This window comes from Eurosta solidaginis, chromosome 5 (assembly GCF_040869045.1).
Source record: "Eurosta solidaginis isolate ZX-2024a chromosome 5, ASM4086904v1, whole genome shotgun sequence".
In the NCBI taxonomy this organism is placed as follows: domain Eukaryota; kingdom Metazoa; phylum Arthropoda; class Insecta; order Diptera; family Tephritidae; genus Eurosta; species Eurosta solidaginis.
Genome location: NC_090323.1, coordinates 150,003,991 through 150,064,938, shown reverse-complemented (window position 1 = coordinate 150,064,938; position 60,948 = coordinate 150,003,991). Strand labels below are relative to the sequence as shown.

Genomic DNA, 60,948 nt, shown 5'->3' with positions numbered 1-60,948 from the left:
CTTAAATAATTAAATATTTTCGAGAAAAAATTAAACAACACAACAGCAAGGCTATCAACTCAGGTCCTGCTTTGGAGTATTAATCCAGCAAACTTGTAGGAAGATCGATCTTTGACCCACACGCCTAGAAAATCGACACTGAAGGCTCTTTAATGGGATCTTCTTATGGTGCGGTTGACTAGTAATCCGTGTGTGTTGGCTCGTTATTAATATCAAACCCATTTTGAGCACATTGAAACTGACTAATAGCTTAGATGCATAGAGTGTAGGGCCTATTAGACTCGCCGATATTCTGGTGGTAGATTTCTCGTTATCGATTGCGGTAAAACTTTAAATAAACGGAGGAAAACATAGAAAAACGATTCATGTTAAAGAGCCCTTTCGTCAACGTGTGGGGGAAACTCTTGAGGTTGACACATGAAGGTGAATGGAGCATTCATATTACTTCGGTCGCCCTCTGAAACTGACCAATTGTAGGCAGGGTTCCGAAGCCAGAAAGAGCATCGGTCACCAGCGAAGTTGTCAAGCTAGCTGTTATAACTCCCCACAAGCCTGTTTGGGTCATCCTTTCCTTATGATGCACATCTTCAAGCATAACCCAGACCATTGCACCAACCAACAAATGGCACGAGGTTGGGAACGGGAGCACATGGTCAATCATCCACCTGGATAGTTGGTTGAGGTTAAGCGGGTCTTCATACAACGGTGTAAAGGAACAATGCGCCCCGCAGAGCGAGTTGCGCACTGGGCTTGAAGCTGGGTATAAGTATAAAACTAAGTTCATCTGAAAAAGAAAAGCATCGGTTAGTTTTTTGGTCACTACCGTGGCAAAGGTTTCAAGGCCAGTACCTTAATGAGAATGGTGTATGCTTGGTTTAAGTTCACTTTCTGGTCTGAATTATAAAACATAATTGCAAACTCATTGCCGTCCCCGAGATGCCATTGTCGAAACAAGGAAATTTAGATACTGCGACGTTGCTGAAACATAATGTAGTTCGCGTCTGAAGACGAACAAGACTGACATGCACGCATATATGAGCGCTGCCCACGCCTATTGTGCTTGGTGGCCAGAAAGTCAGGGTTGGCAAAGAAGGTGTAATTGGCCTCTTATCAGCCTCCACGAAGAGGCTTTACGTAATGTTTATGGCTGATTAAATTTGTTGGACCACGAAATATGTTATCATCCAGCACCATGTTTACACATTAAAATATGAATATATCCGTAGTTCGACCCCACAAAACCTATAAATGAAGCTGTAAAAAGATTATTACACCAATCATTATAGGTATTTTCCAAATTTTAAAACATCTTACCATAATTTAACATGAAAAATGTGTAAATTTTAATAATTTCTTTAAATAAACAAAATTATTACATGAGAATTGTCAAAAGTTTGAATATGAGAAAAGTCAACACAAAAAAGAATTGGAGGAAAAAAGTGATGCCCTTGTATATTTTTATAGAAAAATCGATTTGTATAGTTTATCATACCCTTTTTCCTCTGAATAAAAAAGTAGTTTTATAAAGCGACAACATTCTTATTTCTAAGGGCGTTCAAGATGGCGGCGTTAGAGCGAGAAACTGCTTACATCCGGCACCTTCTATAATTCCATCATGCTGATATGCACGTCACCTACATAAATTTGTCAAAAAATGTTTACCTCAATTAATAAGTTTAGCCGATTATTAATTTATCCAATTAAAAATTTGGATTGATGGTCAACAAGGAAAAATGCTGAAAATTTCCAAATGGGAATGTTAAAAAAAAAAGAAACAAAGATATTAATTAGCATGCGAAAAACAAATACCTTGGCTATGTTCAAAATACTCCGCCGTCCATACATAAGTGATGGCTCAATTTCGCTCTTTAATTATTAATTTGTTATTTAAGTTTAAGGCGCCCGATGTATGCTGAAATCAACACACACACGAGAAGCCAATTCGTTAGCTAAATAAACAAAGGATAGTTGATTTACGACTAATGCAATCAGACTACCTTCCAACACTACCACTACAACACTGAATTTTCTTTCGTTCGAAACAATACTGTGCGTAGAGTAAACAATTTTTGAACTTAATTACTAAATACTTTAGAATTGTATAGACTAATGTTTGTATTAATTAGCCATTATAGGAATTTTTTAAAGAAGGTTGCCGCCCAAGACGAAAATGCTTGAAAAACTTCCGCAAAAAAGCGTACGGCTCGTGTGATGATACTTGAAGCATCGAACGTAGTTTCCAGACCAATGCAATATTTAACATACAAAGTTCTGCCACAGAGCACAGCAAATTTTGCGATCGATTTTTAACTACCTTAAGATTTAACTACAAGGATGAAATCTTTAACAGAGCAAAATGCTCCAAGATAATGAAAGAAAATGATAAAAAATCCCGCAAGGAAGAATTCCAGATATAAAGGTTTTTGCGGAACGGGGGTGTCGCATCAGACACAATAATCATCTCACAAAAACAAGCCTTCCCTTGAGCTACACACTCTATACCTTATAAGAAGATTAGAAACCGGTGACAATGTAAAACTTTTTTATCGTTGACTGAATAGATAAGAAAAAATAGAAGGGGGAACTTAGCTCTGAGGTCAAAGACAATAAAAGACATAGTGTCGAAGCCGCTTAGAAATAAAATTCTAATTGAAAAAACCTTTTTCAAACTTTTGATGTTTCATTGCCGGGACTTGAACTTAGGAACTTCGTTGTGGTATCAAGGTGGCTGGCATGATTTGTGATAAACTGAAAAAATACACAAAAAATGTGATTTATATTATGAGACAATTTTTTTCCTCTTTATGAAGAATTACGATTGCCGCTAATAACGTTTTTTGCGATTACCATTTAATTGTTTACATAGTTTGGTAATGTGCACTCTTCATTGTTTTATAATTTTGCTTTCAATAGCTTTTGGGGAGCTTCTTAGTTCTTATCGTCTTAAAATTAAAATTCATTATGAATGCGTTCTTTTTTAAGGACACAAATTCCGCCACTTTTTTGCTCATTTATATAAATTTAATGCTAGCAAAAAAAATTGTTTCGGTTTAGTAAGTACCAAAAACAGCAATATTTAAAATATTTTAGAAATATTTACTTGAAACCAATAGCTGTGATGTCTTTAAATTGATATACCTATGCACTTAAGCTTTATATGGACTGCCAAGTGTTTAACTTTATCTAAACTTAGGAAATTGTTGCGCAGAAAATTTCTTTACTTACTTAATTGGCGCTTAACCGTTTATACGGTTATGGCCGTCCAACAAGGCGCGTCATTCGCTTTTTTCTCTGCCAACCGACGCCAATTGGTTACCCCAAGGGAATTTAAATCGTTTTCCACCTGGTCCTTCCAGCGGAGTGGAAGGATTCCGATAGAAACACTTTCTTCGCCGAAGCGTCATCTTTCATTCGCATAACATGGCCTAGCCAGCGCAGCCGCTGCCTTTTAATTCGCTGGACTATCTTGATGTCTGCGTAGAGCTCGTACAGCTCATCGATTTTCTTTTGCCGATAGAGAACTTAACTTATCAATTGCCTACCTAGTCCAATATAGCATTTATTGGCAAGAGTGATTCCCTGCTGGATTTAGGAGCTGATGTTGTTGTTAGTGTTAATGCTTTCCCAAATAAAATAAAAATAAATGTAAGGCGCGATAACCTCCGAAGAGATCTAAGGCCGAGCTTCTCTTCCAATTTGCGTCGTGCTCCTAGAAAAATTTTCTTCTAATTGAAAAACCTTATTTCAAAAACTTTGATATTGTTTTGCCCGGGGTGTGAACCCAGGGCATACGGTCTGGTACGCGGAGCACACTACCATCACATCATGGCGGCCGCCAAATAAACGAATCGAAATTATGGCTGCCAACAGTACCGTGGTTGCCAAGACGCATATGCGTTGACTCTTTGCTCGATGACAGCAGGTACTTCGATTTGTCCTCATTCACCGTCAAACCTATCTTTACCGCTTCTTTTTCCTGTTTGGAGTAAGCAGACTAACGGTGTTTAGGTCGATGATATAAATGTCATCAGCATATGCCAGTAGTTACACGCTTTTATAGAATATTGTTCCAGAGCGGTTCAGTTCTGCAGCTAGTATAGTTTTCTCCAGCATCAAATTAAAGAAATCGCACAATAGGGGGTCACCCTGTCTGAAATCTCGTTTAGTTTCGAACGGCTCGGAGTGGTCCTTTCCAATTCTAACTGAGCTGATGATGTTGCTAAAAGTCAGTTTGCTTAGCCGTATAAGTTTTGCGGGGAAACCAAATTCTCTCCATTTCATCTTTACACTCTTCTCCACTTCCGTGACCGAAAAGTGTATGTGTCCACGATTCATCGCAACTAATTCAACTATAGGTTATACACTGTGACCAGTAGAAGGCCCGTGTCTCCGCTGTTAATTACAGCTCGTTCTGCAACGAGTTATTTAACCACTGCCGCGAGTCTTCAACAATTGCCGCTAGATGGGTTTCCTAAACATTATCTAAGTATTTTTTTACACACAAATGTAGATGTATGTATATATGTACATATATGTAAAAAAACACGGATATTGATTATCAAATGTTAAACATCATATTTGTGTGTTAAAAATTCGTGGTGGGCGTATATGGGTTAAGGCTCTATGTATATATATGTAACTGGACTGTCGGCTTCTGAGTTAATTTGCGATTAATTCCAGTTTTTTCCTGTATCACGTAAAGAAATCCCTACTTTCTGAGGTGCAAAATAAGTCATGTGAAATGGCACGTTTTGTACTTATTTTTCAGTGAAATAGTTAAGTGTGCAATTTACAGAGTTTGAAAAAAAAAAATTGTTGCTAAACTTTATGTGTCATAACTATAGAGCTAAAGCACCCCCATATTTGCTGTAATATACTTACATATTTACACAACCAACTGCGAAAGTGCAATTCTCGTATGTAACTCACAATCAACGGCACAATTTTTACACTAAAAGTTTTAACAAAAAAAGAAAACTATAAAAAAAATTTTAATTAACTAACAAAGGTATAATTTAAAGTTGAAGGACAAGAGAATGCGGCTGGCGTTTGTTAAATTACGGCTAGGCGGCAAATACAAAAAAAATTGTAAAAATTATAATTAAATTGATTTGAGCGGAGAGTTTAACTTGCAAATCGTAGCTGCTTGTATATACATATGTACATACATATATATTATATATAGTAATATATCGCAATGAGAGAACAGTAAAATAAATTATCCACGTCAAGATAACGATTCACGTGCGCTTCGCGCTATCTGACTTATCCATTTGGCAGTAATAAAACGGTGAAGTACGTGAAGCGGCATAAACTAAAAGCGGCTTAACGCAAAAAGTAAAAAAACAAAACATTCGTGTTTCCTTTCGTTTGTACATATTTTTGGTTTTATGTTTTATTATCTTGTTGTGTTTCTCTATATTTGTGTAATTTTATTGCTATTAAGTAGATAAAGAAGCAAAGTGTTGTTTAGAATGAGTGCTCAATAATTTGTTGATAACTGCATATTCTAATTAAAAAAACTCAATATATGAGAAAAAGATACAAAATTTTAATATATACTATATATTTGTATTCGGATGTGTGTCAAATTGGTTAAATGCGTGTAACTTACTTCTAGGCCGAGCTTCTCTTCCAATTTGCGTCGTGATCCTTTAAATTTTTCCTACAATTTGGCGGGACGGGACCTACTTGTTTTATGCCGACTCCGAATGGCAAGGCAGATGATTTTTCACTGAGAGCTTTTCATGGTAGAAATTCAGTTGGAATGCTTGCCAAACACTGCCGAGGGGGCGACCGCGCTTAGAAAAATTTTCTTCTAATTGAAAAACCTTGTCTCTAAAATTTTGATGTTGCTTTGTCCGGGGCGTGAACCCAGGATATTCAATTTGTAGGAAAAATTAAAAAAGAGCACGACACCAATCGGAAGAGAAGCTCGGCCGTAATTCTCTTCTGACGTATGTATATCGCGTCTTATATCTATTTATATATTTTTAGCAAAGAGCGAAAAATTTAAAAGAAGAATTTCCAAACGACAAGGAAAACTCCAAAAAATAAAAATTAGTCCATTTAACGAGCACCCCCAAAAGGTTTTGGGAGGAGGAGAGGTGATAATTTATGCATAAGCATTGTTTTCTTTGAAACACGCGACAATTTCCTTTTATAGCCTGTAGAAAAGTGAAGTGGTGAAAAAAAAAATAAAATAGCGCTATGGAAGGAATTCCCTTAAAGGACGCCACAAATACTTCGATAGAAACATTTAGAGTCCGAAGGCAGAAGTAATTGGCCTATAACTTAACATCTTGAAGGCAGTCTCAGTGGAGCGCACAGTGGCTCTTTCTTTCGTACAAACCTACCTGTGCTCATTAACGGAAAAAATTGTGTGTAAAACATAATCTCAGCTTACTCAGTCCCGACATATGTACATAATTCAGACACGACACGACGATAAATTCCGGACATAAGATCCCGATAAAATAACTATTAATATTATTTAAAGAAATCGTCGATGCACCAACAAAAGTAGTTATATATTTTTATACTCAGTTGAGCAGAGCTCACAAATCATCAGTATCGAAAAAAAAATTTGACTGAGCCATGTCCGTCCGTCCGTCCGTCCGTCCGTCCGTCCGTCCGTTAACACGATAACTTGAGTAAATTTTGAGATATATTAATGAAAGTTGGCATGTAGGTTGCTGGACACTCATCTCAGATCACTGTTTAAAATGAACGAAATCGGACTATAACCACGCCCACTTTTTCGATATCGAAAATTTCGAAAAACACAAAAACTGCGATAATTCATTACCAAAGACGGATAAAGCGATGAAACTTGGTACGTACGTTGAACTTGTGACGCAGAATAGAAAATAAGTAAAATTTTGGACAATGGGCGTGGCACCGCCCCTTTTTAAAAGAAGATAGTTTAAAAGTTTTGCAAGCTGTAATTTGGCAGTGGTTGACGATATTATGATGAAATTTGGCACGAACGTTACCCCTATTACTATATGTGTGCTCAATAAAAACTAGCAGAATCGGAGAACGACCACGCCCAATTTAAAACAAAAATTTTGAAGTCAAATTTTAACAAAAAATTTAATATCTTTACAGTATATAAGTAAATTATGTCAAGATTCAATTCCAGTAATGATATGGTGCAACAAAATACAAAAATAGACTAAAATTTCAAAATGGGCGTGGCTCCGCCCTTTTTCATTTAATTTGTCTAGGATACTTTTATTGCCATAAGTCGAACAAAAATTTACCAATCCTTGTGAAATTTGGTAGGGGCTTAGATTCTATGGCGATAACTGTTTTCTGTGAAAAAGGGCGGAATCGGCTGAAGCCATGCCCAGTTTTTATACACAGTCGACCGTCTGTCCTTCCGCTCGGCCGTTAACACGATAACTTGAACAAAAGTCGATATATCTTTACTAAACTCAGTTCACGTACTTATCTGAGCTCACTTTATCTTGGTGTAAAAATGGCCGAAATCCGACTATGACCACGCCCACTTTTTCGATTTCGAAAATTAGGAAAAATTAGAAAATTGCCATAATTCTATAACAAATACGAAAAAGGGGATGAAACGTGGTAATTGTATTGGTTTATTGACGCAAAATATAACTTTAGAAAAAAACTTTGTAAAATGGGTGGACACCTACCATATTAAGTAGAAGAAAATGAAAAAGGTTTGCAGGGCGAAATCAAAAGCCCTTGGAATCATGGCAGGAATACTTTTCGTGGTATTACATATATAAATAAATTAGCGGTACCCGACAAATGATGTTCTGGGTCACCCTGGTCCACATTTTGGTCGATATCTCGAAAATGCCCTCACATATACAACTACCACCACTCCCTTTTAATACCTTTAATTTGACACCCATATCGCTCAGGCACATTATAGAGTCACCCATGGTCCACCTTTATGGCGATATCTGGAAAAGGCGTCCACCTATAGAACTAAGGCCTACTCCCTCTTAAAATACTCTTTAATGCCTTCCATTTGATACACATGTCATACATACATATTCCAGGGTTACCTTAGGTTCATTGGTACATGGTGATTTTCCCTTATTTTGTCTCCATAGCTCCCAGCTGAATATGCAATATTCGGTTACACCCGAACTTAACCTTCCTTACTTGTTTCTTTTTTAATTTTTTTTATTTAGACTATTTATTACAGAAATTTCCTAGTTTGTCCGTTTTTTATTTCGTTTTGTTAAGATGCTATCAAAAATTACTGGAAGCTCAAATATTGTATTCTAAATAATTTGTATTTTGTCTGGGTTTAGAGTTGTCCGTATTTTTTTTTTTTTTTTTTTTTTTTTGTATTTGCCTGAAAGTGGCACAATTCAAATATTTTTGGATTTCAGAGCAAACTGAACATATTGCAGACCACCTGCAAGTCTATGAATAGTACTTTTCATAATTTTCGATAGTATCGTATTGTTAATTCAACTCTGAAAAAACTGTGTTTTGTATATCTTTTTAATATTTGGATCGTATTCCTAATTGTACAATATAATACCAATTTCATGCAGAAATTGAACGGAGTCACAATTTTGTTTAATGAAATAATTAAGTTTTCCCTTTCACACAGGGCTACTTGCTTCATTAAACTAACACCTGTCATCAGCCTAAAAAAATATTGCGCTTTAACAAAAAAAAAAATTATTTAAATCGATAGCAGCCGTTTCCCCCTTAATTATAAAAACGATCAAAATAAAATGCATATCCAACTACTCAATGACGTTGCACCTTACCAAATATGTTGTATTTTTGAAAATGCCTTATCATCTTTTGCTGCAAATGCATCGAATATTAAATGTTTTTATAATTTTTAATAATCGGGGATTGCCCATATTGCTTTTTTTAAATGTATGAAAACATTTATTTGAAGCAATTTTTTAATTTTTATAATTTATTTAATAATTTGGGATTTTATAATTTTCGAAAATTATTGAAAATAATTTATTTTGTCATTTCTCATTCTGTCATTTGTTACATTGGCAATGAAATCTGAAAAATCAAGCAAAACAAACTAGAACTTTGACTCAATAAGGCGTTCAATAAGGCAATAAAGAGATAATTAGGAATTTGTATATTGTATGGAAGATTGACTAATTCATTTCATTAACCCTGTGTGTGGAATTGGTATAAACCAAAATAACTCTACAAATTGGGTGCGATTGGGCTGTGAGAGTTATGGAAAGTACAGTTTTAGTCGATAAGAATGAAACTATCTGACAGCTTGCTGGCAGCTGCAGTGACCACTGCATCAAAGACATGTTTTATTTTCTTAATCATCCCCGGAGATTTTTTTTAATTTCAAACTTCTGGCAACTTTCTTCTTGGTATCCCAAGAAATGTCCTGGAATGCAAGAAGACATTGAAAATAATTTGCTCAGGCCGAACCATATAGCTATACTAGCTTCACGTTCATAAAGGGATAGAGGGTAAAGGAACGGGCGATGAGTTCAAGTTGACGGTGGACGTTTGAAAGAGATCAAAGGGAGACAGCAGTTGCATATGATCCATCAAGGAGGAAAAGCATTAACATAAGCTTGGGGCTGCAAAATTTCAAAGATCATGTTGAAATCCTAGAATCGTTAGACTCACAAAGTAGCTCATATTTCTAAAGAGAGAGGACTTGAGGCTCACAATGAGCATGCTAATTGGACACTACATTCTGGCCTCAAATGCTTATATGTTAGGCCTCGTCAGTGACAACTGATGTAAGGCTGTAAGAAGATACGTTTCTAGATAGATTCTGTTGTCATGTTCTGCGCTAGCTAGGTAAAGCCGTCAGCTACTAGGGGCGGCAGAGTTGCAAGATTTCAAGCCAGCATTTAAACAAGGTCCTAGAAAACTCCTAGTATTTCATAAGAGAATGGAGTTATTTTACAACATAAATGCTGACACGTGATTGGTTTTTTCCGTTGGGCCGTCAAACAAATTATGGAAACACTATGGGTATGTTAAGCCTTGGAGAGATCCTTATAGATAGACCAGTTCATTTTCGATATTGATAAGCGCTGGTTCCGCCGAGATAAGCTGGTGTACTAAATTTAGTAAATGTTTCTAAATTTTTGCTCAAGTCACAAGAAAATGTACTTTTATTAAATTTCGTTAGGATTTGGCCATTTTTCCTTCTTGGTCGTTATCATTATATTTACTAGCAGACCCGGCAGACGTTGTTCTGCTCTAAATTTGGCCTATCTGCATACATTTTAATAAGCTTTTTCCGTCTAACTCTGCCCTACCCCTCTACACTTTTTCCTAATCACTTTATTCACTCCTTCCTCCGTCTTTTTCGCTTCATCTCCCTCTTCGTCTCATTCTATCTCTTTCTCAGTCTCCTCTCCTTTCTCTTCTCTCAAATTTTTCTCCTTCTTCTTCATCTCTTATTGTCAGTCCCAGAGGGTGGTATGTATTTTTTTCCAGTCCCACTCCGAGTCTCAGTCCCAGTCCTAGTCCTAATCCCAGTCCCAGTCCGTCTCTATTATACTTCCCGGAAAAAAGCATCGTAAATACTAATATAGACAAATTTATATACGAAATTTCGGGCAAATCGAATAGGACGTATGCAAATAAGTATGTGGGTATTATTAATTCATGTCATTATTTCAGCTTCGCATGCATATTTATCAGTTTTGCCAGGTTGATGCGACGAAATCGAATATCACAAGAAACTTCAGAGCTCTCAGCAACAGCTTTCATCCGCGGTATCCGGGTCCATGTTTTGGGCTATATCTCGAGACCCTAGCCTCACAGTTGTATGAAAATTATCCTGTACTATAGCACTCATCAACAGCTTTCATTTGACATCCATATTGAATAAACACATTCTAGGGGTACCCGGGTCCACGTTTTCGCCTATATCTCGGGACCCTAGCCTCCCAGTTGTATAAAAATTATCCTGTACTATAGCACTCATCAACTACTTTCATTTGACATCCATATTGTATAAACACATTCTAGGGGTATCCGGGTCCACGTTTTCGCCTATATCTCGAGACCCTAGTTACCCAGGGGTATGAAAATTATCCTGTACTATAGCACTCATCAACAGCTTTCATTTGACATCCATATTGTATAAACACATTCTAGGGGTATCCGGGTCCACGTTTTCGCCTATATCTCGAGACCCTAGTCACCCAGGGGTATGAAAATTATCCTGTACTATAGCACTCATCAACAGCTTTCATTTGACATCCATATTGTATAAACACATTCTAGGGGTATCCGGGTCCACGTTTTCGCCTATATCTCGAGACCCTAGTCACCCAGGGGTATGAAAATAATCCTGTACTATAGCACTCATCAACAGTTTTCATTTGATATCCATATTGCATAAACACATTCTAGGGGTACCCGGGTCCACGTTTTGGGCTATATCTCCAGACCCTAGTCACCCAGGGGTATGAAAATTATCCTGTACTATAGCACTCATCAACAGTTTTCATTTGATATCCATATTGTATAAACACATTCTAGGGGTACCCGGGTCCACGCTTTGATTTCAAGACCCTAGACACGAAGCGAAAAAAAAGGTAGACGTTGGCCGATTCTCAGACCTACCCAATATACTCACAGAATTTCATGAGAATCGGTTTAGCCGTTTCGGAGGAGTTCAGCCTCTAAAACCGTGACAGAAGAATTTTATATATTAGATAAGGCCTCGATGCACTGCGACTTTTATTTGGATCTGTTGTGCTTGACATTTCTGCCTACTACTTTATGTGGAGCATTTTAATGTAATTAAGTACCTCGTCAGGCTTTGCACACCACATCACAAAGGGATTTAGAGTCACGCCACCTAGATGTGAAAGTCGCTACCTTGCCAGAGTGACGCTATCGCATAGAATGAGAGCTGGCGTTTCATCTTCCAACTCACAACATCGACAGATTTGTGTATCGGATTGATTTAGCTTAGCTTACACTCAGACTGCAGTGCCCAGTATAGTAACCAGTGAGAGCTCGTGGGTCTCACCTGCTTAGATTTATGAGTATGGCTGCTATTCTTGTTGCTGGGAGTATATACAATTTCGCCTGCCTTTGTAATGGGCATTCAATCCAGTATCGTCTAAACTACTTTATTTCCCGTACTTATGATTTCTTAGTGTGACCTTTTATGAGTCCATAGAAGGGTTCTGGACCAAAGAATGCTGCTAAAGCACTCTGTTTGGTTAGGTAGTCTGCCTGTTTATTACCTTTAAGTTCCTGATCTCCGGGAACCCATCCTAACAAAACCTTTTTTTACTTTCAGACCATTTAGGACTACAATGGATCAATATACTTGCTAAGATGTAATTGTGTAAGAATTCAAGGCACGTCAGGCTGCCTGGCTGTCTGACATAATGAGGATAAGCCCCTGAACTTCCACGGCAGCGGGTTCTATTTACCGGAGTGACTCGGGATTTTTTCCCGACCAAGGGCTGTCATTTCATTTCAAACTCTTGTTGCATGGATTTCTGCCTGAAAAAGTGTTGGGTGCCATTCCATCGGTATCGATTTCTTGAAGTTCGGCCCATAGATGCCAGTTTCCGTTTTTCCGTAGTCAAATTTTGATCCACCAGTGAATCAGAACACTGAGTCAAGTTCGGTATATGGAATGCCTATTTCCCAAAGAGTTCTTTTCACAATTAACTTTTCAAAGAGACAAGAATATAGAAAACCGCAGGCGAAATTTTTAAATAAAAAATTGCGCGATTTTTGTATCCCAAATTTCTCTAAACTTTTAGTTAAATAAGTTTTTCTTATATCAGAAAGGAAATTATTATACTAGTTTTTATATGGTTTTGCAATAGAATACTTGATTTAATGATAGAAAAAGGTGCGACTTATCAAAAAATTTAAAAATTTAAAAAATCTCTTTTCATTCGAGGGAACAAAAACAGGGAGAAACATTAATTGTAAAACGTGGAGGTATGAAACAAAATAATTGACCTTATGGCCACTTCAGAAAAAGGAGTTGAACTAAGGATCATGTTTCAAATGCAGGATGGTCATAATGTCAATATAGTTGACTATTTCAAATTTGAAGTTGAGACCATTTCATACTACGTGGCTAGAAGGTCAATTGGCGTTATGGTTGTTGACCTTATAATACCCCTCTAGAACAACTACCGCTCTAAATTTCAACTTGATATCCGTTAACGGTGTTTACGTCTAGCGTAGAAAAATCGTGCACGGTGTGCAGGTTTCGATAGCGCTCAATTCATCACCGGAAGTAGTAGCTTTAGTTGTAATGCAGTGTTTTTAATCAACCGTAGGGTGCTAAGCGTGCCACCTTGGTTAACAGTAATCAAATGTCGTAATTTTTTTTTTTTTTGCTATTTTTTTATAATTTTGCTTTGTGCTTTGCGTTTACGTTTAGCAACAAATTAGAATGCGGAATAAGTATGAGTAAAACACAAACCTAAAATCTCTTTGCACACATTTACCTACCAGCAAAAATACAAAACTATTACATATTAAAAAAACCAAAAACAAAAACAAACAAAAAAATATTGATAAACAAATTACTATATTGAAATTGCATGAGTTTCGTATAAAAGTTGATTTTTGAAATGTCGCGCATACATTTCACTCAAAAACAGTGGCTGGCAATAATGGCTGGGGCACTTTTGGTGTTAATTTTCATAATCGTCTGTTTGTTTAGTACGAATGTTTTTTCATTGGTCGCTACGAGTATAGACAAAGCTGATGCCGATACTTTGGAGTTATTGCATGTGGTGAGTTGAAAAAAAAAATTGTATGCAAAAATAAGGTGTTTTAAAGTGATAATGCGAACATGTAAATAAGAAGAACAAAAGCACAGAAAAGAACAAAAAAGTCATATCGCGCGCTTGTAATTCATTATGTGACAATTTTCGAAGTGATAACACTTGAAACAAACCTAATATGAGTGATTAAAGAGAGGAATGTAAACAAATACCATATACACATATATACATTAGACTGGGTCGATTTATTAACCGATCGATTTTTCGATAGGGTTTGGGTCTCAGGAAAAAAAGTTCAACTACGCATAAATTTTCGAGCCTGCGAAATTTCATTTTTTTTTTAATTTCTTTCGACTTTGACTTTTAAGGTTTTTTTCATGACCTACTAAAAAAATATTTTTTTTTAACTCGACAACGTTTTTAGCGGACATTTTTGGGTCGGACAGGGTATACATGAAAATTTTACAATCAAATGAAAATTTTTTAGTAGGTCATGAAAAACCCTTAAAAATCAAAGTCGAAGAAAGTCAAAAAATTTCGAAGGCTCGAAAACTATTTTTTTGGGTATGCGTAGTAGAACTTTTTTTCTGAGCCCAAATCCTATCGAAAAATGGATGGCACGATATCGGTTAACTTTCGTCCATACAAATCGACCCACCCTAATATACATACATATTTGGAGTTCAAGCCATACCGTAACATTTCCAAAAATTAAAAAAAAAACTCCTTTTATGCATAACAGGGGCCGTATTGTGTTGAACGATCCGTGATCGAAATAAATTTTTTAAATCGCAATAGCTCTTAAATAGCCAATCGGATTAGGGTAATATGTGAAATGGTGGCTACCACCACGTATTAAATCTATATACCTTATTATAATTTTCACGAATCTTTTGACAGTTTCATACTTATCGTTTGCTTAACGATACGTGATCGTATAACACGATACGGGCCCAGTTTCAAATCGTGAGAACGACTCGAAAAAAATCGGTAGGTGAAATAATACAGTTCGATGGCATTAATTAAAAGTGACCTTTATATAATTAAATAACAATCATTTAATTATTAAAACGTAAAAATATGCAATCGAAACAGGCAAGTCTACGTTAAATATACCGTGGATTGTTTGATGGGTTGCTGTGCTGCCCAGATACGAGATACCCAAGCCCAAGTAGCGAACAGGGCTCAATTTTGATGCGCTTTGTCCTAGAACCGAATTGCTATGTTTTTATTATGGTGCCCCGTTAAATCCACTTGTTTCTCCAAATGAACCTGCTGATATATTTTATAGAGCATTTGGCAACTTTTTGAAGATCCGACCGTTTATAACTGCTCATGCTTTGAAACCTAGTATCTCTTATAGCTGAGCATTCGAACAGGTAGTATGTGAATGTTTCATTGCTGCCCTCTTCGCCGCAGCTATTGCAAATGCTGTTGAAAGGATATCCATTCTGTCAGCATGCCGGCCTAGCGACCAGTGTCCGGTGATAGGAACAACGATTCTTAAGATTTCTTTTATTGAACTTTTTAGCAGATCCTACCTTGTTGTTGTTGTTGTAGCGATAAAGACACTCCCCTTAGGTTTTGGTGACTGTTATCGATATTGATGGTCCTTTGTCGGATAAAGGTCCCGTAAGTTCTGGTAACAAGCACCATTGAGATGCAAGGCCGAACATCTTGGAACGATTTAAAATTACCACATTGAAGCTTCTAGGTCATCCCGCCTACACCACCTAGTTCCACGAGAAACTTGGAGCCGACAGAGCCTCTGCTGCAAAAGAAACAGGGTTCGCCAAGGGTAGGTGAGGTTGACAATTGCGTTGACCGAGCTTTAAATTGCGCTGGCAACCACTTGAAAGGATTGCGCTACACAACCCCTTGAATCATCTGGATGTTTTAGTCGCCTCTTACGACAAGCCTTGGCAACCACGCTACTGTTGGCAGCCATAATTTCGAAATAGTAAAAGACTCCGTTTATTTGGGAACCAGCATCAACACTACCAACAACATCAGCACTGAAATCCAGCGAAGAATCAATCTTGCCAATAAATGCTACTTTGGACTAGGTAGGCAATTGAAAGAAATTAAAGTCCTCTCTCGGCGAAGGAAAATCATACTCTACAAGTCACTTATCGTACCCGTCCTGCTATATGGGGCAGAAGCATGGACCATGACATCAGCAGATGAAGCGGCTTTGGGAGCGTTCGAGAGAAAAGTTTTTCGAAAGATTTATGGACCTCTGCGCGTTGGCGATGGCGAGTACCGAAGAAAATTTAATGATGAGCTCTACGAGCTATACACAGACATCAACATAGTCCAGCGAATTAAAACGTAGCGGCTGTGCTGGCTAGGCCATTTTATGCGAATGAAAGATGATGATCCGGCCAAGAAAGTGTTTCTATCGGAACCCGACTATGGAAGCAGAGGTAGAAGGCGCCCACTCCGTTGGAAGGACCAGGTGGAAAACGATTTAAACTCCCTTGGTGTGATCAATTGGCGCCGGTTGGTGGAGCGAAGGAGCGACTGGCGCGCCTTGTTGGATGGCCATAACGGTTATACGGTTAAGCGCCAATTAAGTAAGTAAGTAAGAGTGGATGATGCATACCAACCGCAGCGTCCAGCAGTGCCTCTGCCTTTGCAAGTTCGTCTGCTTCTCGTTGTCGTCAATGTTTCTGAGACCGGGAATCAATCTAAGTGTTATGTTCGCGAAGTTGCGACTATTTTCACTCCATTTTAATTGCACTTTAATAGGATATTGTTCAGTGCGATGACCCACGGAAGCGGTAAGAGAGCCCCTAGCTATGGAGTTCTTCTGCGAGCGAAGCATGTAGATATAACCTTACCACTGTTAGATTCTACTAACCTATTTGTCAGCATAAGTAGTGTTCCTTGACAGATTTGTATATTTATGCATGCTCTGCCTAGGGTGTTTGTTTGCCAAAGCTTAAGATGCTGTAGTTTTATTGTGTTGCCTTGTGACCTTCTTCCTTCTTTGGTTAAGAAAAGGACTTTAACCCTGCTCCAGATTAAAAGAGTAAAGGCTGGAGTAATATTAATTCTATACACCCTTTCAGTCCAGATAATCATGGTGCCACCAAGTTCTCTTGGGGTTTCTTTAGCACAGCGCAAGACTGAAACTGGACTTCATGTAGACGAAAATCTACAGGTTGTCGGAAAGCGAGGGCTGGGCAGACATCAGCCTCTTGCCTAATAACCCCGATCCATCAATCGAACCTAATAATAATAAGAATAAAAATATGAGATCAAGCACTTCCTCCCAGCTATTGAACCCTTCCGAACTGGGAGAAAGTTCTGTTCCTTATGTGTACCGACAAGAGCTGTCAGTTTTTTTTGCTTGCTGAAACAGGTGGCTAACAGTTTTTATTAGTTGAAACCGCGATAAACAAGAATTTAAAATTATTCACGTTAAAAAGTTTCACTACCTTAGGGAAACAGTAAATTGGTCGAGTTGGGCACACTTTTGTATGTGCTATCGTCAGTGGTAGTGGTGCTTATAAGAGTACCTACCGAGAGACAGCATATTAATTCGTTCTCGTAAAATGGCCTAGGTAAGGTCTGGATGAGGTTAGGTCCCAACACTTCCGCTTGGATATATTTTTGCAAATTTGAATACGATGAGTGTCTGAAAAGTGCATATTCTTCAATAAGACACTTGCTTCCCCCTTTGATCTTGGAAAAAGATCGAAATATCCACCTTCCCTTCACAAAGAAAGTGATTAATCGACTCCTCGTCAGTCCAGACATTGGTGCTGGAACAGTGGCGTAGTGAGGGGGAAGGCGGGTATCTTGCCCCGGACGCTACTCACAGAGGGCGCCAAATGGTACGCAAAGCAGAACTTCCTAGATATTTTGAATTTTTATTATAACTGATTTCCGGAAACAATTTTCTATACTAAAAATTTTTTGCATATATCCAGAACAAATATTTTTCCCCTGGCGCAAGAAAACCTCACTACGCCACTGTGCTGGAGGCGTTAGTTCCACAATTCAGTTTAAAAACATGACCGGTGTCAATGAGAAGCTGTGTAAATGGTATAATGTAACGTGTTATAATATCGAAATTGAACTAGAGTGACGGTTGTATACCTTGGTAGTCTGAGTTGGCTTCAATGTGGCACGGACTTGGATTCTATGTCGTACACGCATCCTTAATGTTGAATATGTCCATCATAGTATTGTAACGAATTTACTTGCAAATCCTCATATTTGCCCTTCTGCTAAGTTCGAATCACTAAACTGTTGAATAAATAACTCCAATATTGAATAATGGAAAAATGGCCTTTATTAAAGTACTTCACAATAACACTTATACTTTCCATCTAGCTGGCTTAATAACCAAACTGATAGCTTAATGAAACTGACTTTCAAAATTATACTGCTACTGCTCGCTAGATATCGTCTTAATCGAAACTGAAACTAGCGCCTCTACCACTGGTGCTTTTATACTCTGTGATTTCCTCGTGGCATCTTCTAGGCGCTTCCAGAATTTGCTTAGTTGCCGTCATATAATTATAACTACAGATGCACGTATATAGCTTCTCATATGCGTGTATTTGTGAGTGACACTTCAACAATTACAATTGCATACTTTTGGGAGCATCTCTTCTCTGCTGCGTGTACGTACATATGTGTAGACATAATGTTTTATTCGTTTATGTAGATACATAATGATTGATCTATGGATGTGCATGCAAGGCGCTCCTTAGCATCGGCTTAGAGATGGCAGCGCCCCTTAGTTTTGCTAATATTCGTAACAGTATATTCCTTGCAGGCGGCCACCGTGGTGTGATGGTAGCGTGCTCCGCCTATCACACCGTATGCCCTGGGTTCAACTCCCGGGCAAAGCAACATCAAAATTTTAGAAATAAGGTTTTTCAATTAGAAGAAAATTTTTCTAAGCGGGGTCGCCCCTCGGCAGTGTTTGGCAAGCGCTCCGGGTGTATTTCTGCCATGAAAAGCTCTCAGTGAAAACTCATCTGCCTTGCAGATGCCGTTCGGAGTCGGCATAAAACATGTAGGTCCCCTCCGGCCAATTTGTAGGGAAAATCAAGAGGAGCACGACGCAAATTGGAAGAGAAGCTCGGCCTTAGATCTCTTCGGAGGTTATCGCGCCTTACATTTATTTTTTATTTATTTTTTTTTATATTCCTTGCAGTTCAAAAAGTTCTTGATAAATCTTACCATCTCATGAAGCGCTCATTAAACCAACTTTCCTTTCTAGTGCACGCGTTGATCTGCATCATCAGCTATACTGTAGATGTTAGCAATGCTCCTTATGTGCCAATGTTTTCCAATGGCATGTAATCTAAGTGGTTGAGTTTTCCTGTTTAGGAAGTGAAGATAACCAGTAGGACTTTTCATGACCATTTGTGGGTATCTTTGAAAACATATCAATTATGTGACATATCAATATGTCGCTAATGTAGTAGGTATTGCCCCTTATTTTTTCTGGCTACTTCAATACTGAAAGCTGTCAAAAAACCAGAATTATTTTTTAGTAGGAGAGTAAAACTATGCATTATGCGAATGATTTCTGAACAGCTCATAGTTTGTCAAGAATTTTCCAGCAAAAAATCTTCTGAATACTTTTCACTGACTAGGAGGAACCTTATTTACATTTTTTTGATCCACGCGTCAACTAGAGAACCGGGTACGGGATGACCTTCCTTTAGTGTCTAACTGTTTGCTGTGTTTGCTGACTGATTGTGACAGTTTTTGACTAACTGACGACTCTCTAGCATGCTGTGGTAAATCGCACTTCTCTGGAGATGCTACACGAGCGATTCGACTTATTTGTGCTTGTTGGAGTAACATTCACATTACGAGTAATAATTTGGGGATTGTTTCTCGTTCTTAACCTAAGGTACCCAAACTTTGCGTTCCACCAAGATCTCTGGGTTTTGATACGTCACTTAGCTAAGAAACAGTTGAGCTCGCAAGTGTTGGCCTTAAATGCAAGCAAACTACGGAGATATATCTGTATATATATGGGAGAGTTCGTTCAACTCAGGAGAGAGAACTTCTTCTTAAACTGCCCAGCTTTTGATACAAAATGCGGGCTGTCTTACTGAATTATTTTTAGGAAAAATTATTGATATATTTTTTATAAAAGTTTCGATTCGAACTCAATGCGAGGAAAATAGTTTTTATGATAATCATTTTTTTTTTTATTTTTCTATAATTGAAAAATTGCTTTTTTATTTTTCGATATAACCATTTCGATAATTATCATAAAAACTCTTGTTCTGGCCTTGAGCTGGAATCAAACTTTGAGCTGGAATAGAACCTTTGAATCCTTTCTTTATAGGTGTAGTGCCATAGTAAATTGCATTAAATTAAATTGTAGCTGGCAACTCCCTCTCTAGAAAAGTGCAAAATGCAACCATGCATCAGATGCACTTGGCAGCCCTAAAAATGTTGGAGCTGAGCAACGCGTAAATGTTTGAATAGGTGAAACTGCTGTTGCCATCATCGCCATCATGAATTTCGTTGCTAAGCAACCTAAAGAAAAGGTGCCTAGCCACAGAGTTGCGTTAGCGGCAGTTTTGAGTTTTAAGTGAACCGGCCGCCGCGTAAGTTGTAACAAAAATCTAAAATTAAAATGTACATACGCATTTAGCGTAACAGTAAAACTTAAACTAAAGCTAAGTGACAATAAAAGAAACAAAAAGTGTTAGAGAACTAATTAGAATTAAGTGTTAAAGATCTAATCAGAAATAAGGGTGTTAAAGAACTAAAATTTTAAATAAAAATAAAACTATATTTAAAAACTAAACGAATTTTTATTAATTTAAAAAGAAGAAACGAAAGACAAAGAATTAAAGGAAAAGTGCGTGCGCGCAGAAACTTTTTCCAAGATCCGTAAAATGGACCTTTTAAATAGCCCGATAAAACAATTGCTAGTAAATTTTTTTTTGTATAAAAACATGTTAAAACTAATTTCATCACTGTTTATAACTGAATCATTACATTTTTTTATTTTATTTTATTTATTTTTTTTTATTTTAATGAAAGGTTTTACGACATGGCCCACGCACGCCAGCGGATACGTACCCAACTGATCCCCATATTAATCAAACATTCTCACCATATGGATGGGGACACATAACAAATGTATGACAATTTTAAAAAGTATTAAGTGTACACATGAATTGAATTATTCTGAAATTACCTTTATACTTACATACCTACAAATTTATTTTGAATTTTTTTTTAGTACTTCAATTGAACCAATCAAACATTTAATTCTTTCTTTTCCTTTATATTAACTATGCAATTTCCAAATACACCACAATTCTTTGTACGTTTAACGGAAATCATTATTAACAAAAATATCCACAACAATCTGTCTACTAAGCAGAATGGGAAACGTGAGCTATTTGGCATTGGAACGTGGCTGCGCAAGCGTTATGGAGACTTCATGGCGCCATACTACAATCCAGACGTACGTATGCACATAGGTAAATGCTTAGCCCAGTGTTTATACACAAACCGGAATTAGGATGCCGCAGTGTGGCAGTTAAAAGAATTGAAAATCAATGCGAATGTAGGGTGTTCGCTGGTACGTACTTCATTATGAACAAACACTGGGCGGCAATGAATGAATGAATTGCATTTATTTGTTTGGATATTTTTTATACTCAGCTGTGCTAGTAAAAACATATATCAAAAGATAAAAGAGAAATCGGCTGAAATATGTCCGTTTAACGAAACATTAACGAGGAACAACTAAAATCATTCCATATATAAAGAAACATTTCATTCTACAAATCATTTATATCCAGATTTCCTCTATATACATACACCGCTTGGCAGGACATCAGCGCGCAGTGAGGATAAACTGAAGATTTTGTTTTATTAATCTTTTCCCCTAATGTAGTAGGTAGACGAACGCATGATAATTCCAAAAAATATAGGCAAATAAACCTCATATACTTTAAGCTGATGGTCCTTGAGAGTATTTTGGGCATCCATATAAGATATGGTGCCAAACCTCACGACGCGCAGCATGCATTTATGAACCAAGGATCAGCAGAAAGTGTGATTCAAGAGCTCAAAGGCTCCATAGAAAAATCGCCAGCATAAAAGCATGACATATTGGCTGCCTTCATAGACAAAGAGAGTTTCTTCAACAATACAGAAACATTTGTGAAAGCATACAGTTGACACTGTAGACTATCATTATAAAAGCAGACATAGGCTCGATAACAACGAACCCGAGTTGGTGGAAACTTTTACCAAAATTGTTTTTCATATAGATGTAAATGAAGTAAAGGATGTAGCCGCAATGGTGGTAGACGTTGACTTTGCTGTGTAAGATTATATTCCCTAGTTCTGTAGGTTGCGCTTAGTAGATTACAGACCTGGTACACGGACTTTAATTTAACCCGAGCATGATGGCAGATACCTTTCAGGAAAACAACCAAACTACCTCAATTCCAACACTTGTAGTTATTACACGAGGGTGAAATAGCTCGGTGTCCAAGTTAGCTTAACCGTTGGAATACGTAAGTGCGGAAGCTAGAACGAACAGCAATATCGTCTCAATGGTATTGCAAGCAAGCTCCTTGGTTTGGATGTGCCAGTATACTTATTTACGGTAACATTAAACTTTGACAAGAGCTTTAGGGTGAGATTTCCATTGAGAATGGAATAGTCAGCCCTTATAATGTCTAAAGTGGTCCTTATCTCACTCAGGCACTGAAGCAGCGCTCATGCCATTAGTGGCACCATTTACGTACTTAAATCCCGTCGATAACTATGAGAGAGAGTACTATGCGGGACGGTAAACTCTGCGGCCATCACAGTCATGTGGATACCTGGTAAAAGTAATTTTGATGGCAATGAAAAATGAGATGAACTGCCAAGTGCTATTGGTGCGCATCAAGGAAAAGAAACAGGCAAACACAAAATTGGCAATCCAAACTTAATGGGTTTGATTATGACAAGAAAAGAACAGGAGGGTTGCTTAGTAAATAATGAAAATAGATATGTACAATAAAACCCAGAACCAAAGGACAGTGACCGTTGGTCTTATAGATGGGAAAATGGGTATCCTGAAATCATCCATAAGAGACATCAGTAGATGTAATGGGTAGCAATTGGTTTGAGTTATAGACATACAGAGTACAACCCCTCAATAAATAATTGATTCAAGGAGGAAGGGGAGCAAGTCGACTATTTGGGCCAGGTTTCTTATGATGAGCAGCACAGCAACAAACCAAATAATTTGTAGGTAATCTCGCGAAGCAAAATGAACCGGGTTGTTGTTGTTGTAGCGATAAGGACACTCCCCGAAGGCCTTGCCTAGTGTTATCGAGTTGATGGTCCTTTGCCGGGTTCAGATCCGGTACGTTCCGCTACAAAGCCCTACCATCTCAGGAACGATTTTTTTTGACCACATTCGACCTTCTAGGCCATAACGCCCTCCCATTCCTTAGATCCATGAGGAGTTAGGGGTCGCCAGAGCCTCGACTGTTAATGAAACAGGACTCGCCACGGATAGGTGAGGTTGACAATTGGGTTTGGAGAAGCTATATATTGCGATGGCAACCTGAAAAGGTTGCGCTACACAACCCCTTGAATTTGTTATTTTAGTCGCCTCTTAAGACAGGCATACCTACCGCGAGTATATTCTAACCGCCTAACACACTGGGGGTCAAAAATGAACCGGGTCATTTATTCCCTTGCATGCTAATAGGCTGACTCCTTTTGAAAGCGTAGCTTTTTAGTATAAAATCGCAGTATAAATTGCGCCCAACATAGGGCGCACTAAAACATCTTTTACACGAGTCGATTTTCTGTTCGATTTCTTTATGTTCAACCAAAAAAAGAAAGCATTGATGGTTCAATCTGGAAAAATTAGGAGAAATTCGGCTTGTGTAGAAAAGGTCTTATGTGACTTTGTTTATGGAATACCTAATTCATAGCTTATTATTTAAAAATAGATATGTTAGAAAACAATGTGACTAACAGCTAGGTATATTACGTTCGGTTTCAGTCGAACTTGTTTTACATATTTTTTATAAATTTTTGTTTTGTATCTTTCATAAATTCCAGTATGTGCATGCACAAGCGACGGGTATTGCACGCACCCATATGACGCTTCAAACTGTTTTAGCAAGTTTTTTCTCACCAAAAGATACTGAGATGGAATGGAATCCAAAATATAATTGGCAGCCAGTGCCAATATTTTCCCAGCCAATGGAAGAGGATACGGTAAGAATTTTTCTTGCAGAATTAATATTTAAGTCAAGCATTCACTGACCTTTCCGGAATTTTTGGTTATCTCTCTATCCACAGCACTCTTTGTAATTTCGTTTTCCCTCTTCATCTTCTTTCATCTACTTTTCCCTTCCTTGACTTTCTCTTCCACTCTCTTTGCCATTACCTTTAGCGCTACTCTTTCTGTTTTTTCAGCTTTTCTGTTTTCCATAAAGAACTGATAATTTCAATAAAAGTAGTTAAGAGTTGTCCCAAAGGGATCATATGTGTCGCGTCAAAATATTATCAAGGCTAACCTACATATACCGCAATTGATAGAGGAGACAAATTCTAAAATTATACGCTTCTAGGGAGTTGACTGACTTCTTGCAGGACCCTGCCTCACAACAATGTTAATAAATTGCCTGTGGTGAGGCTGCTTAGCCAACAGATAATCGTACTTAAGTGGTTAGGTTAGATTTTTTTTACTGTGCCAAATGGATGGAAACAACTCATTTCGACACCATTGCCGTTTTCCTGTGATGCCACTTCATCTAGCGGCAACTCTGGTTTCAAGCCATTAAAATATTCACGGTGTAACTGCGGTATATATCCTAATAAGGCGAATTCAGCTCATGATAAAATATATCTACGCCATCCTCTCACAAGAGCTGGACACTAAATATGAAGTAACAAGGCTAATCCTCCTCGACATCTTCCATGCAACTAACAAAGCTGGGGCTATCCATAATAAACAGCCGCACTCCTACGAGTAGTGCGCTCTTAACATTCCAATCACCATTGGAGGTGAACCCAAGTGAACCCTATAAGTTGCGCTGAGCGATAAGAATCAACATTTGAGAAGAAGGTCCTCGACCCTGTCACCCAAATAATTCTTATTGGCCGAACACGCACAGTTTTTGAGTTCAGTGCTTTAACACAGCCCTGCCTGTCCGAGTAGATTTTACACTTCTTAACCCATGACGCACTTGCACCCATCCGTAAACAAGTTCCCCAGGTTTCAATCCCAAATGTGCCCCACTTTTTCGTCGCGGATATATACATAAGTTGTGAAGTTGACAGCCGGGGCAAACCCGGAGCAGCTAATATTAAAGAAGGCAATGGCTTTTATTTATTCTATGAATTTTTTAACTAAAACTATGTCTCAAAAACTTTTCAAAAAAGTCGAAAATTCTCTGTTACTGCATTTTTTTGAGGGTGTAGCTTTGTAACCCAATCAATTTAAGTCAAACAACGTACAAGGTTTAGGTCTTTCAAAACTCGCACTGATTTTTAACAATATTGTTCCGAATGGTTTTTTTTATTTTTTCTCCGTAAAAAGTGTAAAGAATTTTTTTTTATATGGAGGAAATTCTGAAAAACCCTTGGGAAGGAAAAATGCTAAAAATCAATGAGAATTTTGTATTGGGCTACACATAGCGGAACCATACAAGGGGGGAGCATGGTGACATACCTACAAACATAAATAAAAATTCCATGTACTTTGTTTTTGTAAATTCGATAGACAAATGTCAAAATCGTACTGCGCCGGAAGTTGATGTATCAAATCAAATAAAAAAAGTTTATATTCAGCTATCCCATGCTGCCACCTTGTATCGTTCCGCCATGGGGTTACAAAATAAAATATAAATAAAGAAATTCAGTGAACTCAAAATAAACGTATCGATGTTTTCAAAAATATTTTTGAGATTGGTTTGCATAGTTTCAGTTAAAAAATTCATTAAAGTTTTCGCTATAATTATCGAAACTAAAAACCTAACAATTTAAGTGACGAAATTTGAATAAAACTTGTCACTTTTATTACTGTGTTCGCTGCTGAATGTGAAGTTGTTTAAATTCTTTTAATTTGTTAGGAGAGCCAAAATAGAAATTTAACAATTTGGCCAAAAGAAATTTGTTAAATAACATACACCCTAATATACATACATACGTTTAGGGCTGCCAACTTTGTTTGTGGTAGTTCATATATGTAGGGCCGTTTAAAATTTTGTATAATGAAGTGCAAATCACAATACATATAAAGAGAAAATTATTTTAAATATTTCAGGAATTTTGATAGAATGAATAAATTTTGAGTTAAAATTTTTCTTAGTGCTACAATATTTTTAAAACATTTTTTTGTGTAGCAATTTTTTGGTGTAAATTTGAATATCATACCGTAATGCCTCAGCTTCATATGGTAGTGCTTTTTCTTTGCATTTTCATATGAAATTCAGGCACTTTCATATGAATCGAATTTACAGGTGAATTTACTATGAATTTTTTTTATACTCAGTTGAGCAGAGCTCACAGAGTATATTAAGTTTGATTGGATAACGGTTGGTTGTACATATATAAAGGAATCGAGATAGATATAGACTTCCATATATCAAAATAATCAGGATCGAAAAAAAATTTGATTGAGCCATATCCGTCCGTCCGTCCGTCCGTCCGTTAACACGATAACTTGAGTAAATTTTGAGGTATCTTGATGAAATTTGGTATGTAGGTTCCTGAGCACTCATCTCAGATCGCTATTTAAAATGAACGATATCGGACTATAACCACGCCCACTTTTTCGATATGGAAAATTTCGAAAAACCGAAAAAGTGCGATAATTCATTACCAAAGACAGATAAAGCGACGAAACTTGGTAGATGAGTTGAATTTATGACGCAGAATAGAAGATTAGTAAAATTTTGGAAAATGGGCGTAGCAACGCCCACTTTTAAAAGAAGGTAATTTAAAACTTTTGCAAGTTGTAATTTGTCAGTCGTTGAAGATATCATGATGAAATTTGGCAGGGACGTTACTCCTATTACTATATGTACGCCTAATAAAAATTAGCAAAATCGGAGAAGGACCACGCCCACTTTTATAAAAAAAAATTTTTAAAGTAAAATTTTAACAAAAAATTTAATATCTTTACAGTATATAAGTAAATTATGTCAACATTCAACTCCAGTAATGATATGGTGCAACAAAATACAAAAATAAAAGAAAATTCAAAATGGGCGTGGCTCCGCCCTTTTTCATTTAATTCGTCTAGAATACTTTTAAGGCCATAAGTCGAACAAAAATTTACCAATCCTTGTGAAATTTGGTAGGTGCATAGATTCTACGACGATAACTGTTTTCTGTGAAAACGGGCGAAATCGGTTGATGCCACGCCCAGTTTTTATACACAGTCATTCGTCTGTCCTTCCGCATGGCCGTTAACACGATAACTTGAGCAAAAATCGACATATCTTTAATGAACTTAGTTCACGTACTTACTTGAACTCACTTTATCTTGGTATGGAAAATGAACGAAATCCGACAATGACCACGCCCACTTTTTCGATATCGAAAATTACGAAAAATGAAAAAAATGCCATAATTCTATACCAAATACGAAAAAAGGGATGAAACATGGTGACGTAATTGGATTGGTTTATTGACGCGAAATATAACTTTAGAAAAAAATTTATAAAATGGTTGTGACACCTACCATATTAAGTAGAAGAAAATGAAAAAGTTCTGCAGGGCGAAATAAAAAACCCTTAAAATCTTGGCAGGTATTACATATATAAATAAATTAGCGGTATCCAACAGATGATGTTCTGGGTCACCCTGGTCCACATTTTGGTCGATATCTAGAACACGCCTTCACATATACAACTACCACCACTCCCTTTTAAAACTCTCATTAATACCTTTAATTTGATACCCATATTGTACAAACAAATTCTAGGGTCACCCCTGGTCCACCTTTGTGGCGATATCTCGAAACGGTGTCCACCTATGGAACTAAGGATTACTCCCTTTTAAAATACTCATTAACACCTTTCTTTTGATACCCATATTGTACAAGCAAATTCTAGGGTCACCCCTGGTCCACCTTTATGGCGATATCTCGAAACGGCGTCCACCTGTGGAACTAAGCATCACTCCCTTTTAAAATACTCATTAACACCTTTATTTTGATACCCATATTGTACAAACAAATTCTAGGGTCACCCCTGGTCCACCTTTGTGGCGATATCTCGAAACGGTGTCCACCTATGGAACTAAGGATTACTCCCTTTTAAAATACTCATTAACACCTTTCTTTTGATACCCATATTGTACAAGCAAATTCTAGGGTCACCCCTGGTCCACCTTTATGGCGATATCTCGAAACAGCGTCCACCTATAGAACTAAGGATTACTCCCTTTTAAAATACTCATTAGCATCTTTCGTTTGATACCCATATTGTACAAACGCATTCTAGGGTCACACCTGGTCCACCTTTATGGCGATATCTCGAAACGGCGTCCACCTGTGGAACTAAGCATTACTCCTTTTTAAAATACTCATTAACACCTTTCTTTTTATACCCATATTGTACAAACAAATTCTAGGGTCACCCCTGGTCCACCTTTGTGGCGATATCTCGAAACGGCGTCCACCTATCGAACTAAGGATTACTCCCTTTTAAAATACTCATTCACACCTTTCTTTTGATACCCATATTGTACAAACAAATTCTAGGGTCACCCCTGGTCCACCTTTATGGCGATATCTCGAAACGGCGTCCACCTATGGAACTAAGGATTACTCCCTTTTAAAATACTCATTAACACCTTTCTTTTGATACCCATATTATACAAACAAATTCTAGGGTCACGCCTGGTCCAACTTTATGGCGATATCTCGAAACGGCGTCCACCTATGGAACTAAGGATTACTCCCTTTTAAAATACTCATTCACACCTTTCTTTTGATACCCATATTGTACAAACAAATTCTAGGGTCACCCCTGGTCCACCTTTATGGCGATATCTCGAAACGGCGTCCACCTATCGAACTAAGGATTACTCCCTTTTAAAATACTCATTCACACCTTTCTTTTGATACCCATATTGTACAAACAAATTCTAGGGTCACCCCTGGTCCACCTTTATGGCGATATCTCGAAACGGCGTCCACCTATGGAACTAAGCATCACTCCCTTTTAAAATAATCTTTAACACCTTTCATTTGATACCCATATCGTACAAACGCATTCTAGAGTCAACCCTGATCCACTTTTATGGCTATATCCCTAAATGCCGTCCACCTATAGAACTATGGCCCACTCCCTGATAAAATACTCTTTAACACCTTTCATTTGATACCCATATTGTACAAACAAATTCTAAAGTCAACCCTGATCCACCTTTATGGCGATATCCCTAAATGGCGTCCACCTATAGAACTATGGCCCACTCCTTCATAAAATAAACTATAATACCTTTCATTTGATACACATGTCATACAAACACATTCCAGGGTTTCCCTCGGTTCATTTTCCTACATGGTTATTTTCTCTTATGTTGTCACCATAGGTGTCAACTGAGTATGTAATGTTCGGTTACACCCGAACTTAACCTTCCTTACTTGTTTTTTTTATATTCAAAGTGGAAATTTATATCTGTGCCTATTCTTCAGGGCAAAATAAAAACAAAAGTGCTATAAGTGTATAGGGGTTGAGGAGCTCTGCATATATCTCAGAACTCGTTCCAAGTCTGCAGTATGTCGATTTTCAATCGATGTTCCTACGAAGAAATATACGCTCGCAATCGAACGAGACAAGTGACAATTGGCTTACATGATGTTTTGAGCACCCATTTCTCGAAAAAGTTGTATAAAACTCAACAAAATTTTTTGAATATACATCTTAGTCAAGAATACGTGCGAAAAGTATTGATGTGCAATCACCCTTTATGGGGCGTCCTTTCACTCCATCGATACGTAGCCCAATACTATTATATTTTACTAAATCAAACAACGGTTAATAAGAAAACCAATTTTATTTAACAGCTGCTTTTGGTGAGAACAGCTTGCCCGCGTTATTTCGAGGCTCTAGAAGAAGTATTAGATTCGCCAAATGTAAAAGCGGAAATTGCGCCATATCTCAACATGCTTAACGAGTTAACAACACTGACCGGAATGAATATAGTACAACCTGAAGATGTTCAATCGCTCTACTTAACGCTTTTAGCCGAAGTATGTATAAGACTTAAAAAAAGTAATTACGAAAAAAATATATTTATTGTATGCAATTTTTTCTTTTTAATACATTCTCAGCAAGAGTTCGGGCTACAACTACCTCAATGGACAAAAAGTTACTTTCCCCAACGAATGCAGTTCCTAACCGAACAAAGTTATATTTACAATGTTCAAACACCAGAAATACAGAAAATTAAGGCTGGGCCTTTTTTGAAGAAAATGTTTAATGAAATGCTAGATAAGCGCAATGGTCAATTGAAGCCAAGTAAAAGGAAATTATTTATTTATACTGGGCATGACTCGACCGTTGTTAATATTTTATCGGGTCTAAAAATATGGAAACCTCAGCTTCCACGTTATGCGGTAATGGCAATGTTTGAATTGCATAAAAATAAAATAACGGGAGTATATTATGTCGAGGTAATTAACTCAATTAACAGCTTTTTGCAGTACTTTTATCTATTTTTCCTAATTTTTAGATATACTTCCGAAGTCATGCCAAAGCTCCACTTGAAAAGCTTATCATTCCAGGCTGTGATTTTCAATGTCCTTTAGATAGACTAATTGAATTAAGTGCAGATGTTTTACCAACTGAGGCAGATAATGATCGTTGTTCGGCGAAGAATGGAACTTTTACAGAACCACCGCTCAGAGGACCTTAAGTACTATTTTTAGTATTTTCTTTTATTACTTCTGTTTTTTGAAATGTTGGTTTACCAAATGTTTTATTTAAGTAGCAATTTTTACATGCCCTTAATATTATAGAATTAAATTGAAATTAAAATAAAATAATTAAAAAAAAAAACTTTAAGTCAAAAGGTTTTATTGAAAACAATACTTACATGAAGTAATAATAATATTAACAGCTAGAAAATAATTAGTTAGGTGCTAGGTACTAGTACTCACACTCCTCCTCAATCTAGGGCGTTGATCTGACAATTAAACAAAAGCATTGGGCGCGTGAAAATTCTAAAAATTTAACGCGTAGCATGGACCTGATTAAGGTTCAGTTGGTCTTATATATGACTATCAATAGAAATTTGACACGTCCAACGCTTTTATTTAATTGCCTGATTAACACCCTAGATTGATGAGGAGTGTGATTACTGGTACCTAGCACCTACCTAATTATTTTCTAGCTTTTAGTATTATTATTATTTCATGTAAGTATTGTTTTCAATAAAACCTTTTAACTTAAATTTTTTTTTTATTATTTTATTTTCAAGTTTTTAGTCTTCATTTAATTGCCTATTATTTCTCATTCTATTTAGTTCATTTAGTGACTCATTATTACAAGAACTCTTTCCTAACAATTTCTTATAATGTAAGTCCTCAACACATAATCTTTCCAAAGACTCGACTCTGTGCCACGTATGCTTGTCCCTCCTCCAACTCCAAAATATTTTGATGTCACTTCGACCGGACTGTATGTAATATTTGTTCAAAATATGAGCCAAATCGGACCACAAATACGATTTTTGTGAATATATCGATCCTTGCGCCACCTAGCGACGATTTTTATACTCAGCGTCCTTTGCACACAGAGTATATTAACTTTGATTGGATAATGGTTGGTTGTACAGGTATAAAGGAATCGAGAGAGATATAGACTTCAATATATCAAAATCATCAGTATCGAAAAAAAATTTGATTGAGCTATGTCCGTCCGTCCGTCTGTCCGTTAACACGATAACTTGAGTAAATATTGAGATATCTTCACCAAATTTGCTACACAAGGTTACCTGGACCCAGAATAGATTGGTATTGAAAGTGGGCGAAATCGGATGATAACCACGCCCAATTTTATATATACATTTTGGAAAACACAAAAATCCGGATTATTTAGTAAATAATACACCTAGAATGCTTAAATTTAACGTGTGGACTGATATTGAGACTCTTGATAGAAATTTGAAAAAAAAAAAATTTTAAATGGGCGTGGCACCGCCCACTTGTGATAAAATCAATTTTACAAATATTATTAATCATAAATCAAAAATCCTTAAACCTATCGTAACAAGTTTCGGCAGAGAGGTTGCCTTTACTATAAGGAATGCTTTGAAGAAAAATTTACGAAATCGGTTAAGGACCTCGCCCACTTTTATATAAAAGATTTTTAGAAGGGTCGTGGACGAATAAAATAAGCAATATATTTGCAAAAAAGAGCTTTATATCAATGGTATTTCATTTACCAAGTAAATTTATAACAGTAAATAGAAAAAACTTCAAATTTTAAAAAATGGGCGGCGCACCGCCCCTTTTATGGCTAAGCAATTTTCTATGTTTCGGAAGCCATAACTCGAAGAAAAATTAACGGATCGTAATAAAATTGGGCGCACATATTTTCCCTATAGCAGGGAATATTTCTAGTAAAAATGGATGGGATCTGTTAAACACGACGCCCACTTTTATATGACAGATTTTTAAAAGGGTCGTAGACGGAAATAATAAGCTATATCTTAGCAAAAATAGTTTTGAACCAATGATATTTCACTTACCAAGTTTTATTGTAAGAGGAAATGGGGATACATTTTTTTTAACGGGCGGTGCCACGTGTTATGTAGAAAAGTAATTTATCTGAAATGAAATGTACAATTGAAGCTCACGGAGAGTATATATAGTTCGGTTACACCTGAACTTAGACACCTTTACTTCTAACTTGTGACGAAAAATAATTTGTAATCCCTGTTATTACCATAATGTTAAATTTATGTTAGGCTTAATATGGCAGAAGAACCCAGCAGAAAAGTAAGCTAACTAAATATGCATAATATTTATTTTCTCTGAAAAAAGCTAACTACTTTTGAATTACTATAGTCGAAAGATGTGCTAAGATTTGTCTACGAGTACGTTTGGGAAACTTCTGCTTGAAACACACTAAAATTTCTAGGGGTTCATCCAACCTACTTGGAAATTTAGTAGTAACCCTGTCTTCAAATGTCAATTTGTGAAGATAATAATCTATTTGGGCTCTTATGTACCCACCGGAAGTATATTTATCGATGAGTACATTTCTAGAAGCCGACTTCCTTTCATAATTTGACTCATCATGGAATAATAGTGAGGCGAAATAACGATGGTCTTCGTACGCCAAAATTTCATCAGTTGTGTTGAGTTAGTGCGACTAGCGTGCCTTTTTGGATTGCCATAATCGGTTAAACGGTTCTGCGCCAATTAAGTGTGTTGAGTTTGGCTAGAATATCATTTATAGTAATGTGCCACAACTGAAGTAAGACTCCACCAGATCAGTTGATATCTCGCCTTTACTATAATGTAGCGTAATGTGCGCAAAATGTACGTGGTAAAGTTAATTCGAGAAAACCTGCTTCATAAAGGTTGCTTATCGCTGAGTTATCGCTTTGTTATCGATGAATTGTGGGTGTGGTAGAGATTAATTATCGAAAAGTTATCGGTTTGTTATAACTTTGCAGTCGATAACAGAGCAAGAGTTATCAATATTTTATCGACGAGGTATTTATGAATATGTTACCAAAAAATATCAATTTACTATCGGCGTTTAACGCTCTGTTATCAGAAAGGTTTCGATTTACAGTCGAAGAGTTGGCGATTTGATACCGGAAAAATATAGATTTGTCATCGAAGTGTCATCAATTTTTTTCGAAAAGCTATTGATTTATTATCAAAAAGTTGTCGGTTTCGGATGTTTCCCCTTAGAGGCCGACGAAACTCTTCTCGAAAGCCCTCGGCCTAGCTAAAGCTAACCTTTAGCCATTAGTTTTCTAGACGTACACCTTTATGTTTACGCATCGAAATTCACGAGTACTTTGTGCTGACGCTTTTTATAGTCCCTCAGTGCTATACTGTTCACTTTTCGAGTGGCAAAACTTGTACGCTACCTGGAGACTTTCTTCTAAAGACCTAATCCGATCTGTCAGATTGCTTGAGGATTGAATGGGCGTCTTGTTTTTTACGACTCTTCGCCTTCATGTTTGAACAGCTTGGAAGGTATTATGTGGTGCGTACCTTCGCTTTGTTATTAATTGTCAACCTCGCCTACCCGTGGAGAATCCTGTTGCGGCCCCAAGTTCCTCATGAATCTAGAGGCTGGGTATGGCCTAGAAGGTCACATCTGGTCATAACAAATCGTTCCCGAAATGGTCTTGCTTGGTACCGGAACGTACCGGATCTATATCCGGACAATCAACATCGATAACACTCCGCAAGGCTTTCGGGGAGGGTCCTTATCACTAAAACAACAACAACAATAACAAGACTGCTTCACACCGCAAAACCAGATTCGTAGGGTACGCTGCAAGGAGAATCGCAAGGCATTCCCTCGATGCTTCCGGAATAACTATAATGTCAGTCTTTTCCTTCACGAGGATGTCAGTCTACCTGGCAGCTGTACCTTCTCTTGCAAAGTCTGGAGATTCAAGGAACATGCCCCTAAATCATAGCCAAATGTTTACTTCGTTCGTCACTAGAAAAAAAGATCATTTCTGAGACTTGCTACCTAGTTTCTGCATTGGTTAGAGGTCTTACCTTGGGATCCACAACGCAGGCCAGCTTGAAACCAGGTACAAATCTTGAACTTGTGTAGTCTCTTACGATAGGCATGCCTTACTGAAGTAGTCTTCTAAGCCCCCTGTCCTCTTTATTATACAGCATTATACTCCCTTTAAATATATGTATGTAGGTCAAGCGTATATTGGCCACATTGATCATTCCCAAAAAAATCTTGAAATTGAGCACCGGAAGCAAACCTTTCACTGTCTTCATTAACTGCGATAAAATTAACATTTTCAAACTAAACTAAATTCATAAAAAAATACAAACTTCTACTCTTTCTATAACGAGTGATTGAGTCAAAAAACTAAGAACTGCAGCACAAATGATTTATATTATATCACAGTAAAGTAAAGTAAACGTTGTAAAAATGCTTTGTTAAATACCGAAAAAAGTGAATGGTAGCAAAAAACATAAATTTACCAAACAAAAAAGCCAACAACAATTACTTACATACCTTCGAAAGGGAAATGCAATTTAAAGTTTCCCATTATGTTTTTCAACAGCCGCTCCAGCATTAGTTGCAATTCTCGCAAAACTAAAACATCACTTTATTTTTGTGTGATGTTCCTTTAAACCACCCGACCACCTCATCCCTAAAATTTATTCCGCCATGTACAAAAAGTCACAACTACACCTTCGCCACCGCCGCCGCTTCTTCTTCAGCATCTTTGAATGTGAACAACATCATTTACATTTCGGGTTGAACTTAAACTTTATTTGAGAGTTTCGTTGGTTTGTTGGTTGTTGGTGTATCTCTACGTTGTTGAATTGTAAAGTTGGCGAATATTAGATACGCCTTATTGACTACCACTTTTTGTGATTTAGCATTTTTGCTTCAGGTAGTTGAAACTCCGAAAATTTGTAGCGTACTTGTGAAAATTCTCTAGACCCCTTCAATTTGCTGTTTTGTTAGATACATATTTATATAATTTTATAGGTGAGTAGAGTACAGGAATTGAAGATAAATATGTAAAGGTATATTTGCATATTTTTAAAAGCACCAACTCATAGATATTGAGGTTATATGATGAAAAATGTTACGGAGATTACAGTTACAAATGGCCCAGCAGACTTTGTTGTTACCAAGCCTCGGCTTTCTTGCATTCCCCCATTCACTCTCCTTCCGCCCTAGCTTTTAATCTCTTCCCCTTCCAATACCTCTCCCATTTCCACTCCCACTAATACTCTCAATCCCTACTCCTTTCCTACTTCCACTCCCACTCTTGCAACTATTTCCCATTCGATTATCATTCTCACTTTCATTTGCGTTTCAACTACATCTCCAATTTTAAAATAATTTCAGATCACTGCCATGAATATGAAAATCCCATCTGAATGGAAGGTACCACGCCACATTTTTCATATTCCCCATTTGCCTTTTGGACTTAGAGATTAACCTCATGAACAACTTTAGCAAATTTGTATGTTATACTTTCAGAGATATCCAGTTTGAAAGTCACGTCCCTTATATATATCTAAATAATTTTTAGCTCATGACCATCCCTAGAGGATTTCCAGTGGTTGGTTAAAATTTAATTATGATTGGTCAATCTATTTAGATCGCAACTGGATCCGCACATAATTTTAATTCTGTATATATATAAAGTGTGACTGTATGTGCTGGGAGATAGTACTAGATTTTCAAGGTCGTTGACAATGAAAGAGAATCAAAGCAAGACACAACTCTTAAATCTTCTCTCTAAAGGCATAAGTGAATTTATCGTAAAGAAAAATTGAGCTGGTACTGTCTCCTAGTTTAGGTTAGATAACGTGACCACCGCCCAGTAAAAGGACAGTTAACTTCGACGTACTTCCCCCACTCATTTGGGCTTGCACATTCTCTTATGGTAATAGCTCAATCTAGAGCCCGTAAGCAACATATCTCTCGATGCCTTACAAGAGAAGATTTCAAGCCAGCGCTTGCTTGAGGTCCACCTATCCCAAAGCAGAGAGGGGGAGAGTGCACCCAGCCCAAAGTCATCATTGACAGCCGCGTGCATTTAGTAGCCAGCTCAAAGTCTCACTTGTAGCTTGCACGTAAATGTTCGGGTGTGAATAGTTAAGTGTGGCAGTTGTAAGGGATATCCTTATACAATGGAACCGAGTAATTTTTAATAGAAAGTAATTCGAAGGCGCTTGAGGAAGATAAAGTAATACCTGACATCCTCCGACAGCGCGGTAGCCGATTCTAGTGTTTTGATAGCCGCTTGACTATCTGAATAAATATTAAATTCCCTTAATTCCCGCCCTATATAAATCAGCCACGCAATTCCTCCATTGAGGGAATATGTTTGGTGAGCAAGTAACTGGAGCATAAGCGGACACACAATAGTCTTCCCTGCCAGAGATTCGAACCCTCGTAAACTTATTGCCGCCCGGGCTGTAGCCATGATGTCAAAATTCACCATTGCGTTGACAGACAGCAGATAAACGCCTTGTCTAACATTAACAAAACACCACAGTTTAAGAATCAGGACGCCGATTACGTTCAAACTAAGAGAAGAAAAGGCCTATAAAGCTTACTGAAGTACTAAACGTGACTCTGTACCTCATGACACTAACCAGTAACTGCTGAATCTCTTCGGGAGTAATACTATGTTATACATGAACTCGCTGAATTAAGACTGTAAATCTAAAGTGAAGTTGCCATTAGGAAACGGACGGGACATAAAATAGAATCAGCCGAAAGTAAGTAATCACGCTTAGCACCGCCGGATCAAGAATTAACTGCAAAATGGAATGCATGGAATTCAAGGAGTTGATTAATTACTACATATAGCCCTATCGCTTTAAGACTACCAAATAAAGATCTTAAGTTGCCGAAATAGGCGGGCTAGTACATTAATGATGCTAGTTTCCAGAACGTACCAGATCTATATCTAAAAAGAACTGTTAAAATCTATAACACTTTCTGGGAATAATTTCGTTGCTAGAATAAGTTAGTTTTAACTGTCGGTAAATAAAGACCTCACATAAACTGAATATGTCCATAGTGTTATCAGATTTTTTTTGACGACCAAACGGAAGAACCCCAATCAGTTTCAGGGATTATGTTATATAATAACTCCGTTCTCGTGGCAAACACTAGACGTTTTCTAGGACCTGGCTTACTTGCTACATCGATATCTGGAAACTCTGCCGCAGCAAATAGCTAGAACCTTGACCTAGCGAGAGTAAAACACGAACACGGAACGTGCTCAACCGTTTCTTCCTGCAGCCCGCACTTCCTACATCTGCTTTTACTGACCAGGCCTAACTTATAAACATGTGACGTCAGAAAGCAGTGTCCACTTAGTATGCCCGTGAGCATTTAGTCTTCTCTTTTCGGAGATATGAGCCACTTTGTGAGTTTTATATCGAAGGATTTGCACATCATCTTAGAAATCTCACAGCTCCGCTCTTCTGTTCACGCCTTTTCTGCGTAATGGATCATATTAACTTCTGTCTCCTTTTGGTTTCTCCAAAATGTATTGGGTCGTCATCGAGTCAGCGAGTGTTGCACCCTCTCTTTTCAACTCATTGGCTTTTTCGTTACCTATTATTTCTTTATGACCGGAAACCCAGTAAATATGAATGGTTCAGTCTGAGCGAAGATTGCGGGACGTGGTTCAGTTTCGTGCAACCTTCAAAGGTTGTTCGAAGCCATTATTAAGTTGTTCCACCTGCCAGCTGCAACATAGCAAGGAATGCCCCATCTGGACCTGGCGAATTGAACTTGTCAAAAGGTTTTATCGCCCATTAAATTTTGATGTTTGTCACCAATCGTGGCACTCTCTGCTCGCTCCGTTTTTGAAATTTCGACATACCTGTAATCCTTGCTTTGTTGGACTCAAGTTGGACTTTTAAACTGCATACTCAAAAGGAATTAGAGGACTCAAATTTCGTAAATATTTCTCGAATTTCCGAATTTTTTCGAGATTAGTTTTTCAAAGTTTTCGTTATAAAACTTATAGAATTTCTTTTTAAAACATCCAAAATGAAATAAAGAAGAATTAAGTTCGATCGAATTTCGATTAAATTCGCCACTGATATTTTTCTGTTGGTTGCTGTATATATGTATGTATGTACATATACACATGCCTAACTAAATACCAATTGAAAGAGATCTTTTTAACTTAACTAAAACTTCATCTCATAAATATCAAACGCCCTGTAAAATCTATGAATATAAATGATTTATCTGGCATTTGTTTGATTCAACAACAAAAAAGAATGATGCAAGGAGGTCACATAGACGTGTTTGTATGTATGTGTATATGTGAAATATCTCAAGTCGTATCTTTTGCAACATTTCATCATTTTCCTTGGTCTCTAGAGCTCGGTCGCAATCGCTAAACTATTCGACTGTTAAAATGCAACTAAAATATTTTATTAATAGACGTTTCTTCGTTCGTTTGTATTTGTTTCTATGTACATATGTATTTGTGTATTTACGTATGTAAATAAGAAGCTAACTGGCGCTTCTTCTTGCGTTTATCGCATAAGCAAACGAGCAAGAAAATTGCCGATTAATTTGCATTTTATTTACTTTGTCACTTTGGCAATAAAACCACAAAATGATTGAAAAATTTGCATAGCAAAGGCATGGCAAAAGGATTTCTGAATGAACGAATTTCCTCATAGCATTCGCGTCCACATCCTTAACCCTTAACGCGCCTAGTTTTGAGTAGCTACTAACATTGTGTGATGCGTGATTATTCAAATGTTTTGTAATTTTATTTTTTATGTTCATTCTTTCTACTTACAAATGGTTTTGATTGAAACAATTCTGTATGAATAAAATTTCTTCATTTACTGGGCGCATGTGTGACCTTAAAATTTAAGAATATTTAGTAGTCTCTCAATCATCATGTACGTACAACTTCAAATTAATAAAAATTTCCTAAGTGCCTTGAAGTTCACACGAGTACCTACATGGTAAGTTAACAAACTCCTTAAGAGTTCAAAGATCTACTGTTCACGTACAATACCAAAGTTGGTCTGCTTTTAATAAAGAATTTCTCAAATAAAAAGCAAGTAAGGTAGCCGAAGTATACACCTAGAAGTTAACCTTAAATGATACCATTATTAATCCTTTATTATTAATCCATTTAATCCTCGTCAATAACAGCAGATGTGGGAAGTGCGAGCTGCAGGAAGAAACGCTTGAGCACGTTCTGTGTTTCTATCCTGCGCTCGCCAGGTCACTGCTCCAGCTTTTAGAGGCGGCGAAATTGCCAGATCTCGAGACACTAATTAAGCAAGGTTCTAGAAATCGTCTAGTATTGGCCAAAAGAACAGAATTATTCTCTAACATAAGACCTGTCACCTTATTGGGGTTTTACGCTTGGCCGTCAAACAAATTCTGGTATTATAGTGTTACCAGAATTTGTTTGACACATTCAATTCATCTAAGGTCTTTATTGACGGGCCAATTCAATTTTACCTAATCCTCAAGTCGGTTGATCCCGTATCGATTCGATGAAATTATTAAGCGAATGAAACTATACCGTATATTATTGGACCATTTTGGTAATAATTGCGGAATGTTTCGTGAACATTTCGGAAATACTTAAAGAATACTTCGGTACTATGTATGGGATCATTTCAAAACTATTTCTGTGCACCTTTGGGGCAATTCCAGAATTACTTCGGGATTATCTTCGGTATCATTTGAAGATTATTTCGGGACATATTTGGAATAATTTAAGGAACATATCATATCATATTTTTCCGAAATAATTGCGAAAACAGTCCCGAAGTGATAACAAAACGATCCCGTAACTATCCCGAAATTAGTTCAAATTAGTCGAAATGAGTCTGAAGTTATCCGTATATGAAAAACTTAATTAATCTTGAAATTATTCTAAAATTGTTCCAAATTGACCCTGAAATTCGATCAAATTTTGAAGGGGATTTATTTATGTTGTATTTCTAGGACTTCTTCGGGACAGTTTTGTCATCATCTACAGCCTGATTCTAATGTGGTAACAACTTTCTTCACCACGGCAACTTTCTTCATGTGGCAACTTTTGCACCCTTTTGGTATTCTGCCCACGAAAGTAGCCGGATAATTGTTTACCCACAAAAATAGGTGGTAACATCGATGTAACCACACAGAACAGCTGTTGATTGGAAAAATAAATAAAACATTTTAAGCGCAAAACAGAATTATAGTGAAAATTGATTGGTTTAACAATAAAATATATATATACTAGAAGAACCGGCAGACGTTGTCCTGTCCTAAATTTGGCCTATCTGCATACATTTTAATAAGCTTTTTCCTTCTGACTCTGCCCTCCCTCCTCTTCACTTTTTCCTAATCCTTTTATTAACTCCTCCCTCCGTCTTTTTCGCTTCATCTATCTCCATCTTCGTCCCATTCTATCTCTTTCTCAATCTCCTTCTCTCTTTTCTCTTCTCTCAATTTCTTCTCATCCTTCTGCATCCCTTATTGCCTGTCCCAGAGGGTGGTATGTATTTTATTCCAGTCGTAGTCACAGTCCCACTCCGAGTCAAAGTCCCAGTCCTAGTCCTAATCCCAGTCCCAGTCCGTCTCTGGATAATATATTACTCTGTACCAAAGCACTCATCAACAGCTATCATTTGATATCCATATTGTATAAACACTGTCTAGGCATTCACTGGCCCACGTTTTGGCCTATATCTCGAGACCCTGTACGTCGATCGCAACCACGCCTATGTAGTAACCACCGCGTGAGGTTTACGCAACTTGTGTGAACTTTTGAACAAAATCGACCTACGCATCTCTTCAAACACCGGCGACCAACTAACCCACATTTTAGCCTTCCTTTTTATATATATAGATTTTTATTTTTCACACTTCACTATAATATTAAAACGAAATGCAGATTTTCGTTGCTTTTGAAATTCGACTTAGAAATTGCACATGGAACAACTGAGGCTCTCCTAAATTAAAAAAATGTGATAGAACCTCTAAATCGCGGGCCCCCTCAGAAAACAGAAATATAACCTATATATTTCAAGTTAGATCAAACTAAACACGGGGTGCAAAACAAATTCAAAATCGGATCAGTAGTTTAGGAGTCCATTGGCCTCAAACTTGTGACACGTGTTTTTTATATATTGCGATAATAAAATAAAATATATAAATCTTTCCACAAATCTTGAATTTGGTTCGGCGATTTGGGGCAGTTTTTTCCCTGCATTAGTTCGGGGTGGTCCTTACAAAATAGGATATACCATCGCAGCTGGGATTGGATTCTGCTTGCATACTTCTTATAAGTATATGCATTTATTAATTTACTGAGAATTTTCAAAACTATTCACAGAATTTACTTACATACTTGTTCATCTCCATTTTGCCGCTTTTATTGTTACTTTACACACTTATATATGTGTGTGAGTTTTTTCGTGATGACAGCGCTACCACCTGGGCAAGAATCGTGAATAAAAGTACTGGTAACGATTTTCGGTGACATACTACTCCGGTTACAAATTTACGGGTAACGTTCAGAATCAGGCCTTTAGGGATGAATTCGGGAATACTTTAGGATTATTTTAAGGATCATTGCGAAACTATTTCGATGCAATTTTGACACAATTTCAGGATTACTTTTAGTTTCCTTTTGGATACAGTTAGAGACGAATTCGGTACCAACTTGGAACAAGTATTATTATAAGAGATAGTTTTGAGGCTGTTTTAGGACTGTTGGAGGATAAAAATTCCGAAAATAATCCTGCATAATTGAAAATCATTTTTCTAAATTTTGATGTAGCTTTGCCCGGAACTGGAACCTAGGACCTTCGGTGTGGCAGGCGAGGTTCGCTACCACCACACCACAGCGGACGCCAATTGTGGAATTATTCATGGTTTAGTAAAATGGCGATTCATCGGACTCAGGGAGCGGGAGTAAAAAAAATTAATAAGCTCCGTTTTGGAAAAGTATACAAATGCAAACAGAGAAGTAGAGTGGAGCAGAGGAAATAAGAGAGCGCTGTCGCAATACAGTACAGCGCTAAGGCAGTTTAAGAGGTTTGCTGCGAGAAACCTTCGGTACTGCAACCAGTACGAGGAGGAAGAAGCGTCGAACGGCAAAATGAAGAGACGGAAGATGAAAAGCCTGCTTTCAAGAAGAAAAACGTCGCAGTTCCAGAGCCGCGAAGTTGGGCAGCCACTTAGACAAGACAAGTGGGTCTAAGGCTGTGGGATAGATGGACCTAAATAGCGAGGTAGTAACTATCTCAAAAGCTTCAAGAGAGGACGTTCAAAGTAGCGATGTGCAATCCACAGAAGTAGGAGATAAGCCAAAGGGATATAATGCCAAGGCTTCGTCTTTCTTAGAGGTGCCAAAAGGAGGTAATAATAAGACCCAGAGTTCCGAGAAGATGAGTAATTTGGCAAAACAATCACTAACTCTGGCGCTGGTTGAGAGTAGCAATCCTTTCGGACAGATGGCTTATAAAAACGGGACTATATATCTCCCACAGGCAGCTTGTTGGCTTAATTCTCAAGATGACGCGGCAAGAACCAAGGAAGCCCCTTCCATCCTTAAATTCGGGGGAGCTACAATGATGTGAATATGATAGCGTGCGACAACATCGCGAGCTTGCGGTGGCTGGAGTAAGTTGTTCCAAACTCCAAAGGCACAGCATGCGTGCGCGGTCTGAGGTGGTGGGTAAATCGCAGATCCCCATGGTATGAAAAGTTGAAGTATAGATACCATGCTTGATAAAGTCGCAGGATACGCTGCGAATTTTGCAGAGTCAAGAGTATACCGACACAGGATTGGAAAGTACTTACTGTATCTCGTCCTACGGATGAGAGTCAGTTCTACATCTTCCAAATAAACAAGTCGGAGGAGGATATATTGTACATGCAGCTTGGCAACATGTCATGGGGTACAGACAACATTTATAAGCGAAGCAGGAAAGGAAATCCCAAGTATAGCTATACCAACACACTAGAAGTAGACGAAACCGAAAACCACATCGAAAGCCTTACTCTAAGGGGAGGCGGAGGATGCGGACGTTACGACGAAATGTTAAACAAGAACAACGCAGCAAAATGGTGTTGCGGGCCGCACAGAGGAACATCCAACTCAGCATTTTCAGTTCGTGAAAATAAGTCCTGATGATAACAAGCGTAATATGCAAGAAGCGATGGCGGCTCAAGTGGTCCTTAAAAGCCTTAAATCTAAAATAAAGAACTTTTTTTAAATTTCCGTGAGCTTAGTCCGGGAGTTTAACACAGGACCCTAACTGTGATAGGCGGAGTACGCTACCACCACACCTCGGCGGCCGCTGATTTATTAATATGTGGTCGAATTTAGGAGCATCTTAGAAAGACCAAGTGATCAAAAATATTTCATATTTGAGTAAGTAGCACAAAAATCGTTACATCCGTTTTCCTCAAAAGTGAGTTTTCGCCTTACATTTACAGTTGCGCATACAAATTTACCACTTAAAAAATATTGTACTATAAACAATTAACAAAAAAGATGACCGTACTGAAAGCACTTTGGTTTTCTTCATTTATTTGGTTTTTGTTATTATTTTAAAAATATCAAATAACAGACATTGTGTTCTACAATTTAACAATATTTATTGTTTGTACGTATTCACTTTGACAAAATGGACACAGTCCATAAAAGGCAGAGAAAAAGATTTATTTACATAGCCACATTACCACCAAGGCTTAAGTGGCTTTAAAATCCTGACACACATACAACAAATAAATGGCAATACATAAGTATGTAAGTGCATGCGTGCACACATATTCGTACATATTTATTCAGTGAACGTTTGTTATTTTAGTTAATTGTGGATATGATTTTGCGTGCGAAATTTTTAAATGACCTTGTAGGAAAAATTGTATTGACCAATTTCTTCAAATTTTTCAGTAAAGACTGACAGACTGTAAAAATTTTAAAATTTGAATGAACCCTAAATTTAACTGAGGTAAAAGGAATAAAGATGAAAGGTATTTTAGTTTGCCTAGAATCTTAAAAATTTAACATAGGCCAACAAATGGTCGTAACATAATGCTCACACGGTACTTCTCTATAATGATTCTTTCTTCCATTAGTCAATCGGCTTATGTGTCATATTGCTTTAACTTTCATGTCAAATTCTAAGGGTAAATTATCACATTCGAGGGCAAATCGTCCACTGTGATGTCCTTTAAAATAAAAAACAAAAGTAAGGCGCGATAACCTCCGAAGAGATTTTAGGCCGAGCTTCTCTTCCAATTTGCGTCGTGCTCCTTTTAATTTTTTCTGCAAATTGGCGGGACGGGACCTACTTCTACGACTCCGAACGGCATCTGCAAGACAGATGAGTTTTCACTGAGAGCTTTTCATGGCAGAAATACACTAGGAGTGTTTGCCAAACACTGCCGAAAGGCGACCCCGCTTAGAAGAATTTTCTTCTGATTGAAAATCCTTGTTTCTAAAAGGTTGATGTTGCTTTACACAAGCAATTTTGATGTTGCTTCACAACCCAGCATCTTCGGGGCATAAAATTTATTCTTCCTTAATCTTTTTGAGAAGGAAGCTCACAAGCAAAGCCATAAATCCAAATTAGAATATGAAAAATTTGAAATTTGTTGCTGTTATTGTAGTGGAGTGGGAAGTGCTATCAATATTGATGTTTCTTTGCCGGATATAGATAAGGTCCGACCATCTCGGGTAAGCCCGACCATCTCGGGAACGATTTATTATGACCACATTGAGCCTTCTAGGTCACACCGCCCCTAACCCCCTAGTTCGATGAGGAACTTGAGTCACCAGAGCCTCGGCTGCTAAAGAAACAGGATTCGCAACGAAAAGATGAGGTTGACAATTGGGTTTAAGAAGCCGACATTCCCATGAAAGGGTTGCGCTACACAACGCCTTGAATCAATTTGGTATATTAGTCTCCTCTTACGACCACTAATGTATAAAAGAATTTTCAATGTGGTCATGTCAAATAGTTCCCGCAATGGTCGCGCTGGTACCTTAATGATGCTTGTTACCGGAACATCAGGCAAAGCAAGTACCCTCAACTCCGATCAAATGCTCAAATGCAGAAATAATGTGAAAGCCTTCTACGAACTGCGCAGGAGGTACACCAAAGGGTCACCCATCTCCTCTGCGCGTGTTCAGCCCTGGCAATTATCAGGTACCCGAACTCTGGGCGATTTAGTGCTATCCATAAGAAAGGTACCAGAATGCTCCATAAATTACATCAACAGGTTTATTGAATTAACAAAATGGTTCGAGTAAAAATAAGCTCACTGTATCATAGGTTAATATACATAACAACTTATTGGTGCATCAAAACGGCGCCCAGAGCGCTACTTTAGCCCGGTGACGTCGGCCGGCAGCATAGCAAAGAACCAACATACACAGCTTCTGGAAACTCTGTTTCGTTTTACTTGTTGGGATACACGCGGTAACTCAGCCCTCAACTTATTTTGCATTATTAGGCAGGAAATGAACAGATTATTGTCTTAATATGAAAACAGCTCTCAAAAGTATTCACTTAAATATGCACCAACGATAAAAGCTGGCTAAGCGAGCAGTCCAAAATTAAGAAAGGATGTAGCGGAATTGTTTCATAATTTATATTCAGAGCTCCCCATATTGAAGTCCAGCGACAACCTGCCCAAATAATTTGTCACAGCATTTTCGGAAGGCTCTAAAACATTTTGTGGTTGCCAGGAGTAAAGCTCATTCGAAGAAGTTAAAAATTTGTCAAACTTTTCAACTGCTCAACATGTCCTACTGGGCATTTATTAACACAGTGCACGCAAAGTAAAAAAATACGCACGTGTATGTGTGTGTGAAAAACACCTAATCTACACGCTAGTACGATTATATATATTTTTATAAAATAAATTTTTATTGGGGGCCCAAAGTTAGCTTCTTTTGCAGGTTACAATTTTTTTGGAGAAAATCCAAAAATGCACAACGAAACTACTTTCTTTTTTTTTAATTCCTTGTGTACTTACTTTTTAAGCAATAACAATAGCAGTTCGTATGTCATACGAATAGGAATACGAAAACAACAAACAATGACACTGAGTCTAGTGGCAAATGGGTTTTTGTGACTTGCCTTTGTTAACCAAAACCTTTGCCAATTTTCTGTTAAAAGCATTTTTAAGTCGCTTTCAAAAGTTTTGTGTTTCCTTATAATTATTTAGTGTACCTGCAAAGCTTCATATTAAGAAATATAAAATTTGTTAATATATAAAAAAAAAATTTTGGGAGAAAAATATGCCAGTCATATTATTATAATAACCAAACGACCATACACATTGCGCAAACAACAACAAAGAATTCCATTTCACTAGATTAGTTTGAACAAATATCGCTCCTACTTAAAGCAAACGGTACAGCAATCGCACGACATTCATTCATTCTTAGCCCGTCAATTGTTGTCGATTTGTAGCTGTAGCAACAAACCTAAATATTTTCTTAATTGCATTGTTGTAAAGTTGACAGATTTTGTTGTTGTTTGGCGCCTTCAGTTGAATTTTTTAAGGGAAGAGTTCCGAGCTCTTAAATGACGAATTCGTCCTACCTTCGCCTGCTGTTGAAAACTGTGCGAAATCTAAGTCTTAGAAAAAAAAATTACGAGTATACACCTTCCCCTTAACCCTACAGCCACTAAAGAGGGTGCTTGTATATTTCTCCATCGCCGACTCAATGCTGAAAAAGCACAGCAACCTGCAATGATACTCGTAAGTGCTCTCACTGCAGATTGAGAAAGAGGCTAGTACCTTGTCTATACAAACATGGCCTTGAGTTCTCGTAATCATTCCGCTTGGCCTACAGCAAGCTCGTCGCCCTGTTAGAATATTCCATTATTTTCCTCGAAAGATACCCTGTGGTTGTTTACTAAGCTCTCTGACTCTTTTATATCAATTTCGTAACTTTTATGGTCACCTCATCAAATTAACATTGGTAGAGTGGTTTCTCAGGACTTGTTTTCTACTTTGTTGTTGGTTTATCGTCAAAAAACCCTACCCCTAGGCCTAGGGAATATTACGTATATTGGCAGATATTTTCCGGAGAGAAATCTGGTACTAGCCAGAGTGCCTCGGAAACCATTTTTTTAACCCCTCCAACTTTTTTGGTTGTGTGGATTTTTATGACAGTAATGTTTACCGGGGAAAACTCTAGCCCCCCCCCCCCCCCCCCCAACACACTCGGGTCATTGATTGATTTTTACTTGTTGTGCTTTGTCGAATCAGGGCCGATTACGGATTCTGAGATGCTTCCCGTGTGAAGAATCAGCTGTGGTAGAAAACATTTGCGTAACCATCTTATACCTTGTCTGTTATAAATCGGAATAAAGGTGGCAGAGAAAAAGCACGTGGATTCCGCCTCAGTTGCTTTTGAGGAAATTTAATTAAGTGCGATGTTCTGAATTAATGGAGCTCATCGACCAGCCTTGAGTGGTACCATAATTGTTTAAAAGTGATGGAGCTACAGTCGCGACATTATCCAAAAATGGCTCCGAAATAGTTCCAAAGATGATCCCGAAAACGATCAAAAAAATATCCGTAATTATGCCGAAAACAATATCAAAATCATCCAGACAGAATTTCCGAAATATCTCACAAATTTCAGAAATCAATCACGAAATAATTCCGAAACTGCCCTGCAGTAATCATGAAATTATCCTCTATACAACGAAATGTTCTCGAAATGGCCACAAAATAGAGGATATAGCCCCAAATTAATTCCAAGAACTATCCCAAATCATACCGAAATTATATAGAGAAAGTTCGGATATGATCCTTAAAACAGCTCTATAATGGGCCTTAAGTAGTCCGGGAATGGTCCTGAATGCCCCTACCCAGTGCAAGTTAATTGGCTTTGTTCTGCTGTAGCAAATTGTTTAAACCTCGACCTATATGACCTACATATATAACAAATATAATTGGTCTAAATAAAAATTACTAAGAGTGATACCAATTTATAAAACTGTTCTTTGAGGTTAGCTTAAAGGAGAAAGGGAAGGTTTCACCGATCATCAAAATTTGCTTTATATTCGCTTTACGTGTCCAATATTTCTTAAGTCATTGATCAATGTCAATATACTTACGAGGTTGCGGAGGTAGAGTGCGTACCCACTTCGCTGGAAGGACCAGGTGCAAAACGATTTATACTCCCCTGCTGTGCCCAATTGCCACCAGTTGGAAAAGCGAAAAAGCCAATGGCACGCCTTGTTGAACGGCCATAACCGGTTAAACGGTTAAACTTGAAACAAGTAAGTAAGTAAGTTCTTCATATTTCGAAGAAATCCTTAATAACCCAGCTTTGAATTTTATTCTGAATTTGAAATGAAGCGAATGACAATGAAACCTGGATTAAGTAATTTGAAATAAAAACTCGATCGATTTTTTATTCCAATTTTTCTGTAAACTTTTAGTTAGATAAGTTCTTCTTATAACGGATGGGATTATTGAGCCAATTTATTATCCGATTTTTTTTATCATTAGACTAAGCAAAAATATAGCGAAACAACAAAACATAACTGTAACTGAAACAAAATAGATAATTGACTTTATAGCCGGTAAAAAAAGGTGTTGATTTTATTAAAATATGATCTTGTGGACATTTTGAGTGGTCATAACCCCGTTGACCTTATGTCACCCCTCCTATCGAACACATTTACTCAAATATAAATTATCCAGAAACTTTGGGAGTTTTGAAGATTTTGAAATTTCCCCTTTCCAATCACAATTGAATGTCGTGTATACGTCTAGGGGTGCTGCTATTACAGCGCCCTTCTTCAATTAGGATAGGATAGGATATCGAAATTAGAATTATGAGATTTTCTTAATTATATATGATATGAAAATCAAACAAAGGATTATTACATAGATATAGACATATTCCCAGGTTGACCTAATAAAAGTGCGTTAAATAGAAGTCATTTATTTAGATATTTGCTCATCATTCGGTTCATCCATTTACAGCAGCCTTTCATCGCCCACAATGCATACGTTTTTATACTCAGTTGAGCAGAGCTCACAGAGTATATTAAGTTTGATTGGATAACGGTTGGTTGTACATATATAAAGGAATCGAGATAGATATAGACTTCCATATATCAAAATAATCAGGATCGAAAAAAAATTTGATTGAGCCATGTCCGTCCGTCCGTCCGTCCGTCCGTTAACACGATAACTTGAGTAAATTTTGAGGTATCTTGATGAAATTTGGTATGTAGGTTCCTGAGCACTCATCTCAGATCGCTATTTAAAATGAACGATATCGGACTATAACCACGCCCACTTTTTCGATATCGAAAATTTCGAAAAACCGAAAAAGTGCGATAATTCATTACAAAAGACAGATAAAGCGACGAAACTTCGTAGATGGGTTAACGTTATGACGCAGAATAGAAAATTAGTAAGATTTTGGACAATGGGCGTGGCACCGCCCACTTTTACAAGAAGGTAATTTAAAAGTTTTGCAAGCTGTAATTTGGCAGTCGTTGAAGATATCACGATGAAATTTGGCAGGAACGTTACTACTATTACTCTATATGTGCCAAATAAAAATTAGCAAAATTGGATGAAGAACACGCCCACTTTTTAAAAAAAAATTTTTTAAAATTCAAATTTTAACAAAAAATTTAATATCTTTACTGTATATAAGTAAATTAAGTCAAAATTCAACTCCAGTAATGATATGATGCAACAAAATACAAAAATAAAAGAAAATTTCAAAATGGGCGTGGCTCCGCCCATTTTCATTTAGTTTGTCTAGAATACTTTTATTGCCATAAGTCGAACAAAAATTTACCAATCCTTCTCAAATTTGGTAGGAGCATAGATTCTATGACGGTAACTGTTCTCTGTGAAAATGGGCGAAATCGGTGTAAGGCACGCCCAGTTTTTATACACAGTCCACCGTCTGTCCTTCCGCTCGCCCGTTAACACAATAACTTGAGCAAAATCCGATATATATTTATTAAACTTAGCCCACGTACTTACCTGAACTCACTTTTTCTTGGTATAAAAAATGGGCGAAATCTGACCATAACCACGCCCACTTTATCGATATCGAAAATTACGAAAAATGAAAAAAATGCCATAATTCTATACCAAATACGAAAAAAGGGATGAAACATGGTAACTGGATTGGTTTATTGACGCAAAATATAACTTTGGAAAAAACTTTGTAAAATGGGTGTGACACCTACCATATTAAGTAGAAGAAAATGAAAAAGTTCTACAAGGCGAAATCAACAGCCCTTGGAATCTCGGCAGGAATACTGTTAGTGGTATTGCATATATAAATAAATTAGCAGTACCCGACAGATGATTTTCTGGATCACCTGGTCCACATTTTGGTCGATATCGCGAGAACGCCTTCACATATACATCTAAGGGCCACTCGCTTTTAAAACCCTCATTAATACCTTTAATTGGATATCCATATCGTACAAAAACATACCAGAGTCACCCCTGTCCCACCCTAATGGCGATATCTCGAAAAGGCGTCCACCTATAGACCTAATGCCCACTCCCTCTTAAAATGCTCAGTAACACCTTTCGTTTGATATCCATACCGTACAAACATTCTAGAGTCACCCTTGGTCCACCTTTATGGCGATATCTCGAAAAGGCGTCCACCTATAGAACTAAGGATTACTCCCTTTTAAAATACTCATTACCACCTTTCGTTTGATACCCATATCGTACAAACATTCTAGAGTCACCCCTGGCCCACCCTAATGGCGATATCTCGAAAAGGCGTCCACCTATAGACCTAGTGTCCACTCCCTCTTAAAATGCTCAGTAACACCTTTCGTTTGATACCCATATCGTACAAACATTCTAGAGTCACCCCTGGCCCACCCTAATGGCGATATCTCGAAAAGGCGTCCACCTATAGACCTAATGCCCACTCCCTCTTAAAATGCTCAGTAACACCTTTCGTTTGATATCCATACCGTACAAACATTCTAGAGTCACCCTTGGTCCACCTTTATGGCGATATCTCGAAAAGGCGTCCACCTATAGAACTAAGGATTACTCCCTTTTAAAATACTCATTACCACCTTTCATTTGATACCCATATCGTACAAACACATTCTAGAGTCACCCTGGCCCACCCTAATGGCGATATCTCGAAAAGGCGTTCACCTATAGACCTAATGCCCACTCCCTCTTAAAATGCTCAGTAACACCTTTCGTTTGATACCCATATCGTACAAACATTCTAGAGTCACCCTTGGTCCACCTTTATGGCGATATCTCGAAAAGGCGTCCACCTATAGAACTAAGGATTACTCCCTTTTAAAATACTCCTTACCACCTTTCATTTGATACCCATATCGTACAAACACATTCTAGAGTCACCCCTGGCCCACCCTAATGGCGATATCTCGAAAAGGCGTCCACCTATAAGCCTAATGTCCACTCCCTCTTAAAATGCTCAGCAACACCTTTAGTTTGATACCCATATCGTACAAACATTCTAGAGTCACCCCTGGCCCACCCTAATGGCGATATCTCGAAAGGGCGTCCACCTATAGACCTAATGCCCACTCCCTCTTAAAATGCTCCGTAACACCTTTCGTTTGATGCACATATCGTACAAACACATTCTAGAGTCACCCCTGGCCCACCCTAATGACGATATCTCGAAAAGGCGTCCACCTATAGACCTCATGCCCACTCCCTCTTAAAATGCTCAGTAACACCTTTCGTTTGATACCCATACCGTACAAACATTCTAGAGTCACCCCTGGCCCACCCTAATGGCGATATCTCGAAAAGGCGTCCACCTAAAGACCTAATGCCCACTCCCTCTTAAAATGCTCAGTAACACCTTTCATTTGATTCCCATATCGTACAAACACATTCTGGAGACACCCCTGGTCCACCTTTATGGCGATATCTCGAAACGGCGTCCACCTATGGAACTAAGGATCACTCCTTTTCAAAATACTCATTAACAGCTTTTATTTGATACCCATATCGTACAAACATATTCTAGAGTCACCCCTGGTCCACCTTTATGGCGATTTCTCGAAAAGGCGTTCACCTATAGAACTAAAGCCCATTCCCTTTTAAAATACTCATTACCACCTTTCATTTGATACCCATATCGTACAAACACATTATAGAATCACCCCTGGTCCACCTTAATGGGGACATCTCGAAAAGGCGTCCACCGATAGACCTAAGGCCCACTCACTCCTAAAATGCTCAGTAACACCTTTCATTTGATACCCATATCGTACAAACAAATTCTAGAGTCAGCCCTGGTCCACCTTTATGGCGATATCCCTAAATGGCGTTCATCCATAGAACTATGGCCTACTCTCTCTTAAAATACTCTTTAATACCTTTCATTTGATACACATGTTATACAACCACATTCCAGGGTTACCCCAGATTGATTTTCCTTATTTTGTCTCCATAGCTCTCAACTGAGTATGTTATGTTCGGTTACACCCGAACTTAGCCTTCCTTACTTGTTCTATTTTTATACCCAGTTGAGCAGAGCTCACAGAGTATATTAACTTTGATTGGATAACGGTTGGTTGTACAGGTTTAAAGGAATCGAGATAGATATAGACTTCCATATATCAAAATCATCAGTATCGAAAAAAAATTCGATTGAGCCATGTCCGTCCGTCCGTCCGTCCGTCCGTCCGTCTGTCCGTTAACACGATAACTTGAGTAAATTTTTAGGTATCTTGATGAAATTTGGTATGTACGTTCCTGGGCACTCATCTCAGATCGCTATTTAAAATGAACGATATCGGACAATAACCACGCCCACTTTTTCGATATCGAAAATTTCGAAAAATCGAAAAGGTGCGATTATTCATTGCCAAATACGGATTAAGCGATAAAACTTGGTAGGTGAGTTGAACTTATGACGCAGAATAGAAAACTAGTAAAATTTTGGACAACGGGCGTGGCACCGCCCACTTTTAAAAGAAGGTAATTCAGAAGTTTTGCAAGCTGTAATTTGGCAGCCGTAGAAGATATCATGATGAAATTTGGCAGGAACGTTACTCTTATTACTATATGTCTGCTTAATAAAAATTAGCAAAATCGGAGAACGACCACGCCCACTTTTTAAAAAAAAAAAATTTTTAATTCAAATTTTAAAAGAAAAGTCAATAACTTTACAGTATATAAGTAAATTATGTCAACAACCGACTCCAGTAATGTTACGGTGCAATAAAATACAAAAATAAAATATAATTTCAAAATGGGCGTGCCTCCGCCCTTTTTCATTTAATTTGTCTAGGATACTTTTAATACCATATGTCGAACAAAACATTACCAATCCTTGTGAAATTTGGTAGAGGCTTAGATTCTAACGATAACTGTTTTCTGCGAAAAGGGCGAAATTGGTTGAAGCCACGCCCAGTTTTTATACACAGTCGACCGTCTGTCCTTCCGCTCGGCCGTTAACACGATAACTTGAGCAAAAATCGATATATCTTTACTAAACTCAGTTCACGTACTTATCTGAACTCACTTTGTATTGGTGTAAAAAATTGACGAAATCCGACTATGACCACGCCCACTTTTTCGATATCGAAAATTACGAAAAATGAAAAAAATTATATACCAAATACGAAAAAACGGATGAAACATGGTAATTGTATTGGTCTATTGAAGCAAAATATAACTTTAGAAAAAAACTTGGTAAAATGGGTGTGACACCTACCATATTAAGTAGAAGAAAATGAAAAAGTTTTGCAGGGCGAAATCAAAACCCTTTGGAATCTTGGAAGGAATACTGTTCGTGGTATTACATATATAAATAAATTAGCGGTACCCGACAGATGATGTTCTGGATCACCCTGGTCCACATTTTGGTCGATATCTCGAAAACGCGTTCACATATACAACTAAGGGCCACTCCCTTTTAAAACCCTCATTAATATCTTTAATTTGATACCCATATCTTACAAACACATTCTAGAGGCACCCCTGGTCCACCTTTATGGCGATATCTCGAAAAGGCGTTCACATATAGAACTAAGGCCCACGCCCTTTTAAAATACTCTTTAACACCTTTCATTTGATACCCATATTGTACAAACGCATTCTAGAGTCATCCCTGGTCCACGTTTATGGCGATATCTCGAAAAGGCGTCCACCCATAGAACTAAGGCCCACGCCCTTTTCAAATACTCTTTAACACCTTTCATTTGATACCCATATTGTACAAACGCATTCTAGAGTCATCCCTGGTCCACGCTTATGGCGATATCTCGAAAAGGCGTCCACCTATAGAACTAAGGCCCGCGCCCTTTTAAAATACTCTTTAACAATTTTCATTTGATACCCATATTGTACAAACGCATTCTAGAGTCATCCTTGGTCCACCTTTATGGCGATATCTCGAAAAGGCGTCCACCTATAGAACTAAGGCCCACGCCCTTTTAAAATACTCTTTAACACCTTTCATTTGATACCCATATCGTACAAACGCATTCTAGAGTCACCCCTGGTCCACGTTTATGGCGATATCCCGAAAAGGCGTCCACCCATAGAACTAAGGCCCACTCCCTTTTAAAACACTTATTAACACCTTTCGTTTGATACCCATATGGTACAAACGCATTCTAGAGTCACCCTTGGTCCACCTTTACGGCGATATCTCGAAAAGGCGTCCATCTACAGAACTAAGGCCCACGGCCTTTTAAAATAATCATTAACACCTTTCATTTGATACCCATATCGTACAAACAAATTCTAGAGTCAGGCCTGGTCCACCTTTATGGCGATATCCCTAAATGGCGTCCATCTATAAAACTATGGCCCACTTCCTCTTAAAATACTCTTTAATACCTTCCATTTGATACACATGTCATACAAACACATTCCAGGGTTACCCTAGGTTCTTTTTACAACATGGTGATTTTCCCTTATTTGTCTCCACAGCTCTCAACTGAGTATGTAATGTTCGGTTACACCCGAACTTAGCCTTCCTTACTTGTTTGTTTTAGTTTTTGTTTTTTTTTTTCTCTGATTTTCTTCGAAACGAATTTTCAACCTACACCGCCAACAAAAAGCACACCGGGCTAACTCTTAAAATATGCACAAATTTTCATTTTACGTATGTATATATGTATGTTCATTAATGGCTAGAGGTGAATCGTGTTTTCTGTGTCATCATTGCTTTTGTTATTGCAGATTTTCATCAGGGATGCACCTTAACGTTAAGCTAATCGTTTATCAAAAAATTTCCACCGTTTCCGTTGAAACACTTCGAAATATTATCGATAAAGAAATTATCAAGATAAATTGTATCTCGTTTTTAACCGAAACGAAAAGCTTTCGTTAACGTTAAAAACGTTAACAAAAACGTGATACTTTATGTTTGAATTGTGCTGGCAATGCTATAGCCATGGTGAAGCCGTAAGGTGGTAACAACGAGCGCACATACACACACAAACTCCATGTAATTTGTTTGTGTAATTCGTTGGTGGCAATGTCAAAAATACTCTGAGAAATGTTCGTACTGTCAAAATTCATGAGAAAAGTTGCAATCAGCTTGGCTAACGCTTTCACCTTTAATGACTCCGCCATCAATCAGCTTTGCCAGCATAGTTTGAAATTAAAAATCAACATAAACGATTTGATTTCGTTTTGATATGGCAGAAAACGAAACGAAATCACTTCGTTAATTTGACGTTCTTAACGTTAATAAACGAAACGAAATGACTTTGTTTCGTTTATTAACGTTAATTATCGTAACGAAATGATATCGGTTCGTTGGTTAAGCATGCCTGATTTTCATAATATTCATGCGTGACTTACCCAATGTCAGCATTAAGTGAAAATTCGTGTAGGAAGTCAATTAAAAATACTTATTCCCTAGTGATGTGTATGTTGACGCGTATGTGTTATTTTATCTACTTTTATGTGCTGTGCGTGTGTTTCCTCTTGGAGGCGACAGAAATTCACTAAGTAATAGGGATACATTTACAAATTATGTAGATGCCTTTAAATGCTTAATAAGAGGTCTTGTATGTTAACTTAAATGTAATATTTAAATAAATAAAGATTTGATAAAAATACTAACACAGGAGCAGCCAGCTTAACGCTCATTAAAAACTTGTTGTTCATTTCTGTGGAAACTTTTATCATACGAAAATCTCTTCAGCCCTATTTCCATGGATTTTTCTCTCTCCCTCTCTCTCTCTCTCTCTCTCTCTATTTCCCTTTCCAGCCCTATCCTGTACTTTGAGGTTCGAAACATACTAATTTATCATTGCTGATATGAGGGAATCTCTTTCTCATCTAATTTATTAAGAGCTATAGTCCAGAGAATTTCATATAAAACGTCCTTCTTACGTGAGTACCCACATATACATAAGCGTTTGATGGATGAATGAGGTAAGTTCCCAATGCAAATATTTTATTATCATGCCATTCTCGCGATGTTATTTTTGTTGACAACATTTCCCGGTCCAAAAATGAGCATCAGTCGATTTGAAACGCCAAGTCAGTTAAATGGCAAAAATAAAAAAAAATTTTAAGATTTTTATTATTCTGATTCGAATGCTAATTCCACCCTTCCTTTCTCATCTCTAGTTGCATTACCTTTATCCTGCTGTTGCTGTAAACTTGAACCTAAACTTTTACTTTCACTTTTACTCCTTTTCTCACTCTTACTCCTTTTCTCTCTTTTTTCATTTTCCTCTCTGTCATCGTATTCCTTACATCCTCTCCCTTTCCCATTCCCGAGATGGCTTGTTATCGAAGGGTGCCTGATCAATATCCGGCAGATGACCAATCCCCAAGGGTTTCGGGCAGTGACTTCATCGCTTAGAGAAGAAGAACGGAGTTGAAAGGTTTGCAATCAATTTGTATAATAAACTGTACATTTGTAAAATAAACTGTACATTTCATTTAGGTGTTGTTTTTCAGCAAATATATCATCCACAATCTTGCCGCTCGGCCATCCTACTTGCGACATGGCCTTGATGTTAGCCTTTGCCGGTGCATCGGTAAGCTCCTACCCTCAAATCATTGTCTTTACAACGTTTTCTGTAGTCTTCACCAGAAAAAAGTTGCCTGATACCAGGCTGGTTTTTCATTGGTGTGGCCTCTGGATATTGTCCCGAATTGATTACAGAAATAATGCCAAAATGAACCAATGATAGTCAAGGAAAGATACCGAAAACAATTCTAAGATGTTGCGAAATAATTCCAAGCTTATTCCGAAAGCAATCCCAAACATGGTCCCCAATAATCTAAAGCTAATCCCGAAAACAATTCCGGAATGATTGCATTTCATACCCGAAACCAAACAAAATCAATAGCGAAAATTTCCCATGGTAGTTCCGAAATAGTATCATAATTGTTCCCAAACTATCCCGAAATCACTCCTAAACGATCCTGAAGAAAATACCAAAATACTCGTAAAAACAATCGCACAATATTCTCGAAAAATTTGGTTGAGTGGTTCCAGGTTTTAAATTAATTAGAAAACGCCGAATTATAACGAGTTAACTCCTTCAGCCTTCCTACCTCTTCAGACCTGAATATGTCGAAATACCATAAATAAGATTTGGCTTATTTACCTTATTTTGCTTGCGCTTAAAAGGTTTTGAAGAAGATTTGGTATACAAACTTCCTCTTTAACCTTTAAACGCATGCGTTGATTTTAATATTGGGGTGTAAAATTAATAAGAAAAGCGTTGAGGACTGTTCTGTTGTAATTGCGAGTCGTTTTAAAAAGCCAAAATTTAAAAGAAAGTTAGGTTATAAATTTGTCCTTTTGTACTAAATAAAGCTATTAGCAGGAGATTTAGACTTTTGTTAAAGGACAAAACAAATAAATGAGTAGCAAATGTGTGTGTATCTTTGCAAATTGAAACCGCCATTTGGTGCTGGTCTAATTAGCTGAAAATGATAATACTTACTTACATACATGCATACATACATATGTATATGGGCTCAGTAACCAACCGACACTTCCCTAATAAGCTTAAATTATTGTTTGTATGATTTCACGCATATATTCTTCGGCTAATAAAGGGTTCATTTAAATCTTCTCCCATAGACGTATGAATTTTCATACATTCATACTAGGGTGGGCCTAAAAACTCGATATTTGTTTTTGTGAGATCGCCATTCTCAAAATCCGAATCCTCACTTTCAATCGCAATCAAAATTAGTCAAATAAGGAAAATCTTATTTATGGCATTTGGACATACTCCATTATGCGGGGGAAAAGAGGAGTTATCATTTTTTAACTATTTATTTATACTCAGTTGAGCAGAGCTCACAGAGTATATTAACTTTGATTGGATAACGGTTGGTTGTACATGTATAAAGGAATCGAGATAGATATAGACTTCCATATATCAAAATCATCAGTATCGAAAAAAAATTCGATTGAGCCATGTCCGTCCGTCCGTCCGTCCGTCTGTCCGTTAACACGATAACTTGAGTAAATTTTGAGGTATCTTGATGAAATTCGGTATGTAGGTTCCTGGGTGCTCATCTCAGATCGCCATTTAAAATGAACGATATCGGATAATAACCACGCCCACTTTTTCGATATCGAAAATTTCGAAAAATCGAAAAAGTGCGATAATTCATTACCAAATACGGATTAAGCGATGAAACTTAGTAGGTGAGTTGAACTTATGACGCAGAATAGAAAACTAGTAAAATTTTGGACAATGGGCGTGGCACCGCCCACTTTTAAAAGAAGGTAATTTAGAAGTTTTGCAAGCTGTAATTTGGCAGTCGTTGAAGATATCATGATGAAATTTGGCAGGAACGTTACTCTTATTACTATATGTCTGATTAATAAAAATTAGTAAAATCGGAGAACGACCAAGCCCACTTTTTAAAAATTTTTTTTTTAAATTCAAATTTTAAAAGAAAAGTTAATATGTTTACAGTATATAAGTAAATTATGTCAACATTCAACTCCAGTAATGATATGTTGCAACAAAATACAAAAATAAAAGAAAATTTCAAAATGGGCGTGGCTCCGCCCTTTTCCATTTAATTTGTCTAGGATACTTTTAATGCCATAAGTCGAACAAAAATTTACCAATCCTTGTGAAATTTGGTAGGGGGTTAGATTCTAGGACGATAACTGTTTTCTGTGAAAAAGAGCGAAATCGGTTGAAGCCATGCCCAGTTTTTATACACAGTCGACCGCCTGTCCTTCCGCTCGGCCGTTAACACGATAACTTGAGCAAAAATCGATATATCTTTACTAAACTCAGTTCACGTACTTATCTGAATTCACTTTGTATTGGTGTAAAAAATGGCCGAAAACCGACTATGACCACGCCCAATTTTTCGATATCGAAAATTACGAAAAATGAAAAAATGCCATAATTATATACCAAATACGAAAAAAGGGATGAAACATGGTAATTGTATTGGTCTATTGACGCAAAATATAACTTTAGAAAAAAACTTGGTAAAATGGGTGTGACACCTAGCATATTAAGTAGAAGAAAATGAAAAAGTTTTGCAGGGCGAAATAAAAGCCCTTGGAATTTTATAAGGAATACTGTTCGTGGTATTACATATATAAATTAGCGGTACCCGACAGATGATGTTCGGGATCACCCTGGTCCACATTTTGGTCGATATCTTGAACAGGCATCCACATATAGAACTAAGGCCCACTCCTTTTTAAAATACTCATTAACACCTTTCATTTGATACCCATATCGTACAAAAAATTCTAGAGTCACCCCTGGCCCACCTTTATGGCGATATCTCGAAAAGGCATCCACCTATAGAACCAAGGCCCACGACCTTTTAAAATACTCATTAACACCTTTCATTTGATACCCATATCGTACAAACAAATTCTAGAGTCACCCCTGGTCCACCTTTATGGCGATATCTTGAAAAGGCGTCCACCTATAGAACTAAGGCCGACGCCCTTTTAAAGTACTCGTTAACACCTTTCATTTGATACCCATATCGTACAAAAAAATTTTAGAGTCACCCCTGGCCCACCTTTATGGCGATATCTCGAAAAAGCATCCACCTATAGAACTAAGGCCCACTCCCTTTTAAAATACTCATTAACACCTTTCATTTGTTACCCATATCGTACAAACAAATTCTAGAGCCACCCCTGGTCCACCTTTATGGCGATATCTTGAAAAGGCGTCCACCTATAGAACTAAGGCCCACGCCCTTTTAAAATACTCGTTAACACCTTTCATTTGATACCCATATCGTAAAAACCAATTCTAGAGTCACCCCTGGTCCACCTTTATGGCGATATCTCGAAAAGGCGTCCACCTATAGAACTAAGGCCCACGCCCTTTTAAAATACTCATTAACACCTTTCATTTGATACCCATATTGTACAAACGCATTCTAGAGTCACCCCTGGTCCAAGTTTATGGCGATATCCCGAAAGGGCGTCCACCCACAGAACTAAGGCCCACTCCCTTTTGAAACACTTATTAACACCTTTCGTTTGATACCCATATTGTACAAACGCAAAC

At 37.5% G+C, this 60,948-nt stretch overlaps 1 protein-coding gene across 8 annotated transcripts; it reads left to right on the top strand.

Moving 5' to 3' along the window:
• The first annotated feature begins 4,936 nt into the window (after positions 1–4,936).
• On the top strand, positions 4,937–31,214 carry LOC137253897 (venom acid phosphatase Acph-1-like). 8 transcript variants are annotated; one of them, XM_067791504.1, is made up of 9 exons: positions 5,318–5,337; positions 5,998–6,107; positions 13,459–13,742; positions 20,769–20,867; positions 21,115–21,198; positions 23,814–23,972; positions 29,782–29,967; positions 30,049–30,390; positions 30,450–31,214. In XM_067791504.1, the coding sequence occupies exons 3-9, from the start codon at positions 13,578–13,580 to the stop codon at positions 30,630–30,632; spliced, it is 1,218 nt and encodes a 405-aa protein (XP_067647605.1). In that variant the 5' UTR covers positions 5,318–5,337; positions 5,998–6,107; positions 13,459–13,577; the 3' UTR covers positions 30,633–31,214. The 8 variants fall into 8 exon arrangements, with proteins under 8 accessions (XP_067647606.1, XP_067647601.1, XP_067647603.1 ...); XM_067791505.1 differs by lacking the exon at positions 5,998–6,107 and having other exon boundaries at positions 4,937–5,337; positions 13,566–13,742; XM_067791500.1 differs by lacking the exon at positions 5,998–6,107 and having other exon boundaries at positions 4,938–5,337.
• Positions 31,215–60,948: the final 29,734 nt, after the last annotated feature.

What these genes read in the sequence shown, in the direction of transcription:
- LOC137253897 (XM_067791505.1), top strand. Translation starts at nt 13,578, where the DNA reads ATGTCGCGCATACATTTCACTCAAAAACAGTGGCTGGCAATAATGGCT. An exon ending in CGCCATACTACAATCCAGAC is followed by an intron (nt 21,199 to 23,813) that starts GTACGTATGCAC and finishes CATAAATTCCAG; the next exon opens with TATGTGCATGCACAAGCGAC. An exon ending in AGCCAATGGAAGAGGATACG is followed by an intron (nt 23,973 to 29,781) that starts GTAAGAATTTTT and finishes TTTATTTAACAG; the next exon opens with CTGCTTTTGGTGAGAACAGC.